The sequence below is a fragment of the Quercus robur genome, chromosome 6 (genome assembly GCF_932294415.1).
Source record: "Quercus robur chromosome 6, dhQueRobu3.1, whole genome shotgun sequence".
NCBI classification, from domain to species: Eukaryota; Viridiplantae; Streptophyta; class Magnoliopsida; order Fagales; family Fagaceae; genus Quercus; species Quercus robur.
The window spans coordinates 11636249-11700580 of record NC_065539.1 but is presented as its reverse complement, the minus strand read 5'-3'; the positions used below and the strand labels follow the sequence as shown (position 1 = coordinate 11700580).

Sequence of the window (64332 nt, the reverse complement as noted above, 5' to 3'; positions counted from 1 at the left end):
AATGCAGCTGACCAAAGAGAGAAGCATTCTCTTCCCCAGGGAATAGGAGAAATGCTTGGACCACATTAAGTTGTGCAACTTTATGTGATCCTAGCATTACTCAGGGAATAGAGAGGCGGAACAATGGAATAACTATTGTATGAACTATGAAGAAGAGACTGAACGCAAGGCAAATTAATGAGTACCTGTAAATTGCGAACTACAACACAAAGCTCAGTGTTATTTTCACAGAGAAGCTTCTCACAGTCAATAGCAAACAATGCATTTGACCTCAATCATAACCTTGGACTTTTTAGGGAGCTTTGGAACCACCCATCCCTGCTTCAACATTTCACACAAGTTATCAGGAACTCAAGCTACAGATGAGCTTATTGAGAGCAAAATATAATATTTCCTCATCGAGTGAAACTTTCTTTTTTCCGTGAAACTATTTATATAAATGAGCACCAGAACATAATTTAACATTGTGTATTCAGTTATTCACCCAAATGACAGAGATGAAGTATCTAAAAAGTACCATTATATATGAACCAGCAAAGCTTTTCTTAGAGACTCGGAAAGAAAACTTGCTGCAAGGGGCTTCTGGTCACATTAGCTTACACTTTCTTTTCGAGAGATAATCAATGGTCATAGTAGCTTACTCTACGCTAGAGTGTACTTAAACAGTTAAACTAGCAGTCATATATTTCATCTTAGCTACCTAAGCTATTTTTAGCATAATCTATCTATAGTTGGCAATAAGGAATGCGGTAAATGTTTTCTCACAGTTTTTTTCACACACTCATATCCACAATTATATACACTAATATACTTATTTTAAAACGTAAAAACAGGTGTGAGAAAAGTGAATATACATAGAAAATGTAAAAAATAAATTGTGTGCGAGAAAATCATTATCAAAACCCCAAGAAATGTGTGGAAAGTAAATGTTGATTGAGATTATGTAAAAAAGGTAATAGTGAAACATCGGTGGTTAATGAGAGCACGAAAATGGCATTTTGAACATGCAAGAAGTGCATATGAAAATAGCTTGAAAAAGTAAAAACAAGCTACGTTTTTTATTTTGAAGAAGTTGCAAAAGAAGCAATTTGGATAAAAGTCATGAATGAAGAAATCACATATTCGCATCCACTGGGAGGAAAAAACATTGGAGCTCTAGATGACCTACTCAAAAGGTTCCATATGAACAATAGTAAACCACTGTCTGTAGACTGTGTGTCCACCCTAATGGCATTGAACGAGAAGCTTCACTCAAATGATAGCATAGAAAAAGTGGATGCAAGAAACTATCGAAGTTTGGTTGGAAGTTTAATTAATTTAATTGAAGTGCAAGTCTAGATATTGTATATCCAGTCAATCTCATCTCCAGATTTATGAATGAATCGAGCAAGTTCCACCTCACAGTAGCAAAACAAATTCTACAGTGTCTACAAGGTACAAAGAAACTTGGTATCAGGTATGTGAAAGAAAAAGACACTAAGCTTGTTGGATATCAGATAATGATTGGGCAGGCTCAATTGTTGATTGTAAGAGTACTTTTCCCTACTTATTCGATCTAGGTACAAAATGTTGGAGTAGGTTGTGTTTCAAACTTTCAAACACTCAGCATTGTGCTTTGTGTCCCACATTAGTTAGAAGTGAACTGTTTTACGTGTTTATAAGGTGAATGATGGCATTCACCTTAGATGTTAGAGTTGGGCATGGGTTGGGTTTGGGCTTGTCTCTATTTCTTTGTTGGTCATTAGTCATGCATAATGACCGTTGGAGCCAGCCCACTATTCCTTCTTTACCTTTGGCTTATAAAACCCTTCAGCCCTCATTTTCTTTTAATCATCCTTTTCTTTTTCCAGCCTCACTCCACAACTTCTCTCCCTCTGTTCTGCTCTTCACCATAGAAATTTCAGCATCTAATTTTGGTATTAAGAAAAAGCAAATAAGGTTGTTCTTGGTTCTTCTTGCTTGGGTGTGCGTCCAACTTGAAGAAATTGCTATAGTCTAATCTTAGAAGATTGTTCGGCCAAAAAATGCCATTCGCACCAAGTTTTACTTCAAGTGGTATGAATCAATATTTAAGGACAACGCAATTTACATGATCCTATAGTCAATTTGTGAGATCTTTCTAACTCTATCTATTTATTTTTTGTCATTGCTAATTTTTTAGGGTTTATATTGTTGAATCAAATCTTGTTTATTTAGCCATATTTTCCAACACAAAACCATTTTCTTGTTCATCAAAGAAACAGAGAGCTATGACATTATCATCAATAGAAACTGAATCCAAGCAGATACAGGTGAATACTTGTATGCCTGCAATAAAAAAAGAAAGAATCTATAATTAGACAATCTATTTATAATAAATTTTAAAGAAAAAAATTTAGTATTTAAGATACCAACTACTGTGTGCAGCAAGACGAAGACTGTTTCACAAATCTCAAATTGTCAAGACAAATTAATTAAATTCCTTTTTGACCAAATACTTTAACAAGTGTCAGAGAGATATAATTCCTTACCTATGTAGAACAAGGCCAGGAAGTTTGCACCAATTCCCAACTATTGAAAGAAAAAGTCAAGCTTTAACGTAACATGTGGCTTAGGAAACTAGTTCCACCGCTCTTTGTTTCACAGTAAATTAAAGAATTCTGGTTATATGTAGCCTGCAATAGATGCAAAAGAAATCACAAGAAAAAGAACAATTCTGGTTCATTTGCATTTTGAAGTGTGGAGAGATCACACTGATTCAATATCAAGTTCAATTTGTGACTTAATACCTATAGATATATAATAGTAGATATATTAATTAGATTGTAGGCTATCTAATGGGTAATATAGTACACAAAGAATTTAGGAGACATAAATGTATGGCATTAATCATAGTTCAACATTAACATTTTGAATATCCATTAAAACAATATTTCCAATGAACACCTAAAGGTTAGTTGTGAGTTGAAATTTTCCAACAATTACCACAAATTCTTAAGAGGAGCCTCAAATTCTAGTTCAAAACAAGAATTCTTAGTTGAACTATTAAAAGCAAGCAAGAGTACCAGTAACAGTTCTATGCTATTTAACTTATGAATTACTTGAGAAGTAAAATGAGAAGGAATAATGGAGAACCATAATTCACATTTTTTTTTTTTTATAATCAAACCGCAGCTACAAGTATTTGTTCACACTCAAAAGTGAAAAATACATTTCTATTCATTCTTCCAAGTAAACAAAATCAATGAGAAACCAAGAGCTTGTGATTGGGAATCTCCAAATTGCTAATAGTATGACCAAGTTAATACCGAAGGATCAAAAATAGAATGGCTGGACCATAACTTCTCAGCTGAGAGGCAAGTTTGGAACATGAAAACTGCATTGCCCATAGTGAACATCCCAAAGCACTTCAACTGGAAGACCGTCCACTACAATGGCGTGGTTGCCCCTAAACTTCCACTTCAACCTCTTGACCTGGCATCACTATCTGCGGATCACTAAGCCCAACAGTGTCAGTATGTCACGCTCAATTGTGACATCATGCATTTGCCCCTTATCACAAAATTTAGTTTTTGCCCCATAAAACCTCCTCCCAAACATATGTTCCCTCTTAGAAGTAAAACTATTTCTTGATAAAATACAACAGCTAAATAATCCCTCCACTGGCTCTAGCCCAGAACCAAATTTAGCATTAGTTAAGTCCAGTAAATCTCTATTTTACTAGAATCCACTTTTAAATTCTTAGACCCTTTACTTTTAGAGAACAACCATGGCTTTATATCAACCTTACAAAGGCATTGATTGGACAAACCAAATCATCAATCCCAACACTAAGGCCTCGACCCATCAAACTTTTGGTCAATGTAATGGTGATCAAGCCAAAGTTAAAACCAAAATCTTGGCAGGGAAAAACACCCGGAAATGGGGAGCCCCTTTATTTTTAACACTTATCTTAACAATTATCCCAACCGTTTAAGTATACTAATTTCCTTGCTTTTACTCCACGGTTGAGTACAACCGCAGCAAATTAAGGCTTCTACCAATGGCTTTTAGTGACCGTAGATTAAAAGTATGTTGAGAAAGCTCAAGTTATTTTTAGTTATAATATACTATGATAATGCGTCAGACCTTGCTATAACTAAAAATTCAGTATTTCACAGTAGAACAAAGCAAATTAAACGTCATCATCATTCATCGGAAAATTGGTGTAAGAAGGTGAAATACAATTGGAATTCTTCAATGTAAATGAACAACTAGCGGATATTTTTACAAACGTCCATACACTATAACAGTTTAAAGAATTTAAGAAAAATATGAGAAGTTGAGAACTACAAATTAAGAGGCCATGTGTTTGCGTATATAATTTGTAATTCACAAGTGGCTGTGCCGCTGTGTTAGCTGTTGAAAATTCACCGGAGATGATGAACGGGTGGCAGTAAATAAAATGAAGATGAAGTTGGTTAGTTGACATCTCACAAAAGCCGGGTGTCACTGAAAAGAAAATTCACAATTCCTAAAGAGTAAAGTCCTAGAGCTTTTCAAGAATTCCACAAATCACCAGAATTACTTTTGTATTCTGAAGCAGATTCGAGAACCAACCAAAGCGATTCTTTAATTATTACCTTGTGCAATGAAAATAATGATGCACAACAAAAAAAGAAGTAATTAAATGAAATAGCAAACAGAGCATACTTTGTAACAACCCGTGCTACTTGGAACCAGAGATGCCTAATAAAAGTGTAACATAATAGTTCAGTTGAAGCGAGTTATGCAGTGTTGGTCAAAGCAAAAGAACATATCTGATGATAGTGATGAGCAGAGAGAAGCCATAGAGTTGGTACCCTCTGTAGCTCTCTTTGGTTGTGAGCTGGGTGTCAAGGGTTTGGAGCCATTGTCTCTGAGACCATTGCCCTTTGAAGTAATTTCTTTCTCCAACCCCGGCCTTCACTCTCTTCTTGGGGGTCACTTGATTGACGCTATATATATAAAGGTAGCGTTGGTGGGCTTCAGTGGCTGGAGTGTTAATCTTGGACTGTATTGTTCAAATAAACCAGTAAGTATTTTACAAAATGTTTGGTTTGAGGAGCGTCTTCAGCTTTTGAGATCGTTGGTGGCCTCTAAGCTCTAACTTACATGTTCTGTAATCTTGTCTTGTTCTTTATCTTCAAAAAAATTGCCTTTTCTATTAAAAACAAAAGAATGGTCAGAGGGAAAAGAGAGGGTGAAATAATGTTTTTTACTTCGATGACATGAAAGGAACGCAATTTCGCTCTTGTTTCCAAAACTATGGGGACCCATGGTTTTACTGTGAAATAGGCCTGTCGATTTGAACATGTTTAACATTTTTAGCCAGCTCAGCAGGCAACAGCCAATTTATTGTTCCGAAAAGTATTAGAAACAAAGGGGATGTTTCATTTGTTTATGTCAAACCAGTTGTTATGGATATTTGGCGGCATAACTGACTAACTTGGACACATGCAGGATGCATCCACTCGGGTGAATTCTGCCGTCCAATTTAATTTTTCATTTCCCAATACATTTTTAAGTATGGAATTAGAATTGAGTTCTTTTACGAAGTTAATAAAATCTCATAATATTTTTATAATAAAAAATTAAATTAAATTAAAAATTTTATTTAAACTCACCACAGCTTAAAATAAGAGTGTTATAAACATGTTGTAAGATTATATTAAGAGTGTTATAAAAATGTTATAAGATTATATTGTGCTCTAGACTCTCTTTAGTATAAAATAACAACCACATGTTGAAGTTATGGTTAATGTAATGCTATTTCATCATCAACAATATCTTTGTAATAATTTTGAAAATTAAGTTCATAAAAAAATGAATCTTCCACTTTATAATTTTTAGAGATAAATACCTTTGGTTTTTTAATAAGTTAGAGATAAAGGCAACTCAACCCTTAGGCCATTTAGGCAATGGCCCAAAGCCCCCAAATAAATTAGAACATATTATATCTATTTATTTTATTGTATAAAAAAAATGAAGGCTGATCACCTAGTTAAAAATAAATAAATAAATAAAATAACTCGTAGAATGCATTGTTTATGTCTAAAAGTGTAACTAAGACCCAAAAATTTTAATGAGTAAAATTTATTCTTACAAAATTATTCTATTTTTGAATGTTATACACTATGCTAATACATTTTACTTTGTTCGTGATAGTAATTTTTTAGAGTACAAAAAATTTCAATCTCCCAAACATATATGAATGGTGAATACTCTTCTTTTTTTTCCTATTAAAATTAATAATTATCTAGACAGATTCATTACTAAAATTCAATGTCCAATACTTAAAAGTCTAACATTGTTAAGAGAGATAATGACTATCTCTTACATGATATTTTTTCTGATACCGACAGTTTTTACATAAATAAAACTACTCCGTATTGAATTTTATAAAAATGCTAGATTCTTTCTTCTAATGCATGTGTTGGATAACTATTACAAGATGTCACGGCTTCAGTTAGTAGATTTTGCTATTACAAGATTTAAATGGTCACAAGCAAGGGTAACAATGTTGTCAAGAAATTAGCAACTAAGTCCCTAAGTCATGATGATATTGTATGCTAGGTAGACACTTTTATGTGTCACTGTCTTAATAGCTTGAAATTATTTTATCATCTTTTTATAAAATATTTTTAAAAATAGTTCATTAAACTAATATACTTAGGACATTCTTTAACATTTTCTTTAATTATATTACAATTTTTAAATTAAAAAAAAATTAGCAGAACTTGAACATAATCAATAGTAATTTTATATCTTAAAAAGCAAAACATAAACTTTTTTATAAATAAAAAATATCAAAATATAAATATTATTCAATTTATATATAAATATAAAAAAAATGTCTCATTTAAATGACGTATGCTTTCGTACGGTAAAAAGGAAAGAAAAAGACCAGCACGTGGTTTGACTGTTTCAGACTGATTGGAAGAAGGGATATAAATCCATCGTACAGTTAAGTTGGTTGGGATGCTCCGCTGTCAAACATCACAGGCCGCCCAAGCGCAGCAATGCAAAGTTTGAACAAACTCATGAAGGGGACGGATGGAGATCAATCATTTCATTTGGATCCCACCTTCAAAAAGTTTTTATCCATCTGAAATCTCCACGTGTAGGAAAAAAAAACACCTTCAGTTTTTCTTTTCCTATTTTTAAATAATTACTTTATTTTTTCTTTATATATACACACAGAATGACAAACATACTATTTAAATTATGCAAGTTTAATTCGGTAGAATTCACATTATTTTTGGCATTTAAATTCCTAAGAATGTGATATTGGTGATTTGGATGTTTAGGGATAATGTATTGGTCTAATTTGAAATCTAATAAGTTTGTAAAAAAAAAAAAAATGAGATCTTTATATTTAATTCATCTCTTAGAGTTACATTGAATTTTTTTTTTAAATATCCTTAGATTTATAAACCCAATATATATCAAGTCTTTTTTTCTTTTCTTTTTTTATCTTCCTCAAAAAAAAACAAAAAAAAAAAACAAAACAGAGAGAGAGAAACAAAATAATGGCAAATTCATGTATTATTTTTGAATAACATGTATAATACCAAAAAAAAAATGTTAGTTTATAATTATAATTATTTTTGTTTTATATCTATTGGTTGACGGGTAAAGAGGAATGTGTAAAAGTGAGAATGTGAATACCCACCTTTTTGTTTTTTTTTTTTTTTTAAGGGAACCCATATTTTTACCAACAAAAATGATATGTTCACAACATTTTCACAATATTTTTACAACAAATCTAAAGTGGCAGGTTATTACTGGTTGTTATTATTAAGACAAAAAAAAAAAATTATTGTGAAAATATTGTAAAATTGTTATGGACGTAATACCTCTCTCTCATAAGACAATAGCTTAAGGTTAAAAAAAAAAAAAAAAAAAGCACGTGACTTGACTCAGTCTGTTTGGAAGGGGACCAAATAGGGCAATGTTTTAAGACAGTTGGAATGACTGTCCCATCTTGTATGTAACATCAAAATATTACGAGAGTTGTTATATCCATAACATTAATTTTTACAATAAATAATAGGTGATTAGTTATTATTAGTTTAAATTTAAAACTTACACTAAGATTATTTTTTTACCCTAATAATAACAACTAATAACAACTTATCACTTAAACTTTATTATAAAAATATTATGGACATATCATTTCCCAATCATTTGAATTTTAGGGGCCATATAATGTCTGGTTATCTTCATCATGGATGTACGTACGTAACGTAAATGATACCAGTAACAATAAAGTCAGCAACCCACGCCACGCAAATGCAGCAATGCAAATATCTTCATTAATGATTAATTTAAGGAGACCAAGTACATGAGTTTGGATCCCCTACCGGCCACCACACCATCTAAAAGCTCCACGTTAACACCTGTGTTGTCCCCATTGAAATCCAGCAAGCAAAAAGTACAGAGACCGCGTAAGCTCAGATGACAGGTTGGCAGCTACATGGACATTGGACTCAGCTATCCCCTCGCAACCCGTTACTGTATAAATCTTTTGCTCACCCTCCTTACCTTCAATGGCCTCGAATCGAAAGTCGAAACACAAGGAACTCTCTTACTCTAATCCCTCACTCTTCTCTCTCTCTCGCTCTCATTCCATAAAAAGAAAAAGAAAATTATCATTTTGTCCGAATTCCGAAAGCCACTACTTCTACATGAGACATGGATGGTTTTTATGCAAGCAGTGTTTACATGTGGTGTCCTTGGAGGACAATAATAACAGATGAACAAGAACACGACATTATGGTCTCAGCTCTCAAGCACGTTATCACTGGCGGCATTCATGGTCTCACCCCACAACACCATCAACTACTACAGCAACAGCCAGTCCCGACTAGTGCTGCCACTTTCTCATTGCCATCAACTAGCAAGAGGAGCTCGAAGAAGAAGAAGGAGAAGAATGATAATGAGAAGAGATACAGGGGAGTGAGGCAGAGGCCTTGGGGGAAATGGGCGTCTGAGATTCGAGACCCAAGGGAAGCGAAGCGCAAGTGGCTAGGCACGTTCCAGACGGCGGAGGAGGCTGCCCGGGCTTACGATAAGGCTGCCATCAAGTTCCGTGGACCCAGAGCCAAGCTTAATTTCCCTTTCTCAGACTATGGGGAAAAGCCAAGCGACGTAGAAGAAGATCAGGTTGCCGAACAAGACCACAATCTCGAAGTTAATCCAAATGTTAATGCGGAGACAATGACAGAGAGCGAGACACAGACTTTGGAAGTGGCAAATAGCAATGACGAAGAGAATGAGTTTTTGGATCGGCTTACGTTGGCAGAACTTGAAGGGTTGTTGAAGGATTGGCCTGACAATCTCAATGACCCTACCAATGACGCCACTCAGTAAAATGGTTTACCAATGAAGGACTTACGGGCCCCACATTGATAAAACCTTAGATTATATTACGGTAGAAATAGAGCATCGAATAAGGGAAAAGGATGCTCTTTGTAATTAATATTAAGTCATGTCTATTTCGACCATAATGAAGAGTCGAAATGATAGTTCATTAATTACCCCATGTGGAATCATATGAGTGGTCAGTTTATTGATTTACGGAGTAAACTAGTCTATGCTCAGCAACCATTTCATTTTTATCAAGTAATGTAGTTAGTTGACTCAATAAAAATAGAATGACCAGTTCTAATTTTTTTTTTTTTTTTTTTTCCTTTCTTGTTAATTAGAGCAAGTAATTAGATGACATGAATGGCCCTAAACAACCACTTGAAGCGGAAATTTATTAGATATTCCAAGAATATACTCTCTCCCTCTCGCATAGGATAGGTCCCATGATATGTGAAATCCACCCCTATGTGAGAGGGGAGATTATATTCCCGAAGTACCCAATAATAATCCACTTGAAGCTAAGCTATAAGGCCTACTTGCCTCCTTGGCAAAGGTAGGCAAGATATTCACAATACATTTTTTGCTCCATAGTACAGTGTTCCTAATATTATCCTAACTTAGGTTATATTTGGATCGGTTGAAAATAAAAATGATGAAAAATATAGAAGAGAAAATGTTATTTGTCATTGTTTGATTGAGTTGAAAACACGAAGGGAAGAAAATTGTGGGGCTCGGTATTTTCCATCGGCCCACCAAAATGCATCTCAAACACAGAGAAAACATGCTAGAAAATGAGATAAGAAATGCAAATGCCGCTTTTGCCCTTATTCCTTGTTGTCTTTGACTTGTTGAAGCTATATTTTTCTTTTGGATGCCGAGAACCTTATTTCTTTTTAATACGGTGACAGATATGAAAAGGGGATCTAAGTAGAAATGGCCAAATTCATTGCGTAATAAATACCTGACCCTACCCAATTTGTAGGTTCTGAGTAATACCCGGTACATCATGAGTGAATAATAATCGGGTAGGGTTTGAATATTACCCGAAAGTATCAGGTTGGGTATAGATATTACCCACACTCGGCCCGTACTTGGTACTTGTAAATTATAAAAAATTAAAAAATAAATAAATCAAACATCAGACTTTCAGCCCCCTTGGCCCTTAGCAACCTCACGGCACCTCCACGGATCTCTCCTTCACAATCAATTATAGTTACCGTTTGATGATCATTGGTCTCTTGCCTCTCTATTCTCAATCATCTTCTTCACTAGTTTGCAACCTGTAACTGATGTTCAATCTTCTTTGTTATTTGTGAATTTGCATTTTTTTAGTTTCTGCGGCTTCAACTTTTGTATCGTGGATCGTTTACTGAGGTGTGTTTGTTTGTTGTAGTTGTACAGTCAGGAAAATTTGTGTGACATAAATGAATGAACTAGGTTGTTGAATTGGACCCATGATCTTATTTATATTGAAGCTTCATCCAGATAGGATTGTCATTGGTTTTATTGCAATAATGACTGTTAAACTGTAATTGATTATCACAACCTGTTGTGTGCCTAGAAAAACTATTGCTTTTGAGCTCTGCTCTGTTGAAGTTCTCGAAATATGTAACCTTTAATCAAGCGTATATTTATAAGTGAGCCTTCACTCCAGTAATAACTTATTAAAAGAACTGAAAAATAATTAAGAGAAGGGAAATTGTTTAAAATAACTTATTTTTGACATTTTTCAGTTCTTTGATATTCCACCAACCCAAAACATTAAATTTGTTTTTTTTCTCTGTTGTCATAAAGTAATGTTAAGAACTGCAGGTATAAGACAATGGAGCATGAGTGTGTCCACATCCATGAGATAATATAAATTGCCGGAACTGAAGAGGCAGAGGCAAATGTTGAGTACTAGAGTGACTTTAACATCTTTGTTTAGCAATTTGCTTGTTAAGAAGCAGATGCATCTGACTTGAAAGTTATTTATAAGTGTTAAATAGATAAAGTTATTGGTTAGTTTTTAAGTTAAAATGGTCTGGATTTTTTATTTAAAAATAATAATTTTTTAAAAGCGGGTTTAGATCGGAAATGGGTATTCGTGGATAATAAATTTGGGTATGAATTGAGTATGGATGCTAATGAGTATTGAAATCCAGGTATCTATGGGCAAACAATTTGGGTCTAGTTTGGGTATACTCAATCCAAACTCTACCCATAGCCATTCCTATATAAATAGGTTAAAAAAAAAATTTAATTGAGTTGCTAAAATGTGGAGGCCATGCGGAACTCCACATATGATATATTCATTACAAAACCAAAAGGCGAGATTAAAGTTGGAATTTTTCTTTAATTAGTCAAAAATAAATAAATGGTGAAAATGTGGAGGGCATACAGGAATGTGGAAGAACTTGTTAATATAATATTTTATTATGACAAACCTTTGTTATTTTTGACATATTATAATAAAATTTTTTATTTTAAAAATGAGGTTGTCCAGACTTTTTTAAGTATTTAACTATTCTCTCGGATATATGTAGTTCCCTGTTCCACACGCACCAAGTTATTATAGAGAGAAATCTCATGGGAGTGATCGCAAAATGCTGATAAAAGGTTTCGAATTTATAATCTCATAGATATTATAAGGCCCCATGTTTACTATAATATTTGAAATTAAACGGAAAGTTAGTTAGATCACTACAAAAAAAGGGGCTATCCCAACGTTTTCAAAACCGCTGGGATAGCCCCAGAAAGCACTAGGATAGGGTCAAAATTCCTATCCCGGGTTTTTTTTCCCAGCGCTTCAGACCGCCATGTAGTGAATGTCGGTATAGGGTCACGGGACCTGTACCAGCACTTTTCAAAAGCGCCGGAAAAGGCATACGCCCTATACCAATGCTTTTGAAAGCGCTGGAATAGGTACTGTCTATGCCAGCGCTTTCAAAAGCACTGGTATAGGTCTTGAATGAATATAATTTAAAAGACCTATACCAACGCTTTTAAAAACGCTGGCATAGGTAGCACCTATTCCAGCGTTCCCAAAAGCGCTGGTATAGGTCTTAAATGAATATAATTTAAAAGGCCTATGCCAGCGCTTTCAAAAGCATTGGAATAGGTCCTTTTTTTATAATTTTTTTAGCACTTATAATTTTTTTTTTTTTTAATGTACCTAAAATACATATTTTATAGCACCTATAATGAACCACAATTCATATTTTCCAATAGCAAATACAATACCACGTTAAACCAACAAACTAAACATATTTAAATACACCATATCAATAATTACATCCCAAATGTCTAAAAAGTTAAACCCTCCCAACTACCCCAACCTCCAAAATAATCAATCAATTGTTTAAATTCAAGTTTTTGTAGTTTAAAATAACACATAAAAAGAGTTTAAAGATCAAATGGTAAATTACATCCGATTGGCATGAAAATTGGCATGAACGTTAAGAACATATAGAAAATGTGATCCAGCGGTTGGATTTGCAAAATATGAATTCAACAATAAGTTATTGGTTGGTGTAACATTTTTTAGAGTTACAACAAGTGTAACTTGAACCTAACCCTATATTTCTTAATTCAATGTGAATTTTGACAAATCTACCGTTGGATTATATTATCTTCATATATTTTTCTTACTTACAAAATTTCTAGGTGATCAAAGATTAATATCCATGTCATTAATCAATTCTTTAAATTCAAGTTTTTGTAGTTTAAAATAACGCATAAAAAAAGTTTAAAAATAAAATGGTAAATTACATCTGATTGACATGAAAATTGGCATGCATATTAAGAACATATAAAAAATGTGATCCAACGGTTGGATTTTCAAAATATGAATTCAACAATAAGTTATTGGTTGGTGTAACATTTTTTAAAGTTACATCAAGTGTAACTTAAACCTAACCCTATGTTTTTTAATTTGATGTGAATTTTGACAAATCTACCATTAGATTACATTATCTTCATATATTTTTCATGCTTACAAAATTTCAAGGTGATCAAAGATTAATTGCTATGTCATCAATCAATTGTTTAAATTCAAGTTTTTGTAGTTTAAAATAACGCATAAAAAGAGTTTAAAGATCAAATGGTAAATTACATCCGATTGGCATGAAAATTGGCATGAACGTTAAGAACATATAGAAAATGTGATCCAACGGTTGGATTTGCAAAATATGAATTCAACAATAAGTTATTGGTTGGTGTAACATTTTTTAGAGTTACAACAAGTGTAACTTGAACCTAACCCTATATTTTTTAATTCAAAGTGAATTTTAACAAATCTACCGTTGGATTATATTATCTTCATATATTTTTCTTACTTACAAAATTTCAAGGTGATCAAAGATTAATAGCCACGTCATTAATCAATTCTTTAAATTCAAGTTTTTGTAGTTTAAAATAACGCATAAAAAGAGTTTAAAAATCAATGGTAAATTACATCTGATTGACATGAAAATTGGCATGCATATTAAGAACATATAAAAAATGTGATCCAACGGTTGGATTTTCAAAATATGAATTCAACAATAAGTTATTGGTTGGTGTAACATTTTTTAAAGTTACATCAAGTATAACTTAAACCTAACCCTATATTTTTTAATTCGATGTGAATTTTGACAAATCTACCATTAGATTACATTATCTTCATATTTTTTTCATGCTTACAAAATTTCAAGGTGATCGAAGATTAATAGTCATGTCATCAATCAATTCTTTAAATTCAAGTTTTTGTAGTTTAAAATAATGCATAAAAAATGAGTTTAAAGATCAAATGGTAAATTACATCCGATTGGCATGAAAATTTGCAACCATGTTAAGAACATATAAAAAATGTGATCCAACGGTTGGATTTTTAAAATATGAATTCAACAATAAGTTATTGGTTGGTGTAACATTTTTTAGAGTTATATCACGTGTAACTTGAACCCAACTCTATATTTCTTAATTCGATGTGAATTTTGACAAATCTACCGTTAGATTACATTATCTTCATATATTTTTCTTGCTTACAAAATTTCAAGGTGATCAAAGATTAATAGCTATGTCATCAATCAATTGTTTAAATTCAAGTTTTTGTAGTTTAAAATAACGCATAAAAAGAGTTTAAAGATCAAATGGTAAATTACATCCGATTGGCATGCACGTTAAGAACATATAGAAAATGTGATCCAACGGTTGGATTTGCAAAATATGAATCAACAATAAGTTATTGGTTGGTGTAACATTTTTTAAAGTTACAACAAGTGTAACTTGAATCTAACCCTATATTTCTTAATTCAAAGTGAATTTTGACAAATCTACTGTTGGATTACATTATCTTCATATATTTTTCTTGCTTACAAAATTTCAAAGTGATCAAAGATTAATAACCACGTCATCAATCAATTCTTTAAATTCAAGTTTTTGTAGTTTAAAATAATGCATAAAAGATGAGTTTAAAGATCAAATGGTAAATTACATCCGATTGGCATGAGAATTGGCATCCATGTTAAGAATATATAGAAAATGTGATCCAACAGTTGGATTTTCAAAATATGAATTCAACAATTAGTTATTGGTTGGTGTAACATTTTTTAGAGTTATATTATGTGTAACTTGAACCCAACCCTATATTTCTTAATTCGATGTGAATTTTGACAAATCTACCGTTAGATTACATTATCTTCATATATTTTTCTTACTGACAAAATTTCAAGGTGATCAAAGATTAATTGCTATGTCATCAATCAATTGTTTAAATTCAAGTTTTTGTAATTTAAAATAACGCATAAAAAGAGTTTAAAGATCAAATTGTAAATTACATCCGATTGGCATGAAAATTAGCATGAACGTTAAGAACATATAGAAAATGTGATCCAGCGGTTGGATTTGCAAAATATGAATTCAACAATAAGTTATTGGTTGGTGTAACATTTTTTAGAGTTACAACAAGTGTAACTTGAACCTAACCCTATATTTCTTAATTCAAAGTGAATTTTGACAAATCTACCGTTGGATTACATTATCTTCATATATTTTTCTTGCTTACAAAATTTCAAGGTAATCAAAGATTAATAGCCATGTCATCAATCAATTGTTTAAATTCAAGTTTTTGTAGTTTAAAATAACGCATAAAATATGAGTTTAAAGATCGAATGGTAAATTACATCCGATTGGCATGAAAATTGGCATGCAAGATAATAACATATAGAAAATGTGATCCAATGGTTGGATTTTCAAAATATGAATTCAACAATAAGTTATTGGTTGGTGTAACATTTTTTAGAGTTACATCAAGTGTAACTTGCAAAATCGATGTGAATTTTGCCAAATCTACCGTTGAATTACATTATCTTCACATATTTTTTGTGTTTACAAAATTTCAAGGTGATCAAAGATTAATAGCCATTTCATCAATTAATTGTTTAAATTTAAGTATTTGTAGTTTAAAATAGTGTATAAAAGATGAGTTTAAAGATCAAATTGTAAATTACAAAATTTCAAGGTAATTAAAGATTAATAGCCATGTCATCAATCTGACTAATATTACTGTGAAATATTAAATATTGCTATTTATATTGAATATTAAATATTACTATTTATAAAATATTTATGTATTAAATATTAAATATTACGATTTATAAAATATTTATGTATTAAATATTAAATATTACTATTTATAAACATTTATGTATTAATAAATATTTTATTTATAAATATTTTGTGAAATGTAGAACTATATATTATTATAGGTAAAATACGTTCATAAGCATATGTTACTTTAGCGGTTTACACACGTGCCCTATAGCTTCATAAGGTCCCTTTTATGGTTCTAACTTCCACAACAGCCCTTTTTTTTTTTCTTTTCAACTTTGAAGTTACTATTAACAAAACTACGTCGTTTTGATTTTATTTAAAACACAACATAAAACCCTACACGTTTCTCATTCAGCCGCCCCCTCCCTATTATTTCCCATTTCCCCTAATCCTTTTCATTTTCTTTCTCTCATCATCTCTTCTCAGCCATCCCATCCCCTCTCTCCCTCCCTATTTCAGATTCCTCTTTCCATAACGTAAGTTTTCCGCATTTTAAAAATGCGGCTAAAACCATTTAGATATTTTCTATCACACTTTCCCTTTTCATTTTCTCGAGAAAATCCCTGGAATCGTTTGCGCTTTGAGCAAAATCGTATTGGGTAATTTTTTTTAGGTTTTTTTTTTGTTTCCACTTTCAGTGAAAATCTCAACGGTTCTATATATATATATATATATATATATATATATTTGAATTGATTTTTGCCGAGTTTCAGAGGGGGTTTGAATCCGTGGCAGAGATCTAAGGGTTTTGTGGAGGATCGAGATTTTTGAATTGGGTTTTGGAATTTGTGGCAAAATTATTTAGGGTTTTGTGGGGTTTTTTTTTTGATTGAGAAAGGTGTTAGAGATGGGAATTTTACTACCGATGGCGTTGGGAAGCTGAGGGAGGTAGTGAAGGAGAAGCTGATGGAGTTCACGGATTTCAGCAATGATCATGCGGCAGTCCTCGACGAAGGCCGTGACCTCATTGTCATACGAGATGTTTCGGCCGATGGAGCGGAACCAGTGCTCCTTGCGCTTCTGCTTGACCCACATGAACCCGGTGGTGCGGTTGTAGCCGACCTCGACGACGTCGTCTAGAGGGAGGAGGCCTTTGGGGAGAGAGATCTCACTGAGGAGATCCTGAGACTTTTGCTTGCACAGCTCTTCGCCGTGGTAGATCTCTGCTTGCTCTCTGTGGTTTGTGACTTCCTGTCTTGACATTTTTTGTTTGAGAATTTTGTTTTGTTGTGATCTCATCTGAGTGGGTCAGTGGTATATCATATATACAAGGGAGTGGGTTGTGTTCTTTTGAGTGGTGTGGAGTGAGACATGTGGTTTTTACAGTAATGGGAATTTTGCTTTTTTGGAATCTGGGCATGCTAGACAATTTTAATTAGATGTGTAATGGTTTGTTTATCTATTGGGTTTTGTGTGAACTTGACTTTGACTTTTTGGATGAAGTAAGATGCCAGGAAAAAGCAAGAGAATTGATGAGTCTAGTTTTACACTGCGTTTTATTTTTTATTATTCTTACTATTATTATTATTATTTATGAACCATTGCTTTTCTTTTGTTGTTCCTTGCTTTTACAAACAGGCATATTATTGTAAAGGTGAGATGAAGTATTTCTAAATTCAAAATTAGGTCTTTTAAATGCTTCTCTTTCATGGAAATTTTAAATAAGGGAATGCTAGATAGGTTTTGCACATATTATTGCTAGTATAATTTCAGCTTTTTTCACTTTTTAAATCATTTGTCAATGATATTTGTATAGACATGATTCTTCTTTTTTTTGTCCTTTCCATGGCTGGTACTGTATCATTAAATGTGATTTTGATTTTAGCTCAGGTGGCTTAGTTTACAAGTAGTTCCTGCTCAGATTTTAACTTGTGGGAAAACAAAGGAATGCATTTTTTTTTAATTCAATTTTGCAGAATAAAGGCAGTATTTTTTGAATTACAACTATTCTAGTCGAAGTGTTTTGTATCAGCAGTGACTTAGACATACTTAGGGTGCTTCTGCAACTATGTTTTGACCTTCAAAAACATATGTAACTTACCAAAAAAAAAAGGGTTTTTACCTACTTATAAGTTAGCATTGAAATGGAACAAGTTTGGTACAATCATGGTTTCGGAGATGCTTTCCTCCTTAAAGACATTGAGGTAGGAAACAAACTGATACTTGTTTCCAAAAGCGCAATTGACATTTAAATACTGTTTTGTACTTTTCATAAAACATTTTGTATGCTGAGCTTGATAGAGACAGAAACTCTAAATCTTTAGTCTATGTCTTCAATGGTATTTCAATTCAAGGTAAGAAGGTTTCATTATTCAAGGGTTACCGTTCATTTAACTGCATGAAAAGTATACATTTTTGTTATTTTTTTCAGTAATTAATTTACTAATTGAACTTAGAGGCCATTTTAATGCAGAAATACCTTCTTTAGTTTATTGTGTGTGAGTTTTAGTGAGTTTCTTGTTGCTGTTCTGGATAAGAATTCATTTTTGTATATATATATATATATATATTTATTATCTATATTGTTCTTAATTTTTTTAAAGTGAAATATATATATATATATATATTAGTGGTGGGAGGCGTTTTGAGTGGCTCCCAAAAAAGAATGATAACAACGAAAAGAAGCTCCCAAGAAATGTGTAAGCCTTATTGTGTTGTTTATCATTGTTATTTATCTAGTTTTCCTTTGAATTTTTAAGTATTTATAAAAGCCTATATATATATATAGATTTTTGGTGTTAAATTTTGGGTATAGGAGCTTTGGGATTTGTAAGGGTTTATATTGTGTTGTAATGTGTTTAATTTTGTGCGATATATTGGTTGTGTGTGCCTGAAATTCTTTTACCCCTTATCTTTTATATTTCCTATGTCATTTGTTGGATGGTTATGCAATGGTTTTATTGATTTACATCAGCATGTACTAGAGAGGGAAAAGCCTCATGAAAGAAGCCAAATTATAAGCAAGTTGTCAGGACATATTGTACAACTGAGCCAACATAAATTTGCATCAAACGTTATTAAGAAATGTTTGGAGTATGGTGGCCCCACTGAACGAGAACTATTAATTGGGGAGATTTTTGGGCATAATGAAGGAACTGATAATTTATTGGTAAGTTAAAGCATAGGTTTATGTTTGGTTATGATTAATTTGAATACTCATTTCCTCACCCAAAAAAACATAGAAGCAGTTCTCCTAGGTTTTTAATAGATGAAAATGTTCTAGAAGTGTTTGGAATAATTCTTAGTTTATTAGATTAAAATATGTACTTGTAGTTGCTATTGATTGTCATTTGAAGGTGCATGATTCTTATGCATTATATATATATATATATATATATTGGATATTGGGGGGGTGGGGGTGGGGGTGGGGGTGGGGGTGGGGGTGGGGAGCATGTGCTGTGGCTATATTAGAAAATCTAGACTTGATGGTTGGGTGACATTCTACTCTAAGTTATATCCCAATGATTCAAGGCAACGATTACTCATTTATAGTTCTTGTTAACCATATGGTAAAATGTTTTGTTTTTGTTTTTTTTTTTTGTTTTGTTTTTTTTTTTTTTTTTTTTTTTTTTTTTTTTTTTTTTGTGTTTGTTTCAAAAAGGAGATAGGTATGGTTCTAGTTTTCCTTTGAATTTTTTAAGTATTTATAAAAGCCTATATATATATATTTAAAAAAAAAAAAAAAAAAAATTATTTATCAAAATATATATATATATATATAGATATTTGGTGTTAAATTTTGGGTACAGGAGCTTTGGGATTTGTAAGGGTTTATATTGGGTTGTAACGTGTTTAATTTTGTTCGATATAGGCCGAAGGTTTCATCGGCACTTTTCTTCAATTATAACACCTCGATGGGACTGTCATATCGGGTTTTGGTAGATACCAACTTCATCAATTTCTCTATCCAGAATAAAGTGAGTGATTAGTAGTTTTATTCCATTTTATTTTAAATGGGTTTGGTTCAAAAAAATGCATAGTTTGAGAGATTTTTATTGTTCGTGACTTACTGAATGTGTGTAATTACCAATTGAGAAGGAAAAAAAAAATCTAAGAATGATATAGAAATCCTTATTCAATTCTAGAGCTTGTTCTCTTCCCATTAATGCATTGAAGGATATGTTCTGGAAGCATGGATAAAAATAATAACTTTATGTATTTTGATTTGGTAACTTTGCATTATAATCCTAACTTATGCAATTTCTTTCATTGTTGTGTAGCTGGACTTGGAGAAGGGAATGATGGATTGCCTATATGCAAAATGTGAGTTTAGAATCACTGGTTTCTTCAATTTAATGTGAATATTAATTTGCTGCAAGAATTGTTGTGCCGTGTTGATGAGGTATCCTAAGTTCAACATAGTTGTTAATGTCGTTTTATAACAAGCATTGAGTGCCATGTATCATTGGCAAACACTTAAATATGTGTTGGTTGCTTAATGATATTTATCAAAATATTACTTTTGGTTGTGTGGATGTCCATGAGAATGCTTAAGGAATAAAATGAGGATCTTTTTTTAAATTATGATTTTATTGAATCCGCCTACCTTGTGGATTGAAGGCACTTCTTGTATCATGCAATGTGTGATGGCACTCCATCTGTGTACAACTGACCACATCTTTTTCTTCGTTAATTTTATGATAATGGTTATAGGCAATGTTATGTATTTAATAATATATTTCTATGTTAATATAATGTTAGTTTTGAGACAATTGTGGTGTTATTTGGTTAAATTTGTAGTATTGTCTTAGCGGGGTTAAAATTATTACAGGATTATTTGTAATAGAAATGTGGTCTTAAAACCCACTAGAAAAGGGAAAAAAATAAAAATAAAAAAAAAGACCTATAGCGGCGGGCAAAAACCGCCGCTAAAGGTGCACATTTTATATTTTAAATGATACCCTATAGCGGCGCTTGTCGCCCACTGCTAAAGGTTGAAACATATAGCGGCGTTTCTACCCGCCGCTACAAGTGAAATTGGTTTGCATTGATTAATTGCCTATAGCGGCGCCATTTGCCCACCGCTGCTAAAAGTCAATGCCACGAATTCTGAACACGTATGGCGGCAGTTTAATGCCTGCCGCAATAAACCTTCACCCGTTGCTAAAAGGTACATCTATAGCGGCGCTTTTTGCGACCGCCGCAATCGACCTATAGCGGCACTGCAACACTGACGGGACGGCCCGCCGCTATAGGTCGAATGTACCTTTAGAGGCCCTTTTTTGGGTTTTAGCGGCGGTTTTGGCTCGCCGCAATAGCCCGTTTTTCTTGTAGTGATAAAGTCATCTTTTATTAGACAAAGAAGTAGTACTGCGTATAATAAGGGGCTTAAACAAGCCTATATCAGAAGCTAACTACAGAAGCAAAGAGAGAAAAAAAGAAAAAAAAAAGAAAAAAAAAAGGGAATACATGGGAACGATAAATCCTTCAATTCTGCTCTAGCAGCAACTAAGCATGTCCGGATGGCACCAGTGATGAAAGAGAAGAAGAAGCAAAGGCGCCTGGGTGACACCAGTGATGGAAGAGAAAAAGAAGCGAAGGCACCTACGTGGCACCAGTGATGGAAGAAAGGAAGAAGCAGGGATGCCAAATCCCCATACCAGCTCTGACTGCAATCGAGCAAGCATCATATTAGCAGCAATCGAGCGAGAACGGGTGGTACCGGCGATGAGAAATCTCAGTTCTGTCGCACCAAAAATCTGATGTGACCTCTACCTATTTCGGATTTTGGCTGAAGGAAGAAGAGGCTCCTTTCTTGCCTTATTAAGGGGAAGAAGTGTCTTGAGTCTTTGTCTCCCTTGCCCTAACCGGGCCATCTTGAGTCTCGAAGAAACCCAAGGCTTTTGGAGAGGGTGTGGTCCCTTCACCCTCATCCTGGCCTTAACCATATCACTCCCTGGGGCTCAGTCACACTGGTAGTAGGGACTTTGAGCACAACTGGAGAGTTAGGGATCAGTCCCACTGTGCTTCTTATATGGAGGGCAAGCCTAGCGGCATTTAATCTGTACAAATCTCCAAGAAAAACTACAAACAAGATAAGTTCCGCTCAATTCCCAAAGCAGTCTTCAGTCGTTGGATTTACGTCGCCTCATAAAGAGACCTTATTAAAGGCACGCCTCGTGTACCGAAACGGCAGGAATGCGGCGTGGGTAAACCAAAAGAATGTCTCACAACTAGGGGCGTGTCCCAGACAAATGACGAGACTCCGGCATTGATGAAGGACAAGTCTTAGCAAGCCATGACATAGGCCCGACGTCACCAAAACCCTCCTCTCCGTCCGAAGAGTCGGACAGTAGGATTTTAAAGGGCTATTGTGAGGCTAGAGAATTTGTGATCCCAGCCCACTTTACATTAGGGCCCAAGGCCCGCGCCGAGGAGAGGCGTTGCCGAGGACATGCAACGGAAGTCCACATGGTCTAGAGATATAGCCGAGGACGATTCTGTCCTCGGCATCCCAAAACCTAGAAGGAAGGAACGACACACCATCAAAGGCAGTCCCTAAAGCGCTCCCAGAAGAAAAGGCGAGTACGGTATAGGAGTAGTTCAAGGAAAAACTAAACACTTCCGCATTGATGGGGGAAAGGACCCCTGAACAGTATGGCGACAAAGGACAAGAGAAAGGCTGCCATTACTGCAATTAAGTACTTTGCACTTGACAGAGCCATGCTTTTCAGCTTTTACAACCACCCCCAACCACTTTGGGTATGGGCTGATAGGACAAGTATCAACCCTAGAAAGCTGAACCTACACGTGGACGTTGGAGGGAAAGGAAAGGCTAGCATAAAAGGAGAAGGAAGCAGTCTAGAAAAGGGGCTGGGACCAGGGCCAAGAACAAGAGCCACCCAGGCTATGCCTAGGAGAAAGTCTTCTTGGGCAAGCACAATTCACCTCTGTGCGATCATCATGAACACCATGACTAACTATTGTCTGATAACCAAAGTCTAACCTTTTGAGCCCATTCTCTACAAATTTTATTGTTTGGGTCTTTAACGTTCGAACCCAATACTCCTTGGGGATCGTTACAAATTGAGTCCTTACAACTGGCATATTGGTCATTTTAGATGTTTTCGGGGGTATTTTGGTCGTTTTATAGGTTTAGAGGTATTTTGGTCGTTTTTTAGGGGTTTCAGGGTATTTTTGGTAATTTTAGAGGTTTCAGGTTATTTGTGGCCATTTTTAAGGTTTTGAGATTATATGGGTCATTTCAAAGGTTTAAGGGTATTTTTGTCACTTTATAGGTTTGAGGGTATTTTGATCATTTTTTTAGGTTGCAAGGGTATTCTAGAAATTTTTTAGGTTTAGGGGGGTATTTTGGTCATTTTTTAGGTTCCAGGGGGTATTTCGGTCATTTTTAGGTTTCAATGTTGTTTTGATCAATTTTTAGGCTTCAGGGTTATTTTGGCCATTTTTTAAGTTTCGATCGTATTTTGAACATTTTTTTAGGTTTCGGGGGTACTTTGGTAATTTTAAGTTTTCGGGATATTTTGATCATTTTATCGATTTCAAGGGTATTTCGGTCATTTTTTGTATTTTTTTTTTCAATTATTTTGGTAATTTTTAGGTTTTGAGGGTATTTTTGTCATTTTTTGGACTTTGGGTATATTTTGGTCATTTTTTGGACTTTGGGGGTATTTTGGTCATTTTTTGGGTTTTGGGGGTATTTTGGTCTTTTTTTTTTCAGGGGGTATTTCAGTCATTTTTTATGTTTCGGGGGTATTTTGGTAATTTTTAGGTTTTGGAGATATTTTGGTAATTTTTTTGGTTTCGAGGGATATTTTGGTCATTTTTTGGGTTTCGGGGGTATTTTTGTCATTTTTTAGGTTTAAGGGGTATTTTGGTAATTTTAGTGGTTTTGGGATATTTTAAAGTTGGTTAATTTGTAGAAATGATACTTGGATTATAATTGGATCTAATTGGGTACCCATTTAAAACCCAATAAACATTAATGTTAATTGGGTTTAATTGGGTTAATACCCATTTAACCCAATTAATAATTTGGTGGGTTTGGATCTCATTTAAGTAAGCGGGTTTGGGTGGGCAAATGGATTTGGGTTGATTTTGCCACCCCTAGTGTTATTGAAGTAATCAAGGGGTTTTCCACTTTTTTTATGCATGGGGGGTGCTTTTGTCATTTTCTAGCTTTTAGGATTCATTTCGATGTTTTGGGGTATTTCGGTCATTTTTATGTTTCAGGGGTGTATCAGTCCTTTTCTGGGTGTCAGGTGTGTTTTGGACAATATTTGTCTTTCTGGGGGCATTTTGGTCATTTATCACACTTATAGGGGTATTTTGTTCTTATTCAAGTAATCGAGGGTATTTTGGCTAGTTTTAGACACAAGGGGTACTCCAGTTATTTTTGATGCCTTAGGGAGTGCTTAGGTCATTTTTGATGTTTTGGGGGTATTTCAGTCATTTATTAGATTTCGGGGGTATATTGGTCTTTTTCTAGGTATTGGGGTGTTTTTGCTCTTTTTCGATGTTTTGGGGGGTACTTTGGTCTTTTTCTAGGTTTAGGGGAGCATTGGTCATTTGATAATTAACAAATCCCTCCACAAGTATAAATGCTTGTGGGGTGTGGTGGGCAAGCGCTGCGGTTCAAGTCTTTAGGAGAGAGTTTCATACATATATACACTTAGATTAAGTTAGAGTAGAAATTCTATCTTGTATTAAAAAAAAAAATCTCTGTAGGTGACCTATCCCAGCGCTTTTGGAAGCACTGGAATAGGTCTTTCTCTATAAAGGACTGGAGGGACCTGTCTCAGCGCTTTTGACCCTATTCCAGCGCTTTCAAAAGCGCTGGGACAGGTCCCTCCCTTCCCTTATGGAGAAAGGTCTATCCCAGCGCTTCAAAAAGCGCTAGAATAGGTTGACCCTATTCCAGCGCTTTTGGGCTTCCTATACCAGAGTTTTTGAAAAACGCCACTATAGGCCTCCTATTGCAGCGCTTTGTAAAGTGCCGGTTTTGAGCCGCTGTAATAGGATTTCCTATATACCAACGTTTTCAAAAAACACTAGTACAGGCTTAACTATTACGGCGATTTGTAAAAACGCCGAGAAAAAAACGCTGGGACAGGACGATTTTTTTGTAGTGGATGCACATGCATATGCTAGATTTTAAAAAGTTATTAAAAGAAGAAGTCATGTGCTTTATTAAATTTAGCATATGATTAAACATGTTATAATTGTATTTTAGTATATGATAAATGTGATTTAATTATTGGTGCTCTTAGGCAAGTCATGTGCTTTATTAAATATAGCATATGATTAAACATGTTATAATTGTATTTTAGTATATGATAAATGTGATTTAATTATTGGTTCTCTTAGGCCAATACCACATTAATGCCATTTGATGCATTTTTCTTTTGTTTTACGGTACTCACAGATATCTATCACTTCAACAATTCGTTGGATGAGGAAACCTTCTGAAGAGTGAAGACTCTTGCATCAATATATTTTTATAAATAAAAAAATGTAGTTGGTAGGAATTGAAAATTCGTTATCAAGTATTGTAATAAAATTAGGGAATTGAGATTTGATAAAAAAAAAAAAAAGAAAAAAGAAAAAAAAAAACAATAACGATGCATACTTGGAGCAGAGTGAAACAGAGTCAAACACAAATATATCTAGCTCAAATGGGTGGACCAGGGGCGAAGCCACGTTGCCCCATTAGGGGGGGGGGGGGGGTGGCCCCTGCAAAAAAAAAAAAAAAGTCCACCAGCATAAATACTAATTTTAATTGGGCCCCCCCAATGATGTACATCCGGCCCCCCCTCCTTTTTCTGTTCAATACTTCAATTCACTCCTAGGCTCTAGTTTCAATTTTAGGCCTTTTTATCCTCTAATAAAACAAAACATGGCCCACAGCCCACTTATATTTAAAAGGAGAATGTTAACCAACACCGCTTGGTGCTGGTTAAGGGCAGAAAAGACAAAAAAATTTGTCAGAAAAAGTAAAAAAAAAAAAAAAAATCTAAAATAGTACCTATATCACTAAAAAAGTAACATAAATTGAAAAAAAAGACAAAAATAATGTCAGAAAAAGGTGCTTAACAGGAACCGCACGGAGCCCGTTAACACAACCCATATTTAAATACCCAAAGCACTACCCAACAAAACAATACTTTATCACCCATTCTTCAACTCAAAATCAGAAGATTCAGAACCCTTTCTTTTGTTTCTCTTTTTACTCTCTTCTTGTCCACTATGTACACACCACCGCCCACTCCACTGGTTACAGCAGCCCTCAAAAAAAAAAAAAAAACCTTCAACTTAGCTCAGCGCTCCTCTCAAACTCAATCCTCACAATCCCAAAAAAAAAAAAAAAAAAAAAACTAACCATTATTTTCTTTCTTCTTGCTTTCTTAAAATAAATCATTCAGAGTAGGGGTGTAGCTAGGGGGTGAGTTTTCAGTTTCTGCTTCATCTCTTTTTAGTGTTTTTTTTTTTTTTTTTTTTTTTTTTTTTTTTTTTTTTTCTCAACTATCTACACTTAAATATTCACAGGGTCTTTAATTTTTCATAGATTTTTAGAGAAATATATAGTTGAAGGCATGGGCATGGGGAGGTTGTTTGTGATGAGTCTTGAAGGGAAGATAAAGTTTGCATTTTGCGAAGATAAAGTTTCTAAGGTAATTTTTTTTTTTTGATTTATTACCTATTTTTGATTAGTTAGATATCATGTGACAGTGGGTGTTGTTAAGTTGTTTGGTTTATGTTGTGTACTTGTGTGTTTAATTTTTGCTTTTGTTTGAGGGGTTATTCTTAATTAAAAAAAATACAGGAAAATTTGAATAATAGGAATGATGATGGGTTGACTGTTTAAATTATAGTGGATTTTTTTTTTCTTAAGTATGAATAACATCCATATAATTAAGTAAAAATTTCTAATTAAGATTTTATTTTTTAAGTTTTTTTCAGGTTAATTTTTGAGTCATATTCTTAAAGCTAAAAGAATTATGAGCAAATGAAAAACAATTGATACATTCTTAAAAAAAAAAGATTTTAGCAATTCAAAATTTAGGATACCTGTGGCTGTAAAAACAAATGTGGCTGTAGAAATAAATGTTGATACTTCAATGCCTGATGAACACTCCTCCAAATGTTCAAGAATTCAATTTGAAGAGATAGATCGTGATCCAGGATCACGTAAACAAATATGTGAATTTCCTATAAACAAACAAGATGATATTGTATGCTAGGTAGACACTTCTATGTGTCACTGTCTTAATAGTTTGTAATTATTTTATCATCTTTTATAAAATATTTTTAAAAATAGTTCATTAAACTAATTTACTTAGGACATTCTTTAACATTTCCTTTAATTATATTACAATTTTTAAATTAAAAAAAAAATTAACAGAACTTGAACATAATCAATAGTAATTTTACATCTTAAAAAGCAAAACATAAATTTTTTTATAAATAAAAAATATCAAAATATAAATATTATTCAATTAATATATAAATATATAAAAAAAATGTCTCATTTAAATGACGTATGCTTACGTACGGTAAAAAGGGAAGAAAAAGACCAGCACGTGGGTTGACTCTTTCAGACTGATTGGAAGAAGGGGACCATATATAAATCCATCGTACAGTTAGGTTGGTTGGTCTGCTCCGCTGTCAAACATCACATGCCGCCCAAGCGCAGCAATGCAAAGTTTAAACAAACTCATGAAGGGGATGGATGGAGATCAATCATTTCATTTGGATCCCACCTTCAAAAAGTTTTTATCCATCTAAAAGCTCCTCGTGTAGGATAAAAAACACCTTCAGTTTTTCTTTTCCTATTTTTAAATAATTACTTTATTTTTTCTTTATATATACACTCAGAATGACAAACATACTATTTAAATTATGCAAGTTTAATTTGGTAGAATTCATATTATTTTTGGCATTGATACTGGTGATTTGGATGTTTAGGGATAATGTATTGGTCTAATTTGAAATCTAATAAGTTTGTAAAAAAATATGAGATTTTTATATTTAATTCATCTCTTAGAGTTACATTGATTTTTTTTTTTTTTTTTAAATATCCTTAGATCTATAAACCCAATATATATCGTCTTTTTTTTTTTTTTTTTTTTTTTTTTTTTTTTTTATCTTCCTAAAAAAAAAAAAAAAAAAAAGAAAAAGAGAGAAACAAAATAATGGCAAATTCATGTATTATTTTTGAATAGCATATATAATACCAAAAAAAAAAAAAAAATTTTGTTAGTTTATAATTATAATTATTTTTGTTTTATATCTATTGGTTGACGGGTAAAGAGGAATGTGTAAAAGTGAGAATGTGAATACCCACCTTTTTGTTTTTTTAAGGGAACCCATATTTTTACCAACAGAAGTGATATATTCACAACATTTTCACAATATTTTTACAACAAATCTAAAGTGGCAAGTTATTACTAGTTGTTATTGTTAAGGCAAAAAAAGTAATTTTAGTATTAGGTTCAAATTTAAACCAATAACAACTAACCACTTATGATTTGTTGTAAAAATATTGTAAAAATGTTACGGACATCAGGGATGGATCTACGTTGGGGCAGAGGGGGGCCATTGCCCCCCCCCCTCCCCCCACATTAAAAAAAAAAAAAACTAGTATAAAAAAATTAAGATTTGCCCTTATATATATATATATATATTTGTCTCTCTTCCTCTAAAATATTTAGATATTAATCTACAAGAAAATAAATAAATAAATAAAATTCATGCCCCTTTAACTACAAAAACAAAATAAAAAAATAAATTTGAACTAAATAAAAATCACGCACAAAATAAGAAACACTTATTTTGTATGTTATACTTTGTTGATGTGTTTTATAATATGAAATGTTTAAGAAATACTTATTTTGTATGTAGTATTTTGTTGAATATGAAATAAATATTAGTTTTTATTTTCATTTGGTTTTAAGCTTTGCCCCCCAGGTATGAATCCTGGTTTCGTCCCTTATGGACATAACACCTCTCATAGGACAATGATTTAAGATAAACCAAAAAAACACGTGAATTGACTCAGACTGTTTGGAAGGGGACCACATAGGGCAATGTTTTAAGACAGTTGGAATGGCTGTCCAATTTCCGATGTAACATCAAAACATTATGAGAGATATTACGTCTATAATATTTTTACCACAAATCACAAGTGATTAGTTGTTATTGGTTCAAATTTGAAACTTATACTAAGATTACTTTTTTGTCCTAACAATAACAATTAATAACAATTTGCCACATAAAATTTGTTGTAAAAATGTCGTGGACATATCATTTTTTAAGGATGATTTGAATTTTAGGGGCCATATAATGTCTGGTTATCTTCATCATGGATGTACGTACGCAACGTAAATGATACCAGTAACTAATAAAGTCAGCAACCCACGCCACGCAAATGCAGCAATGCAAATATCTTCATTAATGATTAATTTAAGGAGACCAAGTACATGAGTTTGGATAAAGGATCCCCCACCGGCCACTACACCATCTAAAAGCTCCACGTTGTACCCATTTTAATCCAGCAAGCAAAAAGTACAGAGACCGCGTAAGTTCAGATAACAGGTTGGCAGCTCCATGGACATTGGACTCAGCTATCCCCTCGCAACCCGTTACTGTATAAATCTTTTGCTCACCCTCACTACCTTCAATGGCTTCGATTCGAAAGTCGAAACACAAGGAATTACTCTCTTACTCTAACCCCTCACTCTTCTCTCTCTCTCTCTCTCATTCCATAAAAAGAAAAAAAATATATTATTTTGTCCGAATTCCGAAAGCCACTACTACCACATGAGACATGGATGGTTTTTATGCAAGCAGTGTTTACATGTGGTGTCCTTGGAGGACAATAATAACAGATGAACAAGAACACGACATTATGGTCTCAGCTCTCAAGCACGTTATCACTGGCGGCATTCATGGTCTCACCCCACAACACCATCAACTACTACAGCAACAGCCAGTCCCGACTAGTGCTGCCACTTTCTCATTGCCATCAACTAGCAAGAGGAGCTCGAAGAAGAAGAAGGAGAAGAATGATAATGAGAAGAGATACAGGGGAGTGAGGCAGAGGCCTTGGGGGAAATGGGCGTCTGAGATTCGAGACCCAAGGGAAGCGAAGCGCAAGTGGCTAGGCACGTTCCAGACGGCGGAGGAGGCTGCCCGGGCTTACGATAAGGCTGCCATCAAGTTCCGTGGACCCAGAGCCAAGCTTAATTTCCCTTTCTCAGACTATGGGGAAAAGCCAAGCGACGTAGAAGAAGATCAGGTTGCCGAACAAGACCACAATCTCGAAGTTAATCCAAATGTTAATGCGGAGACAATGACAGAGAGCGAGACACAGACTTTGGAAGTGGCAAATAGCAATGACGAAGAGAATGAGTTTTTGGATCGGCTTACGTTGGCAGAACTTGAAGGGTTGTTGAAGGATTGGCCTGACAATCTCAATGACCCTACCAATGACGCCACTCAGTAAAATGGTTTACCAATGAAGGACTTACGGGCCCCACATTGATAAAACCTTAGATTATATTATGGTAGAAATAGAGCATCGAATAAGGGAAAAGGATGCTCTTTGTAATTAATATTAAGTCATGTCTATTTCGACCATAATGAAGAGTTGAAATGATAGTTCATTAATTACCCCATGTGGAATCATATGAGTGGTCAGTTTATTGATTTAAGGAGTAAACTAGTCTATGCTCAGAAACCATTTCATTTTTATCAAGTAATGTAGTTAGTTGACTCAATAAAAATAGAATGACCGGTTCTAATTTTTTTTTTTTTTTTCCTTTCTTGTTAATTAGAGCAAGTAATTAGATGACATGAATGGCCCTAAACAACCACTTGAAGCGGAAATTTATTAGATATTCCAAGAATATACTCTCTCCCTCTCACATAGGATAGGTCCCATGATATGTGAAATCCACCCCTATGTGAGAGGGGAGATTATATTCCCGAAGTACCCAATAATAATCCACTTGAAGCTAAGCTATAAGGCCTACTTGCCTCCTTGGCAAAGGTAGGCAAGATATTCACAATACATTTTTTGCTCCATAGTACAGTGTTCCTAATATTATCCTAACTTAGGTTATATTTGGATCGGTTGAAAATAAAAAGGATGAAAAATATAGAAGAGAAAATGTTATTTGTCATTGTTTGATTGAGTTGAAAACACGAAGGGAAGAAAATTGTGGGGCTCGGTATTTTCCATCGGCCCACCAAAATGCATCTCAAACACAGAGAAAACATGCTAGAAAATGAGATAAGAAATGCGAATTCCGCTTTTGCCCTTATTCCTTGTTGTCTTTGACTTGTTGAAGCTATATTTTTCTTTTGGATGCCGAGAACCTTATTTCTTTTTAATACGGTGACAGATATGAAAAGGGGATCTAAGTAGAAATGGCCAAATTCATTGGGTAATAAATACCTGACCCTACCCAATTTGTAGGTTCTGAGTAATACCCGGTACATCATGAGTGAATAATAATCGGGTAGGGTTTGAATATTACCCGAAAGTATCAGGTTGGGTATAGATATTACCCACACTCGGCCCGTACTTGGTACTTGTAAATTATAAAAAATTAAAAAATAAATAAATCAAACATCAGACTTTCAGCCCCCTTGGCCCTTAGCAACCTCACGGCACCTCCACGGATCTCTCCTTCACAATCAATTATAGTTACCGTTTGATGATCATTGGTCTCTTGCCTCTTTATTCTCAATCATCTTCTTCACTAGTTTGCAACCTGTAACTGATGTTCAATCTTCTTTGTTATTTGTGAATTTGCATTTTTTTAGTTTCTGCGACTTCAAATTTTGTATCGTGGATCGTTTACTGAGGTGTGTTTGTTTGTTGTAGTTGTACAGTCAGGAAAATTTGTGTGACATACATGAATGAACTAGGTTGTTGAATTGGACTCGTGATCTTATTTATATTGAAGCTTCATCCAGATAGGATTGTCATTGGTTTTATTGCAATAATGACTGTTAAACTGTAATTGATTATCACAACCTGTTGTGTGCCTAGAAAAACTATTGCTTTTGAGCTCTGCTCTGTTGAAGTTCTCGAAATATGTAACCTTTAATCAAGCGTATATTTATAAGTGAGCCTTCACTCCAGTAATAACTTATTAAAAGAACTGAAAAATAATTAAGAACTGCAGGTATAAGACAATGGAGCATGAGTGTGTCCACGTCCATGAGATAATATAAATTGCCGGAACTGAAGAGGCAGAGGCAAATGTTGAATACTAGAGTGACTTTAACATCTTTGTTTAGCAATTTGCTTGTTAAGAAGCAGATACATCTAACTTGAAAGTTATTTATAAGTGTTAAATAGATAAAGTTATTGGTTAGTTTTTAAGTTAAAATGGTCTGGATTTTTTATTTAAAAATAATAATTTTTTTTAAAGCGGGTTTAGATTGGAAATAGGTATTCGTAGATAATAAATTTGGGTACGAATTGAGTATGGATGTTAATGAGTATTGAAATCCAGATATCTATGGGCAAACAATTTGGGCCTAGTTTGGGTATACTCAATCCAAACCCTACCCATAACCATCCCTAAATAAATAGGTTAAAAAAAATTAATTGAATTGTTGAAATGTGGAGGCCATGCGGAACTCCACATATGATATATTCATTTTTTTTTTGGTCAGTAATGGAACTTTCATTAAACTTAATAATTAATAAGTCTATTACATCGTAGACTAGCTTTGTCAGAAGCTGTTATATTTTCCACCATAGGCGGAGGATACAAAAAGATAACAAAAGAGTCTACACTGCTAGCACCAAGCTTGGCCAATGCATCAGCACATTGGTTGGCCTCCCTATATATGTGAACTATCTGCTTGTTGGGGATCTCGCTCAGCAGGTTCCTGCAATCAGTTAGTAATGGTTCCATTAACAAGTTGGCAGTATTATTATTCATCAACAAAACAACACTCAATGCATCCATCTCAATAATTAGATTACTAAGACCCATCTCCTTGGCTAATAGAAGCCCATCTCTTAGAGCCCACAATTCTGCCATACAGCTATTGGAGCACCCAAGAGGCCTTGCAAATCCTTTCAACCATTGCCCATCATGATCTCTAATGATACCACCACCACTAGCACGTCCAGTGCTCCCAATAGTAGACCCATCTGTGTTCAGCTTCGCCCACCCATTGGAGGCTTCTCCCAACCCACTTCAATTACAATTTTAGCTTTAGGCAGCTTGGCATTCCTTCCAACAGAGAAAAATTCCGCACTATCTTTAATGCTCTTCTTGTACTATGACCGCTCCAACTTGCCTGTCCTAAAAACGAAATTATTTCTATGCAGCCATAGATTCCACACTCCTATGGGAAACAATAATTTCCAAGGGATCCCCATCCACCTAGATATAATATCTGATTTGCAATTTACTTCGAGCCATTCACCAATGGATAAGTTGAAAGTCTCCCTCAAGCAGATCGGGAAATGGAGTTGCAGCCAATAGTCCTTAGCAAACTCGCAACCCCTCAGTAAGTGATCAACTGATTCATTGCTTCAGTGACACAAACTGCAAGAAGTATCAAGATTCAGGCCTCTCAACCCCAAAACTTCTCCGGTAGGTACACTGTTATGTAAGCAGAGCCAAAGAAAAAATTGAATCTTAGGAAGAGCTTCAACCTTCCACACCCACTCCACCGAAACTGCATCAAGCTTCAAAGGATTAAGCCCCTTAGCCAACAAATACACCAACTTCAAAGAGAAAAATCCATTCTTAGAGTAGGCCCATTGAAGCGAGTCCTCTGCCTCATTATTACAAGACAGTGGAGTAGCTTTAATGGCATTGAGTATATTGCCGGCTAATTCAAAGGATAAGCAATCATCTTGCCATACATGATTATGATCAACACATTGCTTTACAGTGATGAGCTCTTCCTCGCGAAACAATGGCCCTTTGATGAGAGATCTCAGCGTGCCCATTGGGAGCCAAAAGTCAGTCCAAACCTTCACTGTTTCACCATTCATTATTGACCACTTCAGCCCCTTAACGTATATTGGACCACCCCTCTTACAAGCCGCCCAACAACTAGAGCATGGGAGCTTACTTCCTTCATCAGTCATTCTACTCGTTGAAAGATACTTTTACAACACCAAAAGGCGAGATTAAAGTTGGAATTTTTCTTTAACTAGTCAAAAATAAATAAATGGTGAAAATGTGGAGGGCATACAGGAATGTGGAAGAACTTGTTAATATAATATTTTATTATGACAAACCTTTGTTATTTTTGAAATATTATAATAAAATTTTTTATTTAAAAAATGAGGTTGTCCAAACTTTTTTAAGTATTTGACTATTCTCTCGGATATATGTAGTTTCCTGTTCCACACGCACCAAGTTATTACAGAGAGAAATCTCATGAGAGTGATCCCAAAATGCTAATAAGAGGTTTCGAATTTATAATCTCATAGATATTATGAGGCTCTATGTTTACTATAATATTTGAAATTACACGGAAAGTTAGTTAGAGGCACATGCATATGCTAGATTTTAAAAAGTTATTAAAAGAAGAAGTCATGTGCTTTATTAAATTTAGCATATGATTAAACATGTTATAATTGTATTTTAGTATATGATAAATGTGATTTAATTATTGGTGCTCTTAGGCCAGTCATGTGCTTTATTAAATATAGCATATGATTAAACATGTTATAATTGTATTTTAGTATATGATAAATGTGATTTAATTATTGGTTCTCTTAGGCCAGTACCACATTAGTGCCATTTGATGCATTTTTCTTTTGTTTTACGGTACTCACAGATATCTATCACTTCAACAATTCGTTGGATGAGGAAACCTTCTGAAGAGTGAAGACTCTTGCATCAATATATTTTTATAAATAAAAAAATTTAGTTGGTAGGAATTGAAAATTCGTTATCAAGTATTGTAATAAAATTAGTGAATTGAGATTTGATAAAAGAAAAAGAAAAAAGAAAAAAGACAATAACAATGCATACTTGGAGCAGAGTGAAACAGAATCAAACACAAATATCTCTGGCTCAAATGGGTCAGGGGCGGAGCCAAGTTGCCCCTTTGGGGGGGGGGGGGGGGGGGCGTGGCCCCTGCAAAAAAGAAAAAGAGTCCACCAGCATATATACTAATTTTAATTGGGCCCCCCAATGATGTACATCCGGCCCCCTCCACCCTCCCTTTTTTGTTCAATACTTCAATTCATTCCCAGGCTCTAGTTTCAGTTGTAGGCCTTTTTATCCTCTAATAAAACAAAACATGGCCCACAGCCCACTTATATTTAAATACCCAAAGCACTACCCAACAAAACAATACTTTATCACCCATTCTCCAACTCAAAATTAGAAGATTCAAAACCCTTTCTTTTGTTTCTCTTTTTACTCTCTTCTTGTCTACTGTGTACACGCCACCGCCCACTCCACTGGTTACAGCAACCCTTAAACAAAAAAAAAAAAAAAAGAAAAAACCCTCAACTTAGCTCAGCACTCCTCTCAAACTCAGTCCTCACGATCCCCCAAAAAAAAAAAAAAACTGACCATTATTTTGTTTCTTCTTGCTTTCTTAAAATAAATCATTCAAAGTAGGGGTGTAGCCAGAGGGTGAGTTTTCAATTTCCGCTTCATCTCTTTTTAGGGTCTGTTTGGATTGAGCTTATTTTTGCTGAAACTGAAAACACTGTAGCAAAATATTTTTTAAATGTGTGAATAGTACCGTGGGACCCATTTTTAATGAAAAAATTATTGAAAAGTGGAATTTGTGAGTCCGTGAACAGTACACGAATCACTATTTATCAGAGAAAAGTCAACATTTGCGGTTACTGTTCATGCAACAGTACATGAACAGTAGCCGCATCACTCTGAAACGCGTGAAAACAAACAAACAAACAAACAAACAAAAAAGGAAGAAGGATGCGTTTACTGTGTTCACTGTAGCGTGGGTCCCATGCCCAAAACGCAAACACTGAACGCAGCAAAACGTCCAAACCAAACTGGCACTTAGTGTTTTTTTTTTTTTTTCTCAACTATCTACACTTAAATATTCACATGCTCTTTAATTTTTCATAGATTTTTAGAGAAATATATAGTTGAAGGCATGGGCATGGGGAGGTTGTTTGTGATGAGTTTTGAAGGGAAAATAAAGTTTGTACTTTGTGAAGATAAAGTTTCTAAGGTAATTTTTTTTTTTATTACCTATTTTTTATTAGTTAGATATCATGTGGCAGTGAGTGTTGTTAAATTATTTGGTTTATGTTGTGTACTTGTGTGTTTAATTTTTGCTTTTGTTTGAGGGGTTATTCTTAATTAAAAAAAAAATACAGGAAAATTTGAATAATAGGAATGATGATGGGTTGACTGTTTAAATTATAGTGGAAATTTTTTTTTGTTAAGTATGAATAACATCCATATAATTAAGTAAAAATTTCTAATTAAGATTTTATTTTTTAAGTTCTTTTCAAGTTAATTTTTGAGTCATATTCTTAAAGCTAAAAGAATTATGAGCAAACGAAAAACAATTGATACATTCTTAAAGAAAAAAGATGTTAGCAATTCAAAATTTAGGACACCTGTGGCTGTAGAAACAAATGTGGTTGTAAAAATAAATGTTGATACTTCAATGCCTGATGAACACCCCTCCAAATGTTCAAGAATTTAATTTGAAGAGATAGATCGTGATCCAGAATCACGTAAACAAATATGTGAATTTCCTATAAACAAACAAGATGAAATCTGATAAGCTTATTTCAAAAAAAGTTCATATCAACCTAAATATATACATAAATATATACACTGTTCATACAACGATGATAATCATCATCGTCGAAAATTGGCCCCCATGTAAAAAATTATGGCTACGCCCCTAGGGTGGACCAATGTTGAAGCCAGACACTCCAACATGGTTGACCATCCAAACTGGTACATCAAAAGTACGACCCTTATTGTCCTACTCTCCAACCGAAACAACGTCAATTATTTTAGTTGGTTGGTGCGTTGGTGAGCTGTGAGTCCAGAAAAAGTTATGATTGTAGTTCGAAATATTCTAAAATGCAATGATAAACAAGAATCATCTCGACCCTAAAGTCAAAAAATCATATCTTCGATGAAACAGAGTTGCCTTAAGAGTCGATCGGTATCTTCATGGGGACAGAAATACATCATTCAATCATATCTCGACTATTGAAACAATGAGGGAGAAGAATTGTGAGTTTAAAGATAATGTTATTGTTTGGAATTGACTCCCAAGTGAATATGAAACTGTGCACCTTTGATCTGTACTCGATTAGTCTCACGAGTGCTCCTTTCATTAACTCATCCATGACTCTGAGGCCGTGTGCTTTATCTACTGAAGAAAACGACCATTTGTGACTTTTATAAAAAATTGAAACATAAATAAAATCCTCAGTACTTTTGGTTTCTCCAACCCTTTGGCTCTCTTCTTGCGACCACTTGATTTACGATATAAAGGTAGCGTTAGTGGGCATTAGTGGCTGGAGTGTTAATCTTGGAATGTATCAAATAAACCAGCTATTACTTTGGGTTGTCACATGACCACCTCAGTTGCAAAAAAAATGTAATATAAGTTACTAAAAATGAAATGACTGTTTTTATTTTTATTTTTTTTCCTTGTTATTAATTAAAGTGGGTAATTAGATGATAATAATTCTATTTTGTATATGATAGGGAAGAGAAAACTTGAAAATGGTCATTAAAGGATTAGTGGAAGACCCTAGTTCTTGGGTTCGGCTTACCTCAGTAAAATTATTATAGGATATTTCCTTTTGTTTTGAACAAAAGTTGCTACATCGATCACCAATTAACTTACGATGGAGATTAAAACCCAATGTCACCTCATTAAATTTCAAGCAAAATCTAATGGAAAAAACCCTTTTAAATCTAATGCAAAACTAATAATGTTAAGCAGGGGCGAAATTACCTCAAGGTCAGGGGATTCAAATGAACCCCCTAACTTGGCCAAAATTGTTTTTTATATATAAAATTTTTAATAATTTTTTTTTTGAACCCCCTGACCCTAAATTTTGTTTAAAACTAACTGAAATAAGTTTAAATATAATCATCTTAAAGGTACCTTCATAATATTTTCACAATAAAGGTTAAGTGACAAGTTGTAATTGGTTTTTATTAAAACCCACAATTGATATTACTTTTTGACCTACCTTTAACAACTTGACAGCAAAATGAAGTTGTTTTTCCTTCCACTTTTCTTCTTCATCAACAAAAAATATACACCATCATCAAAACCAACAGATCTATATCTATTTTTTTTATCTTTTCTCCTTCTCTCTATTTTCCTTTCTCCTTTCTATGTTTTTTAAGTTTTACTCTCTATTTGATCAAACAGTTTGATAAATGTTCTATAGATTTCCAAGTCTAAGAAGTTTTTTAGTGCTTGCTCTAATTCCAAGAAACTGACCACGTGTATAATTAATTAAGAAGCCGTATACTTCAAAAGTATATATTTATATCAATTACTATATTTTTCTTAGTTTCACATTTAATGCTAGTCCAACTCCTAGGTGTGTTACTATTCTTCTTTATCATATATTTTTATTTAATTATATTACATATAAATATAATAAGTCTTATTGATTTGATAAAAATGCATGATTAGTTATTTAATTATATTTGTTTATGAATTCAATGATTATTGTCTTACCAATCTTTAAACTATTTATAAATTTTTTAAACTATTGTACAATATAGCTTAATTGTATACTAAATTATATTTAGAATACTATTTTAGATCATTTTATAACATGTATATAATATAGAAGTTGTATATATAGAAAAAAAAATTAATTATTTTATTTTTTACTTGCCCCTCATGAGAAATTCCTAGATTCGTCACTACTAACCCTCAAGAAAAAAATTCTGGAGCTGTCACTAATGTTAAGACTTTTCTTTTTCTTTCTTTTTTAACATCACTAACGCTTAAATCTTAAACAAGTGCAAAATAAAATAACTAATGAGAAAAGTATTTCTTATCAGCCAAATTAGATTTGAAACTATTTGGTATAATCTTTAGACAAAAGAAAGAAAAAAAAAAAATAGAGTGAAGAAGGAGAAGAAATCTCTTTTCAAACTATCAAAGTATGGGAAGATATTCATTTCAAAAAAAAAGTATGAGAGAAGGACATCTAATCATGTATTCTTTACTTTTGATTTCTTATTCAATCCTATGTTAATTTATGAAATGTCAAAATATAATTTATTCAATCCTATGTTAATTCAATTCTTTACTTTTGGGTACTATAATTATATTACAAAACTTGGCATCAAATTTGATCTGAACAAGAGGCATATAACTTCTATAATGAGTGTGGAAGAAATTTTAAATTTAGTATTCGAAGAGAATGGTGTAATAAAAGAAAAAAAAGATGGTGTGGTGACTTAAAGAAAATTTATATGTTGTAAAGAGGGATATAAAGCCTTATAGAGAGATCGTGAAAATCAGAGAAGTGAACAAAGTTCATTTGGAACTTCTGAAAATTCAGTAAATTTTTATAGTAAAAAAAGAAATGGAGAATTTTCAAGAGACTTATGTGAATTTTCTAATATTTAATATTTGGCTAATATCTGTAATGTGTCAAGTAGGAAGGAGAAATCTTCATATTCTTTTTTCTTGTTTTAAGAATACTAACAATCTCCAAAGAGATGGTATCAGTTCAATGCTTACAGAGTCTACAACTGGTAGAATTGAAGTGTTTTCTACCTGTCTTTGAATGGATGCATCGAATTTTTAATTTTGAATGATTGTCAATGGCCAAATTTTTTAATTGTTGGAACTCACAATTTATGCTATTTTGTTGGAGCTCAAAGTTTGTAATGATCAAAGTTCCTTTAATCTTTAATGCTACTCTGTAGCTAACAGTTTATGCAAAAGAGAAGAATAATATCTTTGTGAAATTTTTCTTTGTTCTTGCTTGTTGCTGTGTTCGCTGCTTTCCTTGGTATTTTTGATTTCGTCTATCTGTTATTACAAATTTACAACGCTAAAGTATCATACATGCGTACGGGTAGTTGACCATCCAAACTGGTACATCACAAGTAGTCAAGTACGGACCCTTTATTGTCCTACAGTCCTCGTACTCTGCTACCGAAACAACGTTAGTAAAGTTGGTTAGTTGGTAAGTTCTGAGTCTGGATAACCAACCAAGAGCCGCCGCAATACGCGTACAGACGGTAAAGAGATATTACTAGAAATAGTTATGTGAATGTAGTTTAAAATATTCGAAAATGCAAAAGATAAACGAGTATCATCGATCTCGACCCGAAAGTCAAAAAAATCAACTGGCATCTTCATTGAAACAGATCGAGATGCCTCAAGAGCCAATCGGTGTCTTCATGGGTACAGAAATACCTCATTCAATCATATCTCTACTGTTGAAACAATGAAGGGAGAGGGCAATTGTGAGTTTAAAGATAATGTTAATCTTGGACGGTGTTAATTGTTCAAATAAACTAGCTATTACATCAGAGACATTTTACCAGTTGAACTAACAAGATCATTAAATTAAAACATCAATAAATTTTTAATGTAAATAAGAATTGAATCTCAAATTTCTTATTTAATTATCAAAAACTTTATCAATAGAGTTAACTGAAACTCACTTATATACTTTAACTAATCATGTCCTAATAAATATTTTCTAAAATATTAGATTTGAGGTAGTGTCTTCAGTTTTTGAGATGGTCGGTATCCTCTTATGTATATATAATGTAATCATGACTTGTTCATTTTCTTCAATAAAATTGCAATTTTCTATTAAAAACAAAAAAAAAAAGGTCGGAGATTTGTATTTCATGCAACTGGCTCAGGAGAAAAAGATATTTCGGTATTGCTTACAAAACTAGTCTGGGCCCATTTTGCTGTTTTGACTTTTCACACTTGAAGTAGTTACTCTGGGCATGTTGGACTTGGACAATGTCAGCCATCTAAGCCGAGTCCTTGTTACGGGAGAACACACTTTCATATGTCATGTCATCCAGTTGTTATGGGTACGTTCGTTGAGATTTATGTGGGGCCTAGCTACGTACGAGGTCCGACTCGGTCTCATGCATCCTCTCTTAAATTTTGCCACCCAATTTAATTTTTGAATTCCGACCCTAGTACATTTTGTGAAAGCCTGAAAGGTCAAGATAATATAATAAACCCCCCCCCCCCCCCCCCCCCCCCCCCCCCCAAAAAAAAAACAAAAATCATTTTGATAATACCTTTATTTTAAATTGTAGTGAGTTTCACTTCTTTTTTTGTAAAGATATTGTACAATTTTATTATATCAGTAAAAACTCATACATATTAATTTAAGGATTTAACCTATTTAAGCCCAAAAAAAAACTATGGATATAGCGTACAATAAAGACCACACATTGGAGTTAATTAAAAAAAATTATAATTCAAAAATTATAATAGAGGTGGGGAATTTAAACACTAGATTTTTTTATAGAAATGCTAAAATGTGTCAACCAGTTCAGATACAGAGCTTTTGAAAAATAAATATAGTTAATGTAAGCCTCATCAACAACTTATCTGCATGTTATTTTACTTGTTAAATTCACAAAAAAAGAAAAAGAAAAGAAAGAATCCTCTACTTTATAAATTTAAGAGATAAATACTTTATATATATATATATATATATATATACACACAGTCACATTAGGGTGACTAGGGGTCTATTTGGATTTTTTTTCTTTCTTTATATATATATAGACACACACACGGTCACATTAGGGTGACTAAGGATCTATTTAGATACCGTTTATTACTGAAAACTGAAAATATTATAGTAAAATAATTATTAAATGTGTGAATGGTGTCGTGGAACCCAAATTTAAAGTTGTTTTTGCTAAAAAAGTACTTGTGGGTCCCATGAACAGTACACGGGACCCACACAAAAAAAGCAGATGCGCGTTTGCTTTCCTTTTTAGTGCAATAAAAATGTGCACTAGATGCGATATAAAATTTTAAACCAATTTTTTTTATGTTTTAAGTTGACATGTTAATTTGTAAACTTATGCAAGAAAATTTGTAATAATTATAATATAAATATTTATTAAAATGATTGTAACTTTTATTGTAGGCACTTATACATTTCTTGTGGGGTCAGTTAGGAGAATCTTTTTGGAAGAGTAAATGGTAGTAGATGGGTTTGTGAAAAAATAAAGAAATACTATTTAAATAGAGTATAATATAAGGTAAAAAAATTTATAGATACAATAAAATTTTAACTTATGGTGTCTACTTTTTTTTTTAAGTGTTTATTATTAGATTAAAACATCAATTAATTTGTTGTGAACATAATTCAAACACTTATTCAATTTTTATTTTAAAAGTACCAGTTAATAATAATTCATTCAAATTAGTGGGAAAAATAGTATTTTAGATAAAATATTGAAGAGCTTGGAATGTTGTTTTGCAGCTATCAAAGCATTAACATCGGTTGTGCCAAATGCTAAATTTTTAGCATTTGGCACACCAAACACCAAAAAACCTCCCACATCAAATGTTTTAAATGCCAAACATTTTGGTATTCATTAACAATACAATTCTAAATATAGAAAAGTATTGATAGGAATTGTAAAAATTTATTCTTTTTGAATTTAATTTTCTCTATCCTCTCTTCTATCTCACATATGTATCTCTCTCTCTTCTTATGGTTTTTCTCTCAACCTGTCTTCCTCTCTTCCTCTATCACACTCAACCCCCGACCTCACCGTATTGTCAATCTCACCACTTGCCACGCCGCCAAACTCGCCAATTTTAGTCGCTAAACTATCTGGCCATACGTAGAAGAGATTGAAACAGATTAGGACCTCCGACCTTGTTGGAACAGAGAGAGGTTTATGATTACAATATTAAAATTCTTAACTCAATCTAGTTGTGGAGGGTTTTTTTTGTGGTCTTTTTTTCTAGAGCTGGTCCCAATCTCTGTGGTTTGGTTGGTTTTGGATGTGTGGGTTTTTTGTTGTTGTTTTGGGAGGGGTAATGGTGGGTTGCAATGGGTTGTTGGTGTTGGCCTATCTTTGTGTACGTGGTTTGGGTCGATTAAGTGGTAGTAGTTCTTGGGTCGTCAATAGTGGGTTCTGATCTCTGTGGTTTGGTTGGTTTTGGATGTGCATTGTGGTGATTGGTTGGGTTCTAATTGGTTTTAGGTGGGCTATGGTGGCTGACTGGTTGCTGCTTGGGGGTAAGGTGGTGATTTTTTTTTTTTTTTTTTAAAGTTATTTTAATAGGTGATGTGCTAAAGTAAAACATGTGATGTATGATATATTGTAAAATGATGTATTAAAATAAATAAATTAGCTTTTTGGTGTGAGAAAATAGAATTTTTTTACAACGGCTAATACTTAATTAATGCTCTTAGAGCATCAGCATTGGTGGAGCTAAAATTTTTAGCTTTTAGCAACTCAAAAAGTTACTTTATCCATTTTAACACATCACTTTATAATATGCCCAACATCAATGGTTCTAATTTTTTTTTGCCTCTTCATTTAAATATTATTTCTTTATTAATTTCTTATAATTTCTTTCTTATTTTTCAATGCCTCTTTCTCTCTTCCTATCAACCTCTCTATCATCTGAAGCAAGAGCCACAACCACCTCCACCAGCACAACCAACCCAGTCACAGCCACTCACCGCCACAACCACAACCAGCCCACTAGAACTCTTATTTAAAATAAATAAATTAAAAATAAATAAATAACAACAACAACCACCACCACCACCACAAACCCACCTCAACAACGCACCCACCACAGCAACAACCCGATTTCAACCACAACAGCAACAACCCAACCACCGATCCTAGAAACAACCCGATTTGAGAAGAAGAGACACTCAGATGACTAGGAGTGGAGGAAGAGAGCGATATGGGTTGGTGAGGAGTGGAGGAAGAAAGAAAAGAAAACTGAAAGGGAGAGGAGAAGGGTGGCAGCTTGGGGCTTGGGTCGGGAGCGAGTGGAGGAAAAGATGGGTCAACAGCTGGGTAGGGGGAGATGGGTCAACGAGGAGTGGAGGACAAGAGAAAAAAAAATTAAATGGGAGAGGGTGAAGAGAAAGCTATAGGAGAGGAAATAGGAAATAGAAAAGGAAAGAAAAATATTATTTAATTGGAGGATTCAATAAAATAGTAATATTTTGGTAGACTTTTGAGCTACAGTGCATTGGCATAGATGGCAGTCACTGTAGTTCAAATGGTAAAATTTTAGTAATATCACTAGGGGTGTAATCGGTTCGGTTTTTGGTTTTTTGTGCTTTGGGTTTGGTCTGGTAAGGCCTTTGGTTTTTTTTCAAAAATTTTCTTTTTGGGCTTTTTTTTTAAAAAAAAAAAAATACAGTATTCAAGTCCATTTGTTTATTGGCCCTATTTGGGCCTTTTATGCTCTTTGTTATTAGGCCTTTTTTAGAAACCAGTTTTAGGCCTTTTTTGGGAACCAGTTTTGGCCTTGTTTTGGGCCTTTTCTATTTTGGCCATTTTTGGGCCTTTTTTAGGAATCTATTTTGGCCCTTTTGGGGACTTAATACACACCTATAATTTATGAACTTGCTTAACCTGCTTTTGCTCAACAAAAAATATTCTCGTATAGCCTGCCTACTTTAGGGCTTCTATTATCCTCATTAAAATACTTACATAACCTGCTTTTGATCCCCAAAAAAAAAAAAAAAAACTCACAACCTATTACATATTCATAAATCCAAAAATACACATATCACAGATTCATAAATCACAACCTATCACTGTGTCACAGATTTATAATGTTAGGACATATGTGATTCACTTGTTAAGAACATATGTCACTATTTTATGTAATTGGCTAATCTTTTGACAAAACGCACTTTACTTGTAATTAGGTAGATCTAGGATGTGTTTAATACTTCAAGAAACATTGTTTCAAGTTTTAGTGTTGAAGGCATGCAAGTCTATCCAAGATTCAAGTGTGATGAGTGCTATTCATTAAAGCTCAACAGCTAGCTATCTATTGAGACTTGCAAAGCTGTTGAAGCCCGTGGCTCGACAACAGCTCGACAGATAGGGTATCTGCTTAGATTTATGAAATTCAGTTTTTCAGGATTGTTTTTCATTCAATCCATGATTGTATGTTTGAACTTTCTTTTCTCACAACTCTAGACATATAAAAAGATTATTTTAACAGCCGTCAAAAGTGACACCAGTTGCATAAGTGTTGAGCAAAGTTTGTTCAATCAAATTGTGACGGGAGACAGAATTTGCCCTAGTTCATCTTTCTTGTGAAGAAGCTGCTATGTTTGTACACCATAGGGCTTTGTGACCAAGCATCTTCTCGATCTTTATCGTGTGATGAACTAAAAAATTTTCCAACCAACAACCTTCTCTAGTTGGTAATTGAAGTTGCATACTGGGATCCACGCAATTGGTTAGTCACATACTGGGAGCCGTGCATTACAAGGAGAGATTGTCACTACAGAACAAGTCCAATTAAGTATTGGAATAAGGGGTCAACTATAGGTTGGTATAAGGTACTAGGATTCCTTTACTTGTAACCGCTTGTTTTGATAATAGTGAATTCTCGAGAGTGATGACTTTAAAATCACTCGGTGGGGTTTTTACCGTGTAGGTTTTCCCCATTCGTAAACAAATCACTATGTCAAATTTATTTTCAGCTGCATATTTAGTTATTTAGTAATTTGTTTGTGCTACCACGCACTTTGCATGTAATTAACTAATTAATTCACTTGGCTAAATTAATTGGTTAATTTATCACTAGGGGTCAATACGTTTTTGGCCTATCACATTACCAACTTTAAAGCTTCATTATTCTCATTAAAATACACATATCACAGTCATAAATCCAAAAATAACATGTCAACAGTATGTAACCGGTCAACAATACATTTGCACAACCTGTTAACACAGATTCAAAAATCCAAAAATAATCTAGAGCAAAAAATTGCTCCAATGCTCAAACTAATCTGTAACTTGTTACAAGTACCCATCAAATACAAACAAGATTAAAAAATAAAAGTACAAATTTCATTACTTCATTAGTAATATGTCAATGTCCACATATTGTCCATATGTAAATACCTACATAACAACATTATAGCCAAAAACTCAACATAAATTGGCCATATGTCAATGTCAACATATATTGTCTATATGTAATATTTGGCCAAAGACTCAAAATAAATTGGTCATATGTCATTGCCTATTGCCTAATACCATATATTGTCTATATATAGGCCACTGTAAAGACTCAAAATAAAAACCCACATCTAGATGTAGGCCACTATCTATTAGTGTCTAATAACAAAAAGTCCATATATCAATATGTCAAGTCCACACATCAATATGTTGTCAAAATAAAAACCAACAAAACCCAATATGTTGTCATCAATACCACCCATCCAAAGAGCAAAGAGCAATAATCAATCATTAACTTCAATCGGTGTTGGTGTGGACATGTCTAGTTTCGATGTTAATGCAGCACCACTCACAAGTTCTACAAAAAAAACCAAAAAAAAAAACAAAAAGTCACTTGTAAAATAAAACAATAAATATGCCAAGAATCCAAGACATTCAATTTTGTTTTTAATAAAGAAAGAAATAGACATGTAGTATTTTTTTTTTTACAAATAAAGATATAGACATTCATATTTTTTAGAATATAAAAAATAATAGCATACCTCCATCAAGCTTTTCAAACTCTTCAACATCATCCATGGCAGCTCGAAGGCAAATTGGAGCCGATGAAGAACGAAGCCAATTTTGGCCACAAATGAGAGCTTCCACCATAATTGGAGACAAAGAGCTCCAAAATGGATCAAGAACACAACCAGTCGTACTAAATGCAGATTCTGAGGCCACAGTGGATACCAAAATTGCAAGAACATCATCCATGGCAGCTCGAAGGCAAATTGGAGCCGATGAAGAACGAAACCAATTTTGGCCACAAATGAGAGCTTCCACCATAATTGGAGACAAAGAGCTCCAAAATGGATCAAGAACACAACCAGTCGTACTAAATGCAGATTCTGAGGCCATAGTGGATACCAAAATTGCAAGAACATGTCGTGCAATTCTTGAAAGCACACGGTATTGTGGATAATTAACCTTCCACAAAGCCAAAATATCAAATTTCTCATCCAAGACATCTTCACAACTCTCTGCTAAGTATTTATCAACCTCTGATTTGTTATTTGAAGAATCTTTACTCTTTAAGTGCTTCTTAAATCCCATCATCCTCATTGCCTTCACATCCACAACCACACTAGAATCATCTCTCTCCATTGATCCACTTTTTTTTTGGCCTAGGGCTTGTGCAGCAACACTAGCACTACTAGTCCCCACTTGATTTTGAGTATAAACATCATACAAACTCACCAATACACCCTTTACTCTTTCTATCATATCAGTAGCCTTTTTTTCCTCATACAAAGTACCCAAACAATACTCAAGATACCGCAACTTGTATCGAGGATCAAGAACTAACATGACATACAACAAATTATTCATATTATCAAAGTTTCCCCAATACCTTTCAAATTTGTTCTTCTTGTACTCCGCCATTTTTCTCAACAAATAGCCATCTTTTTCGTACTCCTAGTCAATTGTGTCATGAATTGACATGAGATCCCAAAAAAAAAAAAAAAAAAGAATTGCTGGTGACATAATTAGCACCTAAAAACCGCAAGGTTGCATCTTAGAAAATTTTAAGAAATTTCAAAAAGATCCTAATCTTTTCCCAATCCACATCATCCAATCCCCAAGAAACCTCATGTCTATCATTTCCTTCTACCTTTGCCTCCTCTCTAATTGTCCTAAGATAATTTGGATCTTCTTTGTCCAATCTCTCAAAAGCCTTTTGATGCTTCTCGGCCTTCTCCAACATCAAATAGGTGTAGTTCCACCTAGTGCGCACATCTAAGCACAATTGACTTTTAAAGGCAACTTTCTCCTTCTCCGCACATAACTTAAATGCACTTAGTCTTTGTGGAGATGATCTGACATATCGCACGGATTTCCTCACCTTCACTATTGTCTCATCCATTTCAGTTAACCCTTCGTGAACAATTAAGTTCAAGATATGAGCACTACACCTCAAATGCAAGTATTTATGCTCTAAAATTTTTGCCTTCCTATGCTTAGTCTTTTTTTGAATAAAAGAAATGAGCTCACTATTAGACACAACATTATTAACTGTAATAGTTAGAATCTTGTATATCCCCCAATCAAGCAAACATATCTCAACCACCTTTCCAAGTGTTTAACCCTTGTGATTTTCCACTAAATGAAAGCTAAGAATCCTCTTGTGTGTTTTCCAATCACTATCTATAAAATGGGCAGTAAGACACATGTAGTTCAAATTTTGAAAGGATGTCCATGTATTTGTGGTAAGGCAAACCCACTGCTCTCTAAAGGCTTCTTTCAACTTCTAATTCTCATCCAAAAACACCCTAAAGCAAGCTTTGGCCATTGTTGTGCAGTAAGGGATTGGATGGATTCTAGGTTGGGCAACAGACATAAACCTTCTAAAACCAAGACCCTCCACAAACCTAAAAGATAGCTCATCTAGAATAATCATCTCCGCCAATGCTTTCTTACATGCCTCAAAATTATACACATGAGGCACAAGTCTCCCACTACTTTCTCCTTCTTCTTTAGGTTTGAATGCTAGAGTTAATTGGTTATTTTCCACTTTCCTAAAAGGATATTTCAGACATTGTGATTCTATGTGAGTTCTCATGGCTGTAGTGCCATTCAACTTACTATCACAAGCATAAGTTGTGCCACAGTAGTTACAAGCTGCCGTAGGTTTCGTCTCCCCTTCAATCGTAGTGAAATGACCCCAAATAATAGATCTTTTTTTACCAACTTTTGGTGGGAGTGGGGTTTGCCTTTGTCTTCTTGCACGTTGGTTGCTCCTTGACCTGCTTCATTGTCTTGACCCTCTAGGATTTCACTTTTGTCATTCATCTACAATTTAAAATAAAACAACAACAAACACAATAAGTCAGCAACTATAAAAAAATAATAAATAAATAAATAACCAAAATGAGTCTAGTCTACAATAAAAAAATAAAGCAACAATAACACAATAAGTCAGCAACAAAGAAAAAAAAAAGAATGAAAGGACTCTAGTATACAATAACACAACATAACAAGAGACAAAAAAAAAAAAAAAAAAAAGGACTCTAGTATACCGCAACAATAAACAAGTCAATAAGATAATAATAAACATATCAACATTAAAGCAATAATAAACAAATACCCCAATATCAGAGTCAACTATTAACAAATACACCAACATCACAGTTAAGCACATGGCATTATTTATTTTTTCAAAACTCTAACTTCAATAAGAAAATAACAATAATAAACAAGCACAATAATAACAATACACCCCTAATCCAAGTCACAGATTCATAGCATGTCAACAACAATAAACAAATATACTAACAGTAAATAAATAAATAAAAACAGCTAACTTTATATATCAAAAGTCAACAAGCACATGACCTATAGAGTATTTAAAATTTTAATCTTTAATAAAGAAACCAACCATCACAAGCAGCCAAGCACTTGGGTTATCAATTTTTTCAAAACCCTAACTTTATTTGCATATAAAAATTGAAAAAATAAACATCTTATGTTGATACTACTAGGCTATTAGCTTTAATCTCATAAAAATAGCATTTTCAGTATTAAACAAAACCCAAAATACAGAAAAGAGAGAGGGTTATCGAGATTTTCAAAGGAGATAGGGCCACTATGAGGCGTGAAAACTGAAAAGCCTATGATTCGGCTGACGTGGGAAGGCCAGCATGTGGAGGTGGTGTGTGGAGGCAGTGGCAGTGGCAGATTCGGCGTGAGAGGGATTGTGGACTGGAGTGGAGGCTGAATGTGAGATGTGAGAGTGAGAGTGAAATGTGTGGGGTATGTAGGGTAGGGTTTTCTAACCTTTGTTTTTATAGGTTTATTAGTTTAGTTACATATTTATTTAGTTCAATTATAGTTAGTTAAACTAATTGGTTTTATTTGTTTTAATTAGGCCTAAAGGTTTTAACTAGTTAATCTAATCTAGTTAGTTAATATATTTAGTTTAAGGAAAATACTAACGGATGCTCTTAGGGTAATGATTATTAATCCATTTAAAGAAAATTTTTATGGAGACACTACAAAAAAACAGGGCTATCCCAGCGTTTTTAAAAGCGCTGGGATAGCCCAAAAAGCGCTGGGATAGGGTTAAAATTCCTATCCCGGCGTTTTTTTTCCTGGCGCTTCAAACCGCTGCGGTTTGAATGCCGGGATAGGGTCGCCGAACCTGTGAATATAACCCTGTTCCGGCGTTTTTACTTGTGTCGGGACAGCCTTTGTGAAAATGTGAATATAACCTATACCAGCGCTTTTGAAAACGCTGGAATAGGTACTACCTATGCCAGCGCTTTTCAAAGCGCTGGAATAGGTCTTGAACGAATAAAACTTAAAAAGGCCTATACCAGCGCTTTTGAAGCGCTGGCATAGGTCTTAAATGAATAAAATCTAAAAGGCCTACACCAGCGCTTTCGAAAGCGTTGGAATAGGTACTACCTATGCCAGTGCTTTCTACTACCTGTACCAGTGCTTAAAAAGCGCTGGCATAGGTCATGAACGAATAAAATCTAAAAGGCCTATACCAGCACTTTTGAAAGCGCTGGCATAGGTCTTGAATCAACATAATTTAAAAGGACCTATGCTAGCGCTTTCAAAAGCGCTGGTATAGGTCCTTTTTAAATTTTTTTTAGCACCTGCAATGTACCTAAAAAACATATTTTCCAATACCTATTTTATAGCAACTGTAATGAACTACAATTCATATTTTCCAATAGCAAATACCATACCACATTAAACCAAGAAACTAAATATATATATTTAATTACACCATAACAATAATTACATCCCAAATGTCTAGAATTTTATACACAAAATAATATATCCCAAGTGTCTAGAATGTTATAAACAAAATAATACATTCTAAACAACTATGTACAATGTCCTACACAAAAGAATACATTCTAACTATATAGAATGTCTTGCACAAAAGAATACATTCTAATTGTCTAGAATGTTATAATAAAGTTTCCAACTATGATGTGTACATATGTATCAAAATTTGAAACTTTATTATAAATATCAAAATATCATAATAGGATTTCCTATACCAGCGTTTTCAAAAAGCGCTGGTGCAGGCTTTTCTATTACAGCGTTTTGTAAAAACGCTGGGAAAAAAACGCTGGGACAGGACAATTTTTTTGTAGTGAGAAAAAAAAACAATTAATGTTTTGACAGTTTTTTCCATTTCCCATAAAAGTGATGTCAAAATTTACCTAAAATGGATTCTTAACTATTACCCTAAGGACACCCATTAGCATGACTCTTAGTTTAATTAGGCCCAAAATTTTTAAAATAAATTGAAAAGGCCAGAGGCCTAAAGTCCAAATATTTATAAAATTTATATTATATATTTAATATAAAATATATTATATTATGATTTAGTTTGGTTTTGGCCGATTCGGTGCACTTAAACCAGCCATCGAAATCGAACCGAAAATTTCAATTTTTTAAAAATGAAAATCGAAACCGAACTGAATTGAAATTTTTGCAACAATTCAATTGGTTTCGGGCGGTTTTTTCAATTTTTCCATTTTGTGCACACCTCTAAATAGCACCACTATTGCAGCCTTATTTTTATTATATTGGTTGTTAAAAATAGCAATTTAGTAATTGAGCACTACCAATACCAATGCAATACTTCTAAAAGAGGATATTCCGTAAACGGTCAAAAAAGGAAAATGCTAGGACAGATTTAGGATTTGGGCTTTGTGATATCCTACCATTGTTGATCAAAGAAAAGAAAAAGAATGTGGTTTGACTCTTTTTAGACGGTTTGGATGCTTCGCTATCAAAATTATTTGGATTGTGATCTCACCGTCCCAAATCCCAATAGTAGAATCCACAAGGCTACTTTTATGTACAGACGAAGTCTATAAAATAAAAAAGTTAGTTTTTGAATATAAACATACTAGTCGCTAACCCATACGATGCACGGAATAGTTAAATAGAAATTAAATATATTTATTTTGTTCAAGGTATTGGTAAGTCCAGCACCAATAATGTAAGGCTATGTCTATTTTCAATGACATAGCATGCAACATTACGTATTAGAATAAAAGGCGTAATTAAAACAAACATAACAACCCATCCTTATGTGCTTTTGTTTCTTAAGCATAATTTTTTATACCAGTAAAGAAAGAAAAACAAACTGTTAAGTTACAAATTGAACCATATTAGGCCAATAGAAGTGAGTTGGCACATCAGTAGCCAACTTAGCTAAATTCCAGACATTATCTAGGACAACCTTAGGAACAAAAATCAGCTTAAACACTAAACCAGTTTGTTGCATGTGACTAAGATCTGCCATCATTGTTCTTTCCCTCCAATCTGGCTTTGCAAACCCATTAAAGAGTAGAACTAATTTCCTGCAATTGCTGAGTACCAAAACTTGCTAAAAACCAAGGGTCCTCGCCTGGATAGAGGCTTCCACCAAAGCTTCGTGTACTGCCCCAGCAGCAGAGCTTGCAACACAGCTTCTGATACCCCAAAACACCACTTCACCTTGTCTGTTCCTAGCCTCGTAAGCATAAGCACTACCAGTAAATCCCCTCCTTTTTGCACCTGCTAGTTTAAGTACAATTTGCCATTGACCTCCAATAGGATTAGGATTAGTGGAATGCTTGTACTCCTTGAATTGTTAAGATTCTTCCTTGTTGAAAGCTTGCTGGTACTTGCAAGACAGATTTTGAGCCATTAACAGTACAATAAAGGGGGTCTGGTTAAATATTAGAATATACATAATAGCCCATTGTGTGATTCCGTTCCTTCTGGTTAGCACAAGCTGGCTACTCCCTTAAACAAATATAAATCCATCTTACAAATATAAGACAAATCTCTAAATATACAAATCAAAAAGTGATGCTCTTCTCAACTATGTCAGAAAATTGTTCATCACAAGTTCAAGTATTCAATTTTAGGATTTAATGGAACTCATTGCAACATAATATAGGTCGAAACCTGTTTCTTCATTGCCATAGTACCCATGATAGCATGGTAGTGAGTTCGCATGTTTTTTGGTCCCTATCCCAAGCCAAATCCATGAGTTCAATGAAAGAAGAAGGCTGGTTGTTGAATGCACATTCCATCACGTCATGCTGGTAGACCAACTAAATTTTGGAACAGCCAAAGACAGCAAGAAGAGCATCTTGCACCTCGACCCCACAGAATCAACTACACCTACAACCTTCCACTTGAAAAAAGTTGAGCAAGTTGACTACGATCTATTCATAGCCCTCAAAACAATTCGGGAGAAAGTTACCACTATCATGGTTGGGATTTCAAATGGTGTTATTTGTTAAGTTTCAATTTTAAGTGGTAATTTTCAATTTTGAGTGAGACTTTTTGTCAAATACATGGTGTACATTTTCTAAATGGGAATAAAAAGAATGTTTTATTGCATAAATACACCCAAAAAATGCACCTAAACTAAGCACACTACAATTGAACATTGACAAAAGGGAAGAAAAAACTTCAAAATGATCCATAACAAAATTTAAGAAAGCAATTTCTTGTACCTTTTCCCTTTATAGCAACAACCTCAAAGAAATCAGGAAAGTAGCCACATATTTTGTATTTGATTGTAACCCATGACATAAACAAAAGAGATTTTACATAACAATGATCATAAATTTAGATTATGACAGTAGCTACATTCTTTACAACTTCGATATTTCACAACAATTAAATATTTTTGTGATTGGAGCAACATCACTGTTACATATAGATGTATTGATAACATTATTTTTATTATGTATCAATCACAACAGGGTTTATCAATAGTTAAAAAAGATGTTATGTCTCTATCGAGAATCATCTAGAATGTCACTGTTATACACACAAACTGCTATTTAGCAATCCCTTTGCTAAAGTTTAAAAATCAACTCTTGGAAAATTAGTGCCAAACACTGATGCTACAGTCAAATATTATAAAGATCAGTCATAAAAGAACACAACTCTTGTGACATCAAAAGACAAATAGTTTCTATTTGGGGGAGCTATGCTTATGATCTTAATGATTAGGAAATTAAAACAACTATTCAATGACACCAAATACATACTATATATAATCCTTTTCTACTTGGGTTGTGAGGAAAATTCACTGTACCATTCAATTAAACATCTTCAGAAAACAATGGTGAAAAAAAAGGGGCAAGCTTTTTCATCATATATAGCAAATTTAATAAAACAATTCATCAACAGCAACATAAATCTATAATATAAAGAGCTAGAATTTCCCAATTCAATATAATTGAAGAAAGAAAACCTTGGATTCGAAGTGCGACCGCTGGTTAGCCTTGCAAGCCGTCAAGAATTCTAGCTTCTGCATCATTATACCAGGTTCCTTTCCTTGGTTTGTCAGATGGAGAGAAAGGTGGCTCTTCCTTCTTTCTCATCCTAAGTTTTGGATTTTGATTTTGGATTTTTAGGGGAAGGAGAAGGTTTTGATTTTTGGAGAGAAAAAGGGTTTCTGAGGACTGAGAAGAGAGGAATGATCGTATATGATGCCCGTGGTTTTGGATTTTTGGGGGAAGGAGAAGGTTTTGATTTTTGGAGAGAAAGAGGGTTTTTGAGGATTGAGGAGAGAAAAAGGAACGATCGTATATGATGCCCGTGGTTTTTGTATTATCAGGTTTTAGAAAAAAAATATCAGAATTTTTGTTTTTTTTTTTTAAATAATGCTGACATGGAAAATTGTGGGAATTTCAAATACTTCGGTTATATATATATATATATATATATAGATAAAAAAAAAAAAAATTTTAGAAAGTCAACGTATCCCGGCACGAGCAAACTCGATAGTGCAATCATAATTCATAAGTCAAGATGGATATAAATATTTTGAATAAATTACAAAATTGGTCCTTATTTTTCACATTATATTTTAATTTGGTTTCTAATCTTTTAATTTAATCAATTTAGTCTCCAATCTTTTTAATGCGGTATTAATTTAATTTTTGCCGTTATCTTTTGAATAGAAAAAGCTAATGTTTCAAATGGAACAATAAAAAATTATTTTTCATGCCACATTAGTTACCAACTACACTGCCACATCAATTAAAAAACAACCACATCAACAGCCACGTGTACTTATTTATTTATTAAATTTAAAAACAATAACAAAAGACTGTCTTTTCCCCCCCAAATCTGAAACCTCTTCCTCCCAATCTCTTTGGCCGATGCATCTTCATTCTCTCCCAGCCCTTGCCTTCCTCTGCTCCCTATTCTTAATAAAACAATGTCCTTGTACACACAATTTTCGTAAAAGATAAATCACACGATCACGAAATAGTCTAACAAATTATCAATTTGTATTGATTTTTATATATGTGAGTACAATCCTCTGTATGACTCTTTACAATGAAAGAATACAATAAAACTCCTCTAATTTGATCTCCAAGTAACTTTACGATCCGAAGGGCTATGAAGCTTGATCTTAAATCATACTTTGATGTCTCCAAGTTGGATGTGTGATTGGATGTACTTGAGTTTTGATTTGAAGTTGAGGGCCATTGGCCTGATCTCGAACTTAATTGAAGGAAAATCTCTACTTTGATTTGAAGAAGTAGAAATGAGCCTTGATTTTGAGAGAGCAAGGGTGCTCTTTTGGACTTAGAGATAACTCTTTATTTTGGCAGAGTGTCAGTAGAGTTTTTCTCTCTAAGTTTCTCCCCCTTTTCCTCATATGTGAAGCCTCTATTTATAGGCAACTCGATAATATTTAATTTGGAATTTTCTCTCAGCATTTATTGAGAGTTGAATTATGAATTTAATTTGGTATTTCATTTAATAAGAACTTTCTATATAGGTCTTTTTTTTTTTACACTGCCATATGGCTTTCTTCATTTGATGTTGCCACGTGGCTTGATTTCATTCACTGATCGTCCACGTCATCAATTGGAGATTAATTTGATCACAAATATTTTATCATGAATAATCGGATGATTGTGAATACATCATAAAATTTTGATGTCTACAAATGCCCCACTTCAAGATTCGGCTTTGCGTCTTTCTGATGCAAGGAAGACGAGGCTTGAAGTATTTTATTAATTCCAATTTTGGACTTAGTTCACAGGGAAGGAAGATCTTCATCCACGTAAAAGAAGATTTTGGCTTCCTCAATCTCAATGCTGTACATTACAGTTTTAGCATTGGATTGAAGAGTGATGATGTCGAAAATATCACCAATAGGTCACACAGCACTCGCGACTCAGAGTGAACCTGCACAACAAAATAACCGAAAACCTTAGAGAGCACCGGTGTGGTGCCGGCCAAATACTTTCCGAAGGTCAAGTTAGAACTATTCTCACAACTCTAGAGTGCTAGAGAGGGTAAATTCTGCGTACCTTGATTTGCGAGGGTATTAGGGCTTTTATAGTAGTAGAGAGTCGGCTTTTCCATATGGGACTCTACTTCAAGTCTTTTCGAGCGTGGTGAGCAAGGTTTTTCCTTATAGAGGAGATCTACTTTCAGTGTGCGTGTCTTCTAGAATCACCCTTGTGCTCGGATTTCCATATTGGGATTCTAGGGCTTTTTTAGGCAATGAGTGATAGAGATCTTAGATCAAGGGCCCCTTACTGTGTCCTTCAGCGATGGGCCTTCAAATGAGTGTTGGATCATCTCTACATCGGCCCAACAGTTCCTATCCGGCAGGCCCATTACCATAGGCCCGTCAGGCTTATATTTTATCCTCTTTAGTTGCCCCCTTCACCCCAAGGGTCTGTCAGCTTAGAACAAAGGAACCATGGGGTGACGACCCTAAGGTAAGGGCATGACGGATAATCTTTTATGATGGAATGAGACTAATAAGACAAAAAAGGAGGTTTTCAGGTTATAGTTACAATGGGTTGACGGATTCATGCAAGCTAGGATGACGGTGCAAACGAAGAGACCGTCGACCATACCAACTACAGACAGGCTGTACGAAAGTCATTAATGATGATGACACGTGTCGTAATTTGATTGGGTTTTATCTCGGATCGAAGTGACGCTTCGACTTCCGTGCATCTCCCTTATAAATAAGGGAGTCTTCCCTCTCATTTCTCCCATTTCAGCAAAAATTAACTTGTCAGAGCTTACCCGTCACACCTGTCAGAACATATCCGTCACGTTTTGTCAGGGGCTGATCTGTCCAGTTGCTTCAATCGTCAATGCTATACTTCCTTGTTTCGTTCATAAAATTGGTAAGTGTTCTTTTCAAGACCAATCTTGTTTTAATTTTCCTTACAATCCACACCCGTTATGGACATATAGACCCGTAAGAGTCTTAGGCTCTTGTCGTTTCGTGTATGAAATGTCTAGTGTGTCCAGTAATCAGTCGGTTGTTCGTGACGGGCTGGATTACGAGGAAGTATATCCGTCCGGTCATAGAGAACAAGATAGTCCTGGTGATGATAGGAGTCCGTCCTCCTCCTTCTCGTCCTCAACATATGAGGATACAGAGGTGGTTGAACAAGACGAGGGCTTTGATGATGGTGAGGAACAGATTGTTAGATCCGTCGTCGGTGCTGATGGGCTCAGGGAGTACGTCATGCTACCAGAGTGGACGGTGAATTACTTCTCGTCTGTTATCAAAGAAAAGCACTTTAAGACATTTAGGGATAACTACCAAATTCCAGACAATATTTCCATCGGTCTACCCCATAAATCAGAGAGATGTTATTATGAAGGGGTAGAGGGTGTCGGGGTATATGAGCAAATGTTGAAGGCCGGACTCAGGTTCCCATTGAGTTCGCTTCACCGTGAGCTCCTCCAATATTTGGGATTATCCGTGAACCAGATTTCCCCTAATGCTTGGAGGGTCTTCATAGCGATAGAGATTTTGTACAGCGTAATGTTCGACGGCGTCAAGAGGCTGACAGTTAGGGAGTTCCTTCATTGCTACCGTCCGGACAAAATTGATAGGTCTAGGGGAATATATAGCTTCGTCCCCAGGAGTCCGCTATTGAAGGTCATTTATGACACGCAGGACTCAAATAGGGATTGGAAGAGCCGTTACTTCTTCCTAGAGGGTGACAATTGGATGTGTCGTCCAGGGGACACGGATTACATGCCCGTCGACACTACTTGGGGCATATTACACCCATCTAGTATGGACCGTCCTAAACATTTAACTTTATTTCATTATGTATGTTTAAAACAATCTAACCCTTCTTCCTACTTTGCAGTTAGACGACGCCCCCAAGTCGATATTAAGGAGTTCGCCTTCCTTGAGAAAATCTTCTCAAAGACCCAGCCGGAGGAAAGGACTTGGGCGAAGTTGGTGACACTTAAGACCATTCATTGGTATTGTGACGGACCAAAACCAACACCAGCTGCCGTCAAGTACGGGCACAGATTAGAAGGCGTAAGTTCGTCACCCTATTCTTGATAAGTTACGTATCTTATTTTTATAACTAATATTCCCGTCCATGTTTCAGAAATGGACGACACCAAGAGGAGAGCTTTGATTAGATCCAAAGCCGCAAAGAAGACCGGCGATGTTGCTCCCTCTGTGACGGGCCCAAGCAATCCGTCGGCCAAGAGGAAAACACAGCCCAAAGTGTATCGTCAAGCCAAGAAGGCCAAAGTGTCCTTGGAACCCGTCGTGGGACTTATGGTGGAGCCTCCGAAGACGGCCACTCCAATCAAGCACGGGGTCGGCAAGGGCCTCATGAAGGGGCCGTCGAAGGATCAAGAGAAGCCGCCCGTCCTTCTTCGGGAGGATTCTAAGCACGCCTTAGAACAAATTTCCTCCATCATGTCGGCAGAGGATTATGAAGACCTAGGCAACCATTCGACGGAGGCCATGGGTGAGACGGGCCTTTTTGCTATTACACAGGTAAGACAGCCCGTCTACTTTACCAATGCAAATTACATCTTTTTTTCCCACAGTTCGTTTCATAACTACCATTGTTATTATTTTTTAGGCAATGGTCATGATGAAGGGGCTGATGGGACGGTGCCTCAGCCATGAGACTGCCCTGGATCGTGTACGGGCGAAAGCGGAGCAGACGGAGGAAGAACTTCTTCAGTTGCGAAATTGGAAACCCAAGATGGAGAGGAAGCTTGAACTTTCTGAGAAGACAAGGAAAAACCTTGAACAGGTGGCGGAAGAAGCAAAGAAGACTCTTGAGAGCAAGGACAAGGAGATAGAAGAACTGAAAAATGACATCCGTCAGGCTAAGGATGTTGCGGTTCGTGAGTACCGTGACTTCGACGACCTGATTACTGAACTAGGTGACTCCTTCCATCAAGGTTTCATGGATGCCATCCGTCAGGTCAAGTAAGCTTATCCGGATTTGGACGTTTCAAAGTTCAAGGTCGAAGACCCAGCTCAGACATCCGTCGTACCTGCTGCTTTAGAGGATACAGATGACCTCTTTGCTGATGACGATGCCCTTGGTGACGGGGAGTCAGCACCAGCAAAAGTTGCACAAGCTCAGCCTGATACGAAAACGGTCCCTCAGTCCGTCGTCAATGAGGATAAAGCTTAGTAGCTAGATTTTTCTTTTTTATGTACTTGGAGAACAATTTTCATCCGTTGCTGATGATATGTAAACATTACCTTTTAAGGGCCTATTTTTTGTTGAATGCACCCGTTCACTCCGTTTTATATGCTGAATGTTTTAATTTTTTTTTTTTTTTTTTTTTTTTTTTTTGCTCTTGAATTCTGTCGTTGTGGGACCTATTTACACCTGTCCACTTATTTGTTACTATTGGGTCCGGCATGTATAGGTATGGTTTTTGTCATAAGAATTCATTCTTTGGAAACCCGTCCGAGTTAATCATCAAATTCTCATCCGTCCATTTTTTCGACTCGCTTTTATATCCGTCCGCTTTGGACTAGACACGTCATCCTCGTAGGATGATCCGTCCACTTTGTGGACTTATTTTGGATCCGTCCATTTTGGACTTCAAATCGTCACCCTCGTGGGATGATCCGTCCACTTTGTGGACATGTTTTATATCCATCCATTTTGGACTTTAAATTGTCATCCTTGGGGGATGATCCGACCATTTTGTGGACTTGTTTTGTAACCGTCCATTTTTTGGACTTGCTTTTATATCCGTCCGCTTTGGACTAGACTCGTCATCCTTGTAGGATGATCCATCCACTTTGTGGACTTATTTTGGATCCGTCCATTTTGGACTTCAAATTGTCATTCTCGTGGGATGATCCGTCCACTTTGTGGACATGTTTTATATCCGTCCATTTTGGACTTCAAGTTGTCATCCTTGGAGGATGATCCGTCCACTTTGTGGACTTTGTTTTGTAACCGTCCATTTTTTGGACTTCAAATCGTCATCCTCGTGGAATAATCCGTCCACTTTGTGGACATGTTTTATATCTGTCCATTTTGGACTTCAAGTTGTCATCCTTGGAGGATGATCCATCCACTTTGTGGACTTTGTTTTGTAACCGTCCATTTTTTGGACTTCAAATCGTCATCCTCGTGGAATGATCTATCCACTTTGTGGACAATAATAATAATAACAAATCCATGTAGAAAATCAAAATTGTATCTGATTATTATTCTTAATAGAAATGCGTAAGGGAAAAGTACCTGCCCCCTTGGGCTTAAAAAGGCACGAATAGATTGTAGCAAAAATAGTTGAAGAAAAACTAATAATTAAAAAGCTTAAGATAAACTGGTCAATCGGAGGATCGTTGCTGTTCGTCGTGTTACTATTACTGGTAGTACTTTCTCAAGTGCTCGGCATTCCATGGATGCAGCAGCTTCTTTCCGTCTATCGTCTCCAGGTGGTAGGTTCCTTTCCTTTGCCATGACGTAACTCGGTAAGGTCCTTCCCAATTAGGGCCGAGCTTTCCCTGTGTAGGGTCTCTAGTTGCACCCATGACCTTCTTGAGTACGAGGTCTCCTACTTGGAAGTCTCTGTGTCAGACTCGAGAGTTGTAGTGTCTGGCCATGCGATCCTGGTATCTAGCGAGCCTTTGTTCCGCCGCCAACCTAATCTCGTCTATCAGGTCCAACTATAGCCGCATTGCTTCGTCATTCCTGCTCTCGTCATGGTTGTGAACCCTGTAACTTGTGAGCCCAACTTCGGCCGGGATGACTGCCTCGTTCCCGTACGTTAGTCGGAATGGTGTCTCTCCTGTTGGGATCCTCGCCATTGTCCTGTATGCCCATAGTATGCTCAGCAATTCTTCAGGCCATATGCCCTTTGCCCCCTCGAGCCGAGTCTTGATAATTTTAAGCAGGGATCGGTTCGTGACTTCAACCTAGCCATTAGCCTGAGGATGGGCGGGGGATGAGTAGTGGTTCTTTATCCCTAGCTGTGAGCAAAAATCCCGAAAGTAGTCGTTGTCGAACTGCCTCCCGTTATCCGAGACAAGGACTCTAGGAATACCAAAGCTGCATATGATGCACCTCCAGACAAAACTTCTAATGTTCTTCTCCGTAATGGTGGCCAAGGCTTCCGCTTCCACCCATTTTGTAAAGTAGTCGATACCCACTACCAAGAACTTCAGCTGTCATACCGCTATTGGGAAAGGTCCCATAATGTCGAGTCCCCACTGAGCGAACGGCCATGGAGCCGTCATCGGGGTCAGCTCTTAGGTTGGCTGCCTGATAATATTGCTGAATCTTTAGCATTTGTCACAGCTTTTAACGTAAGCCTCGGCATCCTTCTACATGGTGGGCCAATAATACCCAGCTCGTACCAGTTTGTGCACCAACGACCTTGATCCAGAATGGTTCCCGCAGATCCCTTCGTGTACCTCCCTCATTACGTAGTCTGCCTCTTCGGCACCCAGGCATCTTAGATATGGACGGGAGAAACTTCTTTTGTACAGGATGTCTTTTATCAAGACGAACCTTGCCGCCTGGACCTTCAGTTTTCTTGCTGCCTCCTTTTTGTCTGGTAGTAACCCGTTCCTCAAGTATGAAACTATCGGTGTGGTCCAAGTGCTTTCGGAGCATATCTCCTGTATGTTGCCGGGATCTATTAGTGGAGAAATTTGAACAAAAGAAAGCACATTACCCGGGGTTATCATATGCTCTACTAAAGCAGTTTTGGCTAGGCGGTCGGCGAGCTCATTTTCTCCCCTGGGGATTTGGATGATCTTGGCTTTCAAGTCGTCGATTCTTGCCCTTACTTGATCAAGGTATCTCTTCATCCTTTCCCCCTTGCATTCATAATCTACGTTCACTTGATTGGTCACGATCTGAGAGTCGCAGTAAAGGACTACGCTCGCGGCTCTTGCAACTCTGGCTAGGTCGAGGCCTGCTACCACTGCTTCGTATTCCACTTCATTGTTGGTGGTGGGGAAGTCGAGACGGACCATACATTCAATCCTGTCTCCTTTAGGTGACAGCAGTACGATACCGGCTCCCCCGGCTTGTCTATTGGATGATCCGTCGGTATATATGCTCCAATGAGGGGACTCTTCTGCCCCCTTGTCTTCTTCGCGAGTAAATTCTGCTATGAAGTCGGCTACGATCTGTCCTTTAATGGCTGTACGTGGGCGGTACTTGATATCAAATTCGCTCAACTCTATTGCCCATAACTTCAGTTGACCTGCAGCTTCAGGATTGCTCAATGCCCTTCGCAAAGGCTTGTCGGTCATTACGTTCACTGTATGGGCTTGAAAGTAGGGCTTGAGCTTGCGAGCCGCCGTGACTAATGCAAAGGCGAGTTTCTCCATAGGTGGGTATCTTTCTTCGGCACCGCGGAGCGCCCGGCTGGCGTAGTATACGGGTTTCTGTATCCCATCCTCTTCTCTGATTAAGGCCGCGCTGACTGCGACAGGGGAGACAGCCAAATAGAGGAAGAGTTCTTCACCTGGTTGTGAGGGGCTCAGCAGAGGTGGTGAAGATAGATAGGCTTTTAACTCCTCGAATGCTCACTGACACTCGTCCGTCCACTCGAAAGACTTCTTTAACATGCGAAAGAAGGGCAAACACTTGTCCGTGGCTCTCGACACAAATCTATTTAATGCCGCTACCTTACCGTTAAGGCTTTGTACTTCCTTCACATTCTGCAGGGGAGCCATCTCTATTATGGCTCAGATTTTGTCTGGGTTAGCCTCAATCCCCCTTTGAGATACCATGAATCCTAGGAATTTTCCTGCTGTTACGCCGAAGGCGCACTTTCCCGGATTGAGCTTCATGTTATAGGATCGAAGCGTGCCGAATGTTTCTCTAAGATCTTCCAGGTGGTCTTCCTCCTTTCGGCTCTTCACTAGCATCTCATCAATATAGACCTGGACATTCCTCCCGATTTGCTGCGCGAACATCTTGTTCATCAACCTTTGGTATGTTGCGCTCGCATTTTTTAGGCCGAATGGCATTACTTTGTAGCAGAAGAGGCCTTGACTGGTTACGAACGAAGTCTTCTCCTGATCAGCTTCATGCATGCGGATTTGGTTATAACCTGAGAAACCGTCCATGAAGCTTAGTAACTGATGTTGAGCCGTCGAGTCTACTAGGACGTCGACCCTTGGAAGGGGATAGCTATCTTTGGGGCACGCTTTGTTAAGATCGGTGAAGTCCACGCACATCCGCCATTTGCCACTCACTTTTTTCACCATTACTACATTCGCCAGCCAATCGGGATAGTAGACTTCCCTAATGAAGTTTGCCTCTTGTAGTTTGCGAACTTCTTTTGCAATTGCTCGGTCTCATTCCGGGGCAAACACTCTCTTCTTCTGTCGGACCGATGAAAAGGAAGGCAGCACATTTAATTTGTGTACCATGACCGCGGGATCTATTCTTGGCATGTCGTCATGACTCCAGGGTGAACACATCCTGATTGCTCCTTAAGAAAGTTATTAGCTCTTGACGGATTGCAGGGTTAGCGAGCGTTCCGATCTTGGTTGTTCGATCTGGATTGGAGCTGTCAAGAGTTATCTCCTCTAGCTTCTCTGTTGGTTCTGTCACCGTTCGGTGCTCTTCTATGTTCAAGGCCTGGACTTGGTCTTCCATCTCCATCATGGCCACATAGCATTCCCGTGCGGCCATTTAACTTCCGCATAGCTCTCCTACCCCATAATCCGTAAGAAATTTGATCATTAGGTGGTAAGTTGAGGTTACCGCCTTCCATGAGTTGAGCGTGGGTCGTCTGAGGATAGCATTGTAGGCAGACGAGCAATCGCCACAAGGAATGTTACGTTCCTGGTGATTTGCTGGGGATAATCACCTATCGTCACCGACAATGTGACCGTGCCCAAAGGGAATACCCGGCTTCCTCCGAAACCAACGAGTGGGGCGTTCGTCGGTATTAATTGCTCCTTGTCTACCCTCATTTG

The 64332-nt window shown here is 35.3% G+C and overlaps 2 protein-coding genes and 1 long non-coding RNA gene across 5 annotated transcripts; all 3 read left to right on the top strand.

Moving 5' to 3' along the window:
• The first annotated feature begins 8694 nt into the window (after positions 1–8694).
• LOC126689851 (ethylene-responsive transcription factor ERF011-like) lies at positions 8695–9372 on the top strand. The gene has a single exon (XM_050385022.1). The coding sequence runs from the start codon at positions 8695–8697 to the stop codon at positions 9370–9372; it is 678 nt and encodes a 225-aa protein (XP_050240979.1).
• A 6918-nt stretch (positions 9373–16290) lies between these two features.
• Positions 16291–20463, top strand: LOC126732755 (uncharacterized). 3 transcript variants are annotated; one of them, XR_007659548.1, is made up of 4 exons: positions 16292–17121; positions 18857–19051; positions 19754–19859; positions 20163–20463. It is a non-coding gene; the product is annotated as an uncharacterized LOC126732755 (long non-coding RNA). The 3 variants fall into 3 exon arrangements; XR_007659547.1 differs by having other exon boundaries at positions 16293–17097; XR_007659546.1 differs by having other exon boundaries at positions 16291–19051.
• An 8969-nt stretch (positions 20464–29432) lies between these two features.
• On the top strand, positions 29433–30645 carry LOC126689645 (ethylene-responsive transcription factor ERF011-like). Its single transcript, XM_050384869.1, has one exon. The coding sequence runs from the start codon at positions 29729–29731 to the stop codon at positions 30404–30406; it is 678 nt and encodes a 225-aa protein (XP_050240826.1). The 5' UTR covers positions 29433–29728; the 3' UTR covers positions 30407–30645.
• Positions 30646–64332: the final 33687 nt, after the last annotated feature.

Excerpts from the sequence above, each read along its gene's own strand:
- LOC126689851 (XM_050385022.1), top strand. The coding sequence starts at position 8,695 with ATGGATGGTTTTTATGCAAGCAGTGTTTACATGTGGTGTCCTTGGAGG.
- LOC126689645 (XM_050384869.1), top strand. The coding sequence starts at position 29,729 with ATGGATGGTTTTTATGCAAGCAGTGTTTACATGTGGTGTCCTTGGAGG.